This window comes from Diadema setosum, chromosome 19 (genome assembly GCF_964275005.1).
Source record: "Diadema setosum chromosome 19, eeDiaSeto1, whole genome shotgun sequence".
NCBI classification, from domain to species: Eukaryota; Metazoa; Echinodermata; class Echinoidea; order Diadematoida; family Diadematidae; genus Diadema; species Diadema setosum.
The window spans coordinates 17,242,996-17,315,084 of NC_092703.1; the positions used below are offsets into that span (position 1 = coordinate 17,242,996).

The following is a 72,089-nucleotide window of genomic DNA, read 5'->3' on the forward strand; positions in this document are numbered from 1 at the left end:
TGTTGCAACAATATCTTGTGCATCTATTTTAAATATAACCTACGGTACTTGCAGTGTTGTATATAAAAGAGCATGAGCAGACACACATGTATTTATTTTGCAGGACACCCATGCTCTCATACCATAATTGTGACTTTTCTCCTGCTCATACCCCAACATTGCATTAGTCGATACTTGACAGTGAGTCAATTATACAGATTCTTCTAGTATTACTTGCTTGCTGGAAATATTTTCCATCCCATGCAGAGTACATACAAAACCCTTCCAAAAATACATTTTCTCTCTCTCTGTCTACCTGTATTGTATCTCTCCCTTCTCTTCTGACACTACAAAATACATACGCGTAGTCCCTGAAATATATCTGTAAGATCTGTATCTAACCATGCATACATTACATAAAATTCAACCTCACAACCACAACAATTCATTATTCTGATGAAACAAAGCGTGTCTGTCACAATACACAATATATTTTTGCATCTTTATTTTGTAACTTCACTGTCAACAATGTTCGACCGATAAGGAATACATTCTTACAATGGACTGTATGTTCGAAGTTGCACAACCTTTAATAAATATAAACACAACAAGATACTTGAGAACAAGATCACAGTTCAAAAGAATTATACTTTCACAAATAACTTCATATTTTCTTCACATTTGAATTGTTGACACTACATTGTCAAAAACATTTGATGCTGAAACAGATGCATTTGTTGCTCATTTAAAGGATTTTTCTACTTTTTCCAGTCATCTTAGGAAATGGCACAACTTAAAATAGGGGTCTCATACATTAAGTGGAATGTTTGTAAAAGACACAAATGCACAAGTACATATCCTTCTATAACATTTGAATCACTACAGGCGAAGGAGGCATTTCTTAGTTAGGCTTAGCATACATAGCTGCAGAGAAGTAAATCTCAATAAATACCATCTTTCCAAAATGGGGCATAATCATTTCACGTTTGGAGCCATACAAGCAAAGAATCACATAATATCTATTTTTATTTTTTTTCCCAATTCACTACATCTTATTCAATGCATTATGTGCACTGCAATAAATAGGGGATAAATGGGTTACTAACAAGAATTAACTCGGCGTGAAAAATCTTTATATGCCCCAACCCGTTATAAATAAAACCCCTCAGAATTATGAATTTTGTGAATATCCTTCTGATATATTTGATTTGAAGTAGCCCAACCATTATATTCATTTGTTAAAAAATGACAATAACTTGTGTCCCACACGGCATTGTACTGCACTCACTCAAAAGCCTCGGCCTCAACAATCACTGCAACTCTGACCAAACTGAATATATGATGAAGAACAGAAACTGCTTGGAGTTTTTGGAATAAAAGTAGCATCATGCTTTTGCATTGTTGACTTCCTGCATTGCATATTTGTCTGAGGATGTCAGCATGTTAACAAACATTATGCATTCAATTTGCTTTCCACATGAAAGCTGTCAAAATAAGAAAGAAAATGAAAGATATCGAGTTTTCAACTCGCAAACTATCTACATCATTTGGGTCTAATTAGACCAACATTGTCAAATCACACTAATACAATGGATAGTGCAGGAACCAATAACTGATAAACTGGCATGATACAAAGTGGTAAATAAAATTTCAGATGTCTTAGAGAAAGAAAGAAAAAAATCACACATTATCACTGCTTTCGTACAGCAATGACGATGGAGTTACCTCGGCATATACTTAATATTCACTTATTTCACACAAAATATTTCATATCTCATAAAAAATATCCCACACTTCAACCTGAATTTTGTGAATCTTCAACAATGGTACAACATATGAAATATTTACACACATACCCAGCACAACTCTGATCTTCAAATCACCAGCTATCACTTTGAAAAAAAAATGATGGGGGCCTTTTTCAAGATACTGAATATGCCCCGAGTCACTATTACTGACAGAAAAAAAATCAAAACTTATTTTTCATGGTCAAAGCAACCATATAGATATCTTATTCCTGTCTGTATTTTTCTGTATCACCTAAAGTGATAACCAAATATCTTCCGTCAGAGAGAACGCTTTAAGTTATGAAAACAGAGTGATACAATACATCTGTCATTGAATATATGACAAATGACAAACAAGCCAAACTGAGATAATCACACAAATAATTAGTAGATATATTATGGTAGTGACAGACATCTTTAAAAAAAAAAAAAATATGCCATTCATTGCACAGAGTATGTTTAGTCACATTGCTATCTCTTCACTTTAAGATGTAAAAGAAAACACTGAAGTATTTTAGTAGTGTTCTCTTACCATCTTAAACAAAAAGAAACTGAATCCAATTCATCTATATACAGAAACAAAGTTTATCTTAAAACTGCTACTATGCTTTTGAGAGTGAGAAATATGAAGGCAGTAAGACATTGATGGTGTAAAAAGCATACAATTAGCTCTGCATGCCATTTTGAAACTTGATGTATTAATATACATGTGACAGTGGTTGCGTTGCTACATAATAAATACTTATTGAAACAGACAGAATATCTCTGTGGTCAATCAGATTGTAACTTGCAAGCAGGTATGGCTATCTTTAAAGAGAATGACATTGACGTATCAGTATCAAACTATGTGACATGCACTGTACGATATACAAGTGAGAAACAACAATCTAAAGTCAAGATGTATGTTGACAGTTTGAAAGTGCATGAAGCTGTTATCTAAACTAAACTATGAGACAATTCAAGAATAACCTCACAGAATCTGTGTAGTAAGTCCATTATGGAATTTTGTCACAGGTGTACACAGAGTAAACAAATAAATTTGTTATGTACCCAGTGCTTTATCATCATGCAGTAATGTGACTCTATGAATTCTAAGAGTGAAATGTGTGTTTATGAAGTTTAATGTGTGTCTACAGTAAAAACACTTCACAGTAGGCCTTAAAACTTGTAAAATGATCATTAAACCTGCAGAAAATGGTACAAAATAATCCACAGAAGCACATTGTAACATCTGATATATCCTCTCTTTACATTTCCAGACAATGAAAATGACTACATCAAAAGCAGTATCTTACAGCTCACACACAAGTAAATGCGTGGGACTACATGGAATGGAATGACAATGATGAAATCTGGAGTATTACACATTGGTGGTGGTGTTATGTATAACAGCAGCAGTCTGTCCCACAGCTCCCTCATTGAACAGTTTGTAGGTCCAGACAAGGTGAGCAGTGAAATGGTGAGCACTTTACTTGTTCATCTACAGCCGCTGATCTAGAGTGTACATACTCTGGTGTAAATGTTTAAAACAAGCAGCCAGTGTTGTGTAAAAGAAAACACCACAGTTTTAAATACCAGCACTTCCTAACAGCAACAGTCTCATATCACTGGTAGACTTGCATTCAGTACGGTCTCCACACGTCCTCTTTCCTCGTATCATCGATGGATGGTATGTGACCTACTGTGGTGCTGATGTTCATCTGCCCCAAACTCTGCTGCATGGGGGAGAGATTTGTGACAGGACTGTTGTTACGATGCTGCTGAGGTTGCTGCATGAGGCCACTACCGGTGTTGGGCATGGCCATGCTCTGTCCCATGGTGCGGGCCGTGTTAAGCTCCATGCTGGCCTGAGGATGGGTGCCATAGTTCAGAGCTACAGTCACAGACAAGTCAGCTGTAGGCTGAGGGAGGTGTGTGATGGTCTCTGTGGGCGTGTCCCTGGGCCTGTTGTCTGGTTTCAAGTCTTGCTTGTCGTCAGATCTTGAGGATGGGAGCATGGGAAGATGGGAACCCTCGTAGTATGTCTGTGATGAGCCTGATGACATGTAGAGGTGAGGGTAGAGTTGGTAGGGGGGTGAGTTTGGCAGGTAAGGTGGGGATGTGAGGGTCACTGGAGTGCTGGGGGTGGTCGAAAAAAGGTCTGGTGACGACAGCGGGAAGGGGTTCGGGGTCATTGGCAAGAATGTACGATTTGAGTCTATTCCAGGCGAGAGCACCGACATGGATGTTGAAGGAAAGGACATGGACGATGTTGTAGCAACGGGATACACAAAACGCGAGTCGGCCACCTCGCTGCCTCTCGAGTTGGAAGCCGGAAAGATGGCATCACTTTTCCCGTATGACTGGTTGAGGGCGCTGTTCTGGGCAGGCTGTCCATGGGGGGCGAGGCCTGGCTCCATCTTGATGACTGGAGTGATAATGGAGCTGTCCGTGGTAGACTGTGGCACGGTGGTTGTCACAGAGTTGCTGGACATCTGGGAAGGGTAGAAACTGCTGGGTTGGTAGTAAGACCAGGGCTTGGTGGGGGACATCTGGTGTTGGCCATGGTGAATGTTATCTGCAGAGAAAAAAAAAATGAAGAGAAAAAAATTGGTAAATCTCCATACTGTTTTTCTTTGCCACTGCATTATTTACCCACACAAACAAAGAGAATATATACGGTACTCTAAATCCTTGATTTGTTTTGATTGTATAAAAGTCTGTTGTGTATATATATATATATAGACCACAAAAAATCCAATAGATCCACAAACATGTACATTATTTTTCTCGGATATATAACTATATCGTAACAAGTGATTTCAACAAAACTACTGCTTTACATATCTACTGCACTGTATTCACAGAGAATTCATCAATCACTCAACCTGTGAAGCCATGGCTAGACCTTCAACCCTAAAACTGAAAGCCATACTCAGCAACAGCAGGTAAATTTTGCAAGGTAGACATCTGCTTCCCTGCAATCAACATGTAGCTGTCTCGTCTGCTGTTTTCATTTTCTTTTTTGTGAATTCTATTTTGTTTGTCTTTGCACACAGAGAAATTCAGTGACTAGTACATAGTTTAGCATGGCCTTTGGCAGAGACTACACTTCATTTCATCAGAAATCTCAACTGCGTGGATATCCGTGGGTAATTTCACACGAACGTCAAATGGTTTTACCCGAGTCAATCAGTGACTGGCACGTTTCTCTTTAGCTCTGGTCACTGCCAATAGTATTCCAACAGCCGCCAAGAGTTGGACAGGGCAAACAGAAAGGTCTTGGGACAACAAGGGCAAAGCAAACTGCTTTGGCAGCCATAAGTCTTCTAGCAGGCCTTCTACCAAGCCTTTGCACACATTTGACTTTTGCTACCACATAAATAATTCAATTAATTTGTTTCAAATTTTAATTACATGTACACAAGTAACAAGGAAAATGAGTCAATTGGACTTTAACCAATGCAGGGAAGACCTGTTAAAGTGATGTTGGATACAGTGAGAGTACACTGTAATGAGGTCAATCATTGGGTCCCAACTAGCCATTAAGTGTTAATTTGAAACTTTGGTTGAATCACTGTATCATAAACTCAGAAAAGTGATGTATCATTCATGAGCATACATATCCCGCAACACATCGTGATTCTTGCCGCTGTGCACAAGACATATCAGACAAGAGAAAATCAGATTTATTTCTGTCATTTGTTATTTATCTAGATTATGCCTCCACAATACCTTTGATGAAGACATTATTTTCTTAAATTATGAACACTATGCACCCTACAACACTATGTTGTATAGTGCGCTCGACATGATACACAGACTGTGTAAACGATGTGGAGAATCATTAAAATGCTTCAACAAAAGGCAGGTCCTGAATGCAACATGACTGTCAAATTTATAATATTTGACAACAAACATCATATTTTCCAACATGCCTGTTGGTCCGAATGACCTTGTTTCTGCTCATGTGCAAAGTGGAACTCCGAACTGGCTTATAGCACGCTGTACTACATACGCAACCCTACCATAATGGGACATGTTCACACAGTTTACATCTATGGGTGTGTCCAAATAATGTAACAAGAAATAATTAGCCGGACCCGAAAAACCTTGTTATATTGGGATTCCCCCATACAGCACTTCTTCTATCAACAACCAACTGAAAATAAAAGATGATTACGTCTTGTTTAGGACCCCTTGTCATTACAATGTTGACATAGGTCAGTAGTTGAGTAATTGTATAAACACAAAAGAAACACATGAAGATTTTGAGGGTTTTATCAAAACTGTCCAGCAACTGTCTTGAGTAGCTAATGAAGTTACTGCTATTTTACAGCATAAGGAGGTAGTCAAGAGACAGGTTGGGTGCATGCCAACTTTTACCTGTAGCACCAATATGATGCTGCTGAGATCTGATGGAGGAATTTTAAAAGAGGGCTATTGCCTTTAAAGGAAATCTCAGAGTGAATTTTCTTGGCATGTGGGTAGAGAGATACCTGGTATCACATCTCAGGATATTGCAATCCTGCCATTTGGTTCAGGATCTGATTGAAACTTTAATAAGGGATTTTCCCTACACTCAGGTTCCTCATCAGCATGTGGAGGGATAGATGGACACACAAATGCCATGGTATAATTCTGCAGTGAGAAATCCTACCTGGATAATACAATTATATCAATACTTTACCTTAAACCACAGATTTAAAAAAAAAAATGTGCAGATACACCATATCATATAGATTTTTGGGTCAACAATGTAAGAACAACTTCTGGGACAGAAAGAGATACACTTGTATAAAACAACAATCTCCTGTCTTTCAATGTTTCTGTGGGCCTGGCTTGGACTGGTGGCTGTGTGTAATCTGCTGGATGTGAGCCAACATGAAACAGCAATTCCCAGAAGAGAGGAATCTTCTAGCCTTATGGCCTGACAGAGATCCATTTCACATCCTTGTTCAATACTGTATCATATTGCTGCAAAAGCATTTTTGGAGTGGGGGAGAGCCAAGAGATTTTTGCCCTTGCATCCTCAACTTCTTTCCAAAAGACATGTTCAAGTAGGCCTACCTCAAATACAAACTCCCCCCATCCACCACCACCACCACCACATATAGGTAGGTTTATATGCACACACATATATCACACATAGCCAGAGAAATGTTTGATGATTCCATCATGTTGCCCCCCCCCCACCCCCCCCCCCCCAAAAAAAAAGAAAACATTTCTAGAGAAACTGTAGTCATGGGGAGTTGAGTACACAATTCCTGCATATATGCTGAATGGCACATGAAAATTCATACTCATAGGATCATGTATGCTTAAATGAATTGTTAAAGATACACTATTTCGTTGCAATATATTTCTTTCTTCTAGTGACTTCTAAACATAATATTCAGGCTTTAAAGCTAATTATTCAGCTCACTTGTGTGCTGGTAACACAATGTATTGTCATGCTGCTCCATACTAGCTACAGCCCTACGCATTTCCTTGATGCCACACAATGTAAAAGTGTAGTGAGGGGAAAAAGGTGGGTAAATACACAAATCTTTGGGAAATAAAACTGGAACAAGGAAACTCTAACAAGCATTTATACAATATATTACAAGTATTGAGCATTCACTTTCTTTCTTATATTAGAATTGGGCATATTAAGGAACCTAGTCCGTTTTGATAATTATTATCCTCGTGAGACTTCAACCATGGACCCTACTGCAGAGTCCACGGTTCAACAAATGAATCAAATTATGAGTGCAGCAGAGCATAACTCATATCTACATTGTAAAGCATATCACCATGCAGGGGACATACTTTGAGCACAAGTCACTGGGCCAGGAGAGTAAAAAGGAAAGCACAGCTGATACTGTCCTCTCCTTGTCTTCCTTCCTGCAATTCACTCTGACCCAACATACCAGCCAGGTGACTTCATCACCTTTCCAAGAAAACACCAGTATTGCCACATCAAAGGAGAGAGAGGGAGAAAGAGAGTGCAAATAATACAATGGAGCAAGCTTATAGGGGCACATAGCATGTGTATGTGTGTGTGTGTGTGTGTGTGTGTTAGACACACAGCCTGTGACAGCCAGTCACGCATGGATCGATCCATTATCACTCACATCCGGAGGGGTAGTAGGAAGGAAGTGGGACAAGGTAAAACCCCGGAGACAATAGGATGTCGCTGTCCTGTGACTGCCAACAAGACATTCTCCAGATAAATAACACCCCCATAGTGCCAACTACAATACAGGCATGTTCCCGTAACTTCTTTTTAGCCTGCTGAAGCCTTACACCCACCCACCCATACAAATATCACACACTTCTTCGAGCCCTCACTTCCCCTCAGAAGGGGCGGAAGTGGAAGGTCCAACTGCCAATCATTATGCAAATATCACATGCCCACCAGGCAATTCATGAATAATTCATTTTCTCATTGAGTGACACAACACACACTCACACGCAGTATACACATGCTTTCTCAGAATGCCTCCATCGTGGCAGTAGTGCAGTGTACTTCTCTCCCATGGGTTTCAGGATTTTTTCAAATGCACTTTGGCCAGAAAGGATAAAATGGCCTCCTTGAGCCCAGATAAGCTCCTTTATAGCGACTTCATTCCTCAGTCTGAATGGAAGAAGTGAGTGGTTCCACTTGAATAATATTGATTAATAGCCTCCCACACATCTTTCTCAAAGATGCTACAGGCATATGTCTAATATTATATATATTCACATATCAGTGTATATTTCTAAATCCCACTGTGATAAGTACTTGTGATATCAAACATTGTCTATTTTATTGGGGGAATTATTGGGGAATTAATGCAGATATCTCAATTCTATCTATTGGTATATGAAAAGGGTAAAACATCAAAAGTCGAGGAAAATCAATTCGGTCAAATCAGAGAAATTTCTAATATCTAGGCCTACAGATATCTCATCAAAAGACTCCTGTAAAACAAGAAATCTTCGCTTACATTTTTCAATTTTGTGAATTTTGCGAGAGCCATGATTCACAAAACTGAAATGCATGCAAAATTGTTTGTCTTCACTGTATGCATTCAATGCCAGTGGCAATTTGCAAAAATTTCATGTAGCAAAAGGCCGTCGGCTCCAATTGGCAAAACTTTGTGCCGTGAATATATATTCCTTTACAGTAGGTTCACACTAAATCTTTAGTCTTGAGATTAACTAAAAGTTTTTGACTTTGATGATTTGCTTATAGATTTAAACTACGATGCACATCCACAAGAACCTAATCTATAAATCTAAGACAAGAGTCCTGCTCAATGATTATACCACAGAAGAATACACACAAGCAGCACTAGCAATTAACCCGATATTGTGCGACAATACAGCATTGTACAACATGCACTGGAGGTTGACCCGGAAGTTAAGGGGGAATACCGTTCAAATAGGTCGTGCAAGCTTTCAAGTTAGTTGATTATCATGTCCACACAATACTAGCCAATAAGTGGGGATCCTCCGCAGCTCGTGGATAGAGCATAAACCTCAAGATGTCTTGTGGTTCTAACTGATCTTAAAGATTTCTAAATCCTAGAGTGCCTCCTCATAGTGCTAAACTATGACTTAATTATCATAATCTAAAACTTTCAGTTAATCTGTAAGATTAGAACTGTTGTGTGAACCTATCTTATATCAAGAACGATTGTGTATTACTGTACAAGGTCACTGTTGATTAGAGGAAACAACCTTATCAGGTTTCGGAGCTACAAAGAATAGTCTTCACCTGTAGGTAAGCAAACAAATTTAACACACCTATATCTTTTTGTTGTATGTACAGTTTTTACAACAGGGACCTGTCATTTACAAGTAATTCACACATGTGCTTGATAATCAAAATTCCATAGCCACATTTGACAAATTTGTTTTAAACATTGAAATTAATTCAATCAAGGGGGAGATAAAAAGAGCAGTTAAACCAGGCCTATTTGGAGGTAGACTAGCACCTATGTGGGTCAAACTGTTACCACTTTCTGGCTGACCCTGCAATTTGCAATTAAAACACCCATCCTGGGGAGAAAAACTTCCATTCATTGCCTTACCTATTTTCACACCAGCTGGGTGGGGGGGTTAAAGATGAAAGTCTTATCCCACCCCTCTTGTTACTGGCCATCCTGTGGACAAACGTGTCCTCATCAGGTCATGGGGAGAGGGACAAATAGTCTACCTTCAAGACAGTCAGCTTTTGCCTCACACCAACTACAAGCCACTTGTAGATAGAGAAAATCTCCTCATAGGGTTTTAGGTGAGCACTCATTGGATGGCTATGGTCACATGAACACAAGCCCTTCTGGAGCAGATGATACTTAATGAATATAGATAAATGTGCTTCCTCAAAACTAGATAGATTTTGAATGTGATTTCCATATGAAAATGATAACCTAAACTTATTATTTTTGTATTTTTCATGGCTGATAGATATCTGCTTTGAGCTAGTACACCATGTAGACTCTGAACTTCACTTGCCTAAATGTGCAAGCTAGCAATTTTTATAATTTCTTAACCTGTTGATTGGAACAAATCACCAAATTGTAAATAGTGATATCCACCATTCTGTCAATAGATGCATTCATTTTTTTTTTTTTTTTTTTTTTTTTGGGGGGGGGGGGGAATAAGAAACAAGAGACAAAGAGTTCAAGTGGACCGACTGGTATGACTGAACCTTCTTAAAGGACAAAAACTCGCACAACAAAAAGCTTTTCTCAAACCATGATCGATCATCGATTTCATTAAACTCAAAAAAGTCTAAAAATGAAAATTAATCTCCATTCTGTCAGAACACCATCTCTCACTTGGGGAAAATCAAATACCATTGTGTCATTTGTGCAACTTGACTGGCAAACATCCAGGCCAAGAATGACAGCCTGCAAAAGTGGGTGTGGGTGTTGGGCTGGGGAAGGAAGCTAATGTATCTAATAGAGAAATGGAGAGGAGAAATGTGTACTGTTAACAATGTGTCAATGACCTTCCAGAATCAATAGAACCCACCACAATCTCCCACCAACGTATGTCCCTCGGTTGTTTGCATCTCCTCAATTCTTTCCTTCTCCTCCAAGACATTGCACCCCTCCCTTCTTTTCTAATTTCATCTTACTATGGTTACTGTATGGACTGGAGCATTTTCTATGGCTACATTTTCAAAAATCAATAATTATGAAAGGACAGCTGAAGGGAAGACTAATTGTGCTCACAAGTCGATAACTACTTCTCCCCCATGTCTCCCTGCATTGTAACTCAGAGGTTTGCTCCTATAGACTGTGGATGATCAGTCCTAATTGATTGAAGCACTACAGATAGACATGCTTCATTTACATTTGCTCATTCTTTGAAGTCTCTCGTACTTCTTGCCGTGTTTAATGAGTCTCCAAACCCATGTTGGACTTGCTGTTATGAGAATTACATGACTTGGGTTCATACAGAAAAAACAAAACAAACTAAAACCCTGTTTACACCCAAGTTCAGGCTGCATGGCTCAAGTATGATGTAAATAGTATTGCGAGGCCAAGCTACAGCCAAATTTGGGACCACTTCTGGAGGCATATTGTAGTTTTGGCCACAGCTTGGCTCAGGCCAAGCCACAAAATTTTTCAATTTTTTGGTATATACCATCATAGGGGATCAGCCATGGCTCAGTCTCATAATTCAAGTTCATTACACCATTATTACCTTTTTTATCAGTTGCTTGCATACTGATCACATGCATGCATATTTGACTGTTGTTTGAAAACATGCCAGGATTGAGAAATTGAGGCTTGCCTGCTGCCCAATTTCTTGGAATAAGCTCACATTTTTTTTTTCCGAGGGGGGGGGGGGGGGGGTGGCAGCCAAGGCTTGGCCCAGGTCTTTGGTGTCAATAGGGTATACTACAGTTCTTTAAAAAATAATAATAATAATACTAACAAAACACCTGTATATAAGTCTGACAAGCTGGAGCTCCTACGTATCCGGACAACACCAACCAATTGGTGAGTTTACATGAGATAAGTAATCTGTCATCATTTTACTAGCCCAGCAATTAGTGGAGCAGTAAAACAGCATTCATTATCATCACTTCCATTCTCAAAGAAATAAAGTGGGAAAAATGCTGTTTTCTCAACATACAAAAAAATTAATTCCTTTGCATTCATGTTTACAACAAAAGTTACCTTTTTCCGCTGACAGCTGAAAATGAAACCTATTGGTTGCTTTGAACGAATTTGACTTGGAAAAATGTGAGCAACAAAAGCACATCTTTGACTTGTCAAATATCAATTATTTGACAGTCCTCCAAACTGAAAAGGCCTTTCTAATCTTGCAAAGTCAAACCTCAACACAAGTCAGAAGAGCTTTAAGAGAAAACCAATGATTGAAATATTTCACAGGTGAGATTTAAGGGGGAAACACAGGCAAAGGCATTCATTACAAAAACAAATTATACCCAGGGCCCGTTTCATAAAACTTGTCATCAGTGACAACTGCCACATTTCTATGACAAATTTGCTCTCAGCCAATCAGATGCAAGGATTTCAGTAGCTTGTCACATCTATGACAACTTGTCACTGATGACAAGTTTTATGAAACGGGCCCCTGGTCTTGTTAATCCCAACAGCGGACATTTCAGTCCTTATGTCCCAATAAATACTCTCAGGTGATTCCATCCCAATTATTGCAAAACTGAAATTGTGGTTTTCGCATTTTATCATGGATAGGCAAGATGTCAATACAATGTACGTCTTCTCTTTTCTTCTTCAGGCTTTCCATCACAATTCTGGCATGGACGTACTACTTGTATGACCACCATGTATTTATGTGAAAGATGCAAAAGATCTGATGAAGGGGTTAGCAATGCCAGAGAAATTATTTTGAGTGTGTGTCATTAATTAACACAAATCAATTGCTTGAGAAACACAGGAGTTTGAAAGGAAACCAAAGAAAATGCCTTATGCTATTCTATTTTCCTTCTCTCTGTCTTTGTATTTCCAAGTGAAGGGGGTATGGCAAAAATAACAAAGCGAACCTATGGACACCAATGAATGATTTCATGCAGTCCTCACATTGCAAATTTGATGCTCAAATTATCCTCGACACAAATAGCTTCAGCCAGTAACACACAACATGCAAATCATTTTACCATGCCTGAACAGAATGTTACACAATTTGCAGTTCAACTGAAATTCAATCCATTATTCTCTCTGCTGGATGACAGTGTCTGGAATAAGGCAAACCTTGACAATTAAACCAGAGAGACAAGAGAGAGTGGGAGGGATGTAAAAAACTCTCTGGAAAGTTAAAATTCAAGTTGGGAGTGAAATTTGATCCCGGTGAGATGACATTTTCACATTTGTGATGGTAGGTTGTCTACCTCCAATTACACTGCATTATTCATCTTATTGAATAAGCCATTAAAATGGAACGACATTTGATAGCCCTCGTTGGCCAAGAGGATGGTCGCACCACGCTCACCAGAGGACGAGCAGAAAAACGAGAAGCTGCGCAGAGAAAAATGCAACTCTGATTTCGCCACCTTCATTGGTTTGTTTGTCAATACAACATGTATCTCTTTATTCTTTTTTCCATGCAATGGATTACAAAAACAATGACAAATTCTAAATTCATCCCCCCCCCCCCCCCCGCTTTACCACAAAAGGTATCTAACAAAAAAGTTTGTTTGTACAACCAAAGGCACTAGCACGTTTGCTCATGAAATCCATTTGCAGAGTAGTTGATACTGAAGCAGTGCACAGCTTCATCTTGTTTATGCAGCATGATACATATTTTGATGCTCATCAACCAAGCCTCCATGCATGTACAATGACATCACTCCAGCAGGCGGAAAAACAATGTTTTGCTAGAGTCCACACATGCTGGAGAGACATGGTACACCAGAAACAATTACTACACAGCTGCCTAGTATTACAAGTCAACACTTGTGGAGACAGCTTCTCATTTCCCCCCACAGATAACATGATCCAGTGTGATGGGTATGTTCATTCTCCAGCAGTCTGACAGCTGTAGAAATGAAAAATGCTACTCTCTTACCCACCGAAAACAAAATCACATGAACATCATATCTTCTGCATATGAAATATGACTCATTTGATTATTTGTACTGCTGACACACATACATGGTGCATTGTACATCCAGTAAATATATATATATATATATATATATATATATATATATATATATATATATATATATATATATATATATATATCAATCTCTAGTAGGAATGTTACCTATCATGCAAGTCGTAAAGGTGTACACATGTTCTCATCCAGGCATAGGATTATGAGGATTGTTCAAGATAAAACAAGCTACATGTACATTGAATGTTTTCTGCTCTTATGTCTCACCATATAACAGATTCCATAGTCTGTGCTTTCAAACAACACTCCCTTCCCAGCATTCCTTGTTCTTCCCACATGTTCCCTGACACCACCTACCAGGGCATTGCCCTCAATTGCACACATCATTCTAGGACCAGCTGTTTGCAGTTTTTCAGTCGTAGGAAAAGCCTCTAGCTATCAAGTTCAGCGGACTAATAGCATCCACACTGTATGGATTTGTTTCTTCCCCCATTATTTTCTCTTAGATACTTCCATTCATTTCTTTTGCCTTGGACTGATTTATTCAGCTCAAATGAGGCATGACCAAATTCCTCGATTATTGAAATAGCATTCCCTGGAACACAACAGAACGAGACGAAAGCCGCCATTAATACACACTCATTAATCATTCCTCAATCTAAAAATGGCACTCAGATCTTCATTGCCTTACATTATGTAGAGAGAGAAAGAAGGAGAATGAGACTCAATAAACCTTCGCAAAGAATGAATGTGAGTTAACAGGGATCGCTACAATCAATGTGAGATATTTTTATTTGTTGTTTTCAACAAACCCTAGCCATCTCCAACATGTTTGTTTCTCTCACAACAAATGTTCAACTCTCTACTGGAGTTGAAATTTGTTCAATTTCCCAGAGTCACCGATTGGTGTTAAAGAGAACAAAATTACCTGGGAAGAAGACGGCATCTCCCAGCAATGGTTTAATAATTGTATCAATATATCCTGTTCAGTCATATCTTCTTTTTCTTTGTTAATCTCGCTTTAACACACCTCATGTGCAGCAGTACCTTCGTCTGGATTTGATTTGCTCTTTAAAGGGAGAAGACAGTAGTTTAGTAGTCATATCTAATAAAATTCCCACCACTCCCTTCACTTACCTTCATAAGGTTAACAGCCATGCCACTGAAAGTCACTACCAAGTATCTGTGCAGGTTGGGGGTAGTCTTACCAGGAAACCAGACTTTTGTGGGCACTGCATCATTAACACATTTTACCATACATACAAACTCTTTCCTCATGCACAGACTGATATGCTTTGCCATGAGCTAATAATAAGCTTTAGGAAGGCAGGACTGAGCATGCTCTATCTGTCTCTCTCTTCCACCCCCCCCCCTTCTCAGAATATGCAAATTTGCACCATGCAATATTTGGTTAATATCAAACACTACAAAGTATGTAAACCATCACTTAGAATTCCATATGGAATTAATCTTGCTTGAACTGACCAAAAGACACCACAAAGAATATACGTGGTAGTTCAGCCAATCTCAATATCTTCAGGTGATATCATAATGTGTACCTGAGATCAAAATGTAACAACAGAATTATACACTTTTCTTGAATATCCAGATAGAGTTTGCAAAGTATTCAAAGAAAAACTTATAGCCTACATTAGACAGGCCTAAGCATCATAGCTTTCAGATATATTTCAGCTTTCAATATCTCTGTAAACTGGAGTATACGTACATCACAAAGACACCAGACAAGCACACTGATAATGCATTGCTCCATTCTGATAAGGTACCCCCCCCCCCCCCAGCCACAAAGATCCAACTGTACATGCTCACAAAAGGCATGTTAAACAGCACTGCTAAATGTCAGCAAGTATGCTACCTGAGAGGACAAGTGCAATAAATGTCAGGGCCACAGCTTCAAACCAACATTTTATCCTTCATCTTCTGGACACTTTTTACCGGTGTTTCGTACATGAACTTGCATTTGCTATGTTCCAGGAACTTTGCTTGATACTTGCTGCCTACCATAAATAAAATTCACATGAAATTCCCATCAGATGGAGAGGCAGTGGACCTGTCCTACTCATATCACACTGGATTCTGGGATGCAGGGCATTGCTCACTCAAAAGATGCTGACAAAATGGTGGACTGGTCATGGTCAGGGTGATAAATGTATAACAGTCAGAATTAATACCACTTCTGAGCCCATTTGAAATTTTCTCAGAACTATCCATGTTTAAAACTTTGTTGACTTCTCACTCCAAAATCCAATGAAGAACCAGAAATGGTGCATTACTGAAAATGTGGTAAATGTGGTAATCAGAAGTTTGTTGGGGAGTAAAGAGGACTGAGACAGAGACTAGCTCCTGCAGTCATCAGCTGGGTTTGCTACATGGAAAGAGAGAATTATTGACAGCACACAGTAAGCTTGGCCCTGGAGGGGACAATCAGTGATCTACTCAAGAGTTCAGGGTTGTCTGTTTAAAGTTTTCATCGATTTTCACTGCAAAATTACTACTTTTAGCATGCATGGATAGTTTGGGTGATATCAAACACAATGGAAAGAAGAGAAGATGAATTGTTTGTGTTTTCTTCAGAATAGTGGATTATGCAAAGTCTAATGTGCTGTTGAATAAGGCACATATCTCATACACCTCAGAGGTACCACTTCAACTCTGATGTAACACTCAAGAACTTTCACAAGTTCAGACAGCAGGGTCCCTCAATGAAAGACAAATCAACAGAACTTCTGGTGCTAATTTGAAACAAATTTCTTTTCTGCACATACCCCAGGGAACTACCTTGATCTGGAAGCACTTAATGAGTCTCTGTCAAACAAATGAATGGATTAGGGGAGGAAGGTTAGGGTCTTTGCACTCCCTCAAAGCCAGAAGAGAGTGTCCCTGACCCCTTACAGGAGACCCCTACTGGACTCCACCCTTTATCTTCAATATCACTCTCCACAGAATCAACAAAGGCTACTAATATGACTCTATCTCTGTCTTTGATAGTTTTTGTGTTTCATATCAGCATATAACATTAGATGTGTGTGCACGTTTTAACATTATGATATCTGTGCCAAGTAAGCAATTCTTGGAAATAAATGTTTCATGTCACGACATCAGTGAACTGCTATCAGTTTGTTTTTGTTTTGTTTTGTTTTTACTTATCAAAAAGACAGCATTAAATGGAAAATATGATTTCAGTTAGGAAAAAACAAAACCACCCACCTAATATTATCATCACTCTAACTGTCAATGGCCCTGGTGACGTTTTACTACTATAGCACCATCACCATCTTAGCCCGTTGAGGACGAGTCCCGAGTATACTGGGACAAGCGTCTATGGGAAATGCGTGTTGCAGCAAAATCAAACTGTCCTCAACGGGTTAAACTGTCCGTCATTCCCTGTACCCAAACACTGTACCACCACCGATGTTGTCTTTACCTGTTTGTGTAAGGTAGGAACTGTTTCTAAAAAAGTCATTCTGGAGTTAAAATGGTTTGATGCCAGGTCTCTTAAGTCAGTCACTTCTCTTCTCCTTCAATATTCCCTAGTCATCACTTAACACAACAATCAAATCTACAAGAGCTAAAGCAATTACAAGTTGAATGCACCATGAAAAGTACTATCCAGATGTGCATAGACATACCGTAGTAAAAATAATGGTAAAATTGATGCCATTCACAAGATCAACTGGCAAAGGTTATCCACAGAATAGGATGCTGTGCCATATCCCAATGTGTTATAATGACGTAATGTGTCCTGCTCAAGTCTAGTCATTCCTCTTTGCATGTTCTGGTGTAGACTTTCTCTCCTACTTTACTTGCCTAGCATTTTAAATCCATTTCCATCACTTCTGCCTCAACTGGGCTTGTCATTAATGACTGCTGAAATAAGCATGCCAAGTTTATCCCTCTTCGCACTTGTCCATGCTTCATTTGCCTTTGCATGGCAAGGGCCCTATAATTGTTACCAGAATTTGGATGAAAAAAGTGTGCATTTGTGTGTGTGTGTGTGTGTGTGTGTGTGTGGGAGGAGGAGGAGGAGAATGAGGAAGAAAGATTAGGGAAGAGACACTCACAAGTCATTGCACTATGTTGTTCAGAAAGATCATTGTTTCGAAAAAGGCAGCAAATGATCAAATCGTAGATTGGACCTGGAAAGTACAGAGCAAAAGACTGAGCCTCACGTAATGAGAACTAACAGGATAAAGAAATCATTACCACTGCCATAGGCGACTGAAATCTATAAAAAGCGATGCACTTTTTACTTGTGGTTTTTGTCGTCAGCAGTGTCAGGAGAATTGCACTGCACATTTCTCATCACACCTCACCATCAGTTATACCAGATTAAGATTTAATTGTTTGTAGCCTACACACCACTTCAAAACTGATGAAGCAAACATTAATTGTATACGTGGAATATTCAAACATTCCACCCACTCATAGATCCTACTTGAATTTTCCCTATAGATAGAAGGCTTTTGGAAAGACAAGATCACACAAATGTGGTACAACTTAAACATCTTCGCGTGATCACTGTCAGCAATTACATGACAAGTTTTCTTTAATTCCCACTTCACGAAATATTACAGAGACATGTATCCAGCTCATTTATCATGAATCAGTGTCAAAAACTACAGGTCATTGCACCCCCCCCCCCTCTCTTGCATGTAAACCCGGGTACTAGTTTAAATGAGCACTGAAAATTTTGTCAACAGGAAGTGTTTGTCCAAAAAAGTATTGTCAAAGGCACATTTCACATAAATTCAGCCTACAAATAAAGACTATTAATCAGATAAAATAGCCCATTTCAGCACTTGTATGCTTTCAGTTAATTATTTCCTCTTTCCCTGGGTGTTTTTCTCCTCCCTGATTTACCCTTTCTCTCAAAAAACTGAAATGATGAATATTTTCCTGTCTGGATTGTCAAGACATCCTGTGTACTAAACAATAACTTGGCTCCTCTTCATTCTAATACAGCCTACTCCAGATGTCTAATGGGTTTAAAAGTAGCTTGGCACAAAATTCAAAGCAATGCAAATATCACAATTATTTCCCTCAGAATGATGCATTCACACTCATAAACACATATACAATCAAACACAATCAAACAGCCATAAAGGATTTTTTGGAGAATAAGGGGCTATGGCATGAAAAGCGACTGGAGTCCATTTCCGGTCGCTTTTGTGTTTGAGATGGGGGGGGGGGGGGGGGATGGTAGAGATCGGAGAAGAGGGGAAGAGATGGCCGTTGGAGGGTAGGGTGAGAAATCGTCAGGCCTCAGTATGTGATTGTGCAGTCAAGTATGCAATTCTGTAAGAGGAGGAGTAAGAGAAAGAAAGGAATAAAGGCATGGGTCCAGGAGTTTGGGGCTAATCTCCTGCCTGTCTCCTCAGCCGCGACGATGAGAGGGGCCATGCCTGACACAAAAGACGAGAATTACTCGCTTGTTGCCACTGCGAGGGTCGGGCCAAAGGGTAGGCAAGCGCCCGGCAAATTGGCCTGCAGAGACAATATGTTCTGACGCTCACTGTCTCTCGCGGAAGATGTACGGCCCTCTTGTGAGGGCGGCCGAAGGGACAGAAGATGGTGGCCAGAGGAGGAGAAGCAACTTCCATCTTCACTTGGTGATTTATGCCCAAAGAAGAATCACCATGGCATATCAGTTCGAAAAAAAAAGAAACACAAACCCCCACAAGGGACTCATGAAAATACAGACAAAATGGAGGGGGAGGATTTCCAATACATTGGGAGCAACAAAACTTTACAAGATGCCCAATCTATCAATGACATACAACTCTATGAGATAACCCCCCCCCCCCTCCCCCCACAACAACTTGCTTTCTTTTCATGACCTACTGTAACAAACAAATCAGAAAGTTATAGACCACACTGTCTTTTTATTTTCACTGGAGGATGGGTGAGATGAAAAAATGAAAGCAAGATCAGAGAGGACCGGAGATCATTATATCAAAGTACAACGTACTGGCAGAGGAAAACATCAACATTCTTTAAAAACTAAGTTTTGCACTTTACCTCACAATGATCGTCACAAGGTAAAACTTCATGATGCAGAACTAGACTTATGGTACTCTGAGCACACAGGCCTGGAAGCATGCCAGTGTGTTGGGACGCTAACAAAAAAGTCCGAAGATCTAGTTTGGCCACATGCCAATCTCTAAGACAATTCACCCCCGTTAACAGCAATGCATGGAGTTACACACTTGCAGGGTCCATAATGTTGTTGCTAAAATCTGTGTCATTTACATCCATTCATGCATGGCTTGAAGTCAGCTGAAGCAAAGGTAGCACAGAAGAATTTAACCCACGTTATACTAACAGGCTCTGACAATGGAAAAACCCATGTTCCTCTTTCTAGGAGGTGGGTGCCAAGATCATGGTTGAGTGCATGAAAAGGTCAGAGATGAGGCAAATTTCAGACATTAGGGAACATGGATTACAGCAACCTGATGCAAATGAACACTTTTGCAAAGTTTATTTTTGAAAGCCACCTCTTCTCCCTCTCAGTAAAAAAAAAATGGACAAACAAAGAGATCATATGTGTAAATTCCTAATGAGGTCACAGCTAGCTCTTTCTCATCGTGATAGAAATCAAGTGCTACAAATAGCTTTCACTTCTAGACATACAAGGACGATGTGATGACGGTGAGCTAGGCATTGAACTTTGTATTTCATTATCACACGACAATAACAGTGGTTACACACAAGAGAAAAAATGTTATACATTGGAATTAAGATTAGAAAGATGATTGTAGTTGGTTATGAGAATGATCGGACCGTACATATGGCACCTCGAAAACCATGATTTGACTGTAAATTCTTGAAAGGAGGTGCCTCCAAATCCTCTGCCATGTCAGTCAAAAATCTTGAGTTACAGAGTGCAGTGGTAACTATGCATCAACCCACAGTACAAACTATCTATAGCACATGATTGTGTGGTACGCGGTTTATCCGTGGTCATGTAGTAAACTCCGCCTCCCAAATCATGCTGTAGTGGTTGAGCCATATACAAGAGAATCTATACAGTGATTTGAATCATTTTTTCAATAGACTTCACCTCCAGAGTAGAATTTGATTTTGTGATTGTAATTTTAATCATGATTCTGGTTTGATTACACACGTCCTACTAAATCATAATTTGAGTGATTTTCTTTTTACTAATATCATTCAAATGACAAATTTCCTCTTGCATGTAATCCCTCTTGATTAGTTGTACTGTGATACCAATGGCTTATGTCACTGCTTTAAAAAAAAGAATCATCTCTTTCCAGACAGTGCATTTCTTACTGTTGTTATTTCTTAATTTAGTGTATCTCAAGGTTTTCCCACATATTTTGCGGAAGGAAAAATACAAACAAACACACGCACAAAAAAAAAAACACTGGATACACAGTGCAGTACTTCATTCCCCAGCATGTGAGGTTCACTGTATTTGATTTCAAGTTGTGTTTTTCTTGTCTCGTCTTCTCATGTGCAATTTGTGTTTGTTTGTCTCATATTTTCTTGTTCAAAAGAAAACTTTGACTGAGCGGGATCATGTAAGGTAGCCAGTCAAAATGAAAGCCACACCAATTCAGTTTAAATTAGTTGGGGGGGGGGGAGGAGGATAAGAAACTGGTGTTACTGGAAACCAGGTAGACAGCATGATACCTTTGTTTCGTGTAATTGGTTCAAAGTCCAGCCACTGGGATATACAGACTGCAAAGTTCTATCCCTACACAAGATTGGAAGAGGACAAGATAGCTACTAGCTCCCCAGCAACCGCAAGTAAGAAAGCCCAGCGTGGAAGCTGTAAAGCGGAAATGCAGCTTGCGCTAACTTTCCCAAGCTTGTGTCTAACGATTGCCATTGATTTTCGCTATTGGCAATATACATACAAAACAGACTCTAGTATGAAAAAAAAGAACCTTTATGTTTTGTTTTTATCTGGGCAATTCAAACTATTAGTCAGCCTTGTCCAATACTCTTGGAATCACATTGTAGCTTTCTTGAAATACAATACTTCACTTAAATCAGCATTTGCCTTTGCAATGCCATTGTCTTATTTTCACTGTCCTCTTTTCTCATACTCATATTGATTTTTGGTCTGCCATGTGTTTACTTTGATTAACAATCATTTTGATTTAGTGTTTTGTATAAAGCTATATATATATTTTTGTTTCATCTCATAGTAACACTCATCATTGTGCCATAGATTTTGAACATCCAAAATAAGTAGAATGTAGGCCTATCTTATTGATGAACTGTTCCCCCCCCCCCCCCCGCAAACCCATTCTATTCATGCTTTAATTTAAACCATCGAACAAAAAGTTGGCAGGTATAAAAGATATTGCAATCGTTTAGGTAGAATAGTGTTTACCATTAGTGCAATATTGTCATTGATTCCTTCACCACAAGCTTCTTTGAAGAAATAACTGTCATTCCTCTCTTGCTACCACACGTAGAGTTAGAGGCTTCCTGACTCTTTTTACGTACAAATAGCTACCTCTGTGTTCTGCCATGCAACAGACACCTCTTGCCAACATTCCCCCGTCCCTCTTAACCTTAACAAATAAGATACCGGGCCGGTTCCCTTTCTCTTGTGTCAATGACCGGCCGTTCAGAGTGACTCTCTCTTGCATAATGAGCACATGAGTGTATGGATTCATGTTGCTGGAAAGCCAGGCTCTCCTAGCATTCCCCCCCCTTTTTTTTTTTTCTCTCTCTTCCCCTTATCATCATGCAGTCGCCGCACTCTTGCAAGAACACTGCTCGAAGCTATTACGGTACTCTGTGTCTCATCGGTGGAATTGTCTTCCCTCGGCAGGCAGACAGTACCTTGTTAATGTTTCCATCTTCATCACAAAAGACTAGCTGTCAGACAACAAAAGTTATTCTAAGCTATCTCTTCTCACTGCCCTTTACACAAGTGTTTGTTCATAAACATATCTGCTTACACATGGCCCCGAGTATGACTTGATATGCTTTAAAAACAAAATCCAATGCAATGAGGGAATAAATTCAAAATAGGGGAATAAATTCACCATCAGAGTGATAAGACAAAGCTTTCCTCAAGTACAACCGTACACCCATTTACAATACTGTAAAACAAGTAATTTGTGAATTGAAGTGAAGATGTGAATTTTAACACAAGTTCTTGTTTACTTACACTATATGCATTGAATGCAAGTGGCAATTTTTGAAAATTGCATGCCGCGAAGAAGGCTGTCGGCTCCACATCGCAAAAAAAAAAAAAAAAAAAAAAAATCATGCCGCAATTACTACTTGCTTTACTACTTGCTTTACTTGATGTGTGAAAAGTATTGTAAGACTCCTTCATACTGCTGAACTAATTGTTGTACCATGTTAAGTCTTGCACATTCTACAATTGTTCACAATAAACGACAGCATTATTGCACCTTGCAACAGTAACTGCAGTCACTTGGGTGTCAGTTTGGGTGTACTCTATCGATTATGAGTACCTTATTTATTTCTATGGTTACTGCAATTGCATTAACCATGGCAGTCCTTCCTGTGTTTCAAAACATGGGCCCTTGGAGGTTTCTTTACTTGAAAAGTAATTGAATTTAGGATGCTCACATTCAAATTTGTAAACCACATGAAAACAGACTACGTCTAGTGTTGTGAAAATCAGGGAGAAGCCCTCTTCTCACACACATCAGAATTAACATTAAAAAAATATTTGCAACATGATGCAAAAACTAATAATTCCAGATGTGTGAAAAAAAAAACCAAAAAACATTAACTATCGCGATCTGCATTGCTATCCTTAAATGAGTCCACTTCTATATTTTTGAAACCCTCGCAATATGATACTGTTAAGGAGGAAATTTTTGCACATTTTGCATGACCAGAAACTAGCATCCCAAAAAAAGAAGGTGAATAATTTTGCTTGTTATATGTACAAAGGCTGTACCACTATGTAACATCTTGATTCTGTGAAATTAAAATCACATGAAATTCATCTTGGTTGGCAGAGCGCAAAAAAAATAAAATAAAAAAAAAAATAAAAAAAAATACTCATGTGAAAATATCCATCTTTACAGTCCATATGTCTTGCACAGTTTGTATGAATGGTCCACAAATAAGAAAGAAATTTGCTGCACAGGGCCTGGGGTGAGAGTGTCCTAGGTCACGCTCTAGTCATTGCTTAGGCACAGTTCTTCGCTTTCTGATATGTGTGAATAGCTACAAATAAAACTGATATTTGTACTGCAATCCTAAAATGCTCGTTTGTGAATCTGCCTTGAGATTAAACCTACCTTGCTGCATGTAGGTGTTGGTGGAGGAATTCAGGGGGTTGGGTCGCATTCCACGGATGGCACAGGATGATGAGCGGCTGCCTGGAAAGTTGTGAGTGAACTCGGTCAGCCTGTCAGCGAAGGGATGATGGGGCGGGTTTGGGATGGGCGGAGGAATAATGCGGGAGTGGTCATCCATCTTTGGTTTCGGTCCTGTACAATCAGAAACAAAGAGAGGAAAGAGATAAAAGTCAGTTTACTCAGTGTTGCACACACTTCCCTCTTTCCTTAAATCATTAAATCTGTGAAATATTATTACCACATCAAGCTCAAAATTCATCCACTGCTTTTATTTTGCATGTAGTCACCTTTTTTTCTCATTTAGGCACATAGATATAATCTTGTTCCTAAACACAAACTCTAGGCATATAAAAGAGCACACTGGTGGGGGATATTGTAACCAGTGTGTACTTCCCTCCCATGAACATACCACAGGAGCCAGTTACTGTTTACTGTAGGTCAACCTCCTCTATGTTTGAATAAGGGATACTAAGTCAAAAAACAAACTTCCATTTTCAGGGAATTCCAAAGTTCTTTTCTTCCTGCCATGAATGACTTCAAATATGGGAGAAAAAGGTGGGGGGGGGGGGGGGGGGCAAGGGGAGAGAAGGGGATGGAGGAGACAATGACTGTATAGTGCAAGCTCCATTGGAGTCATCTCTTGAAGGAAACCTTCACAGGGATAAAATCTGCTAATGTTATCACCCCATTCCCTTACTCAAACTTGAACCCTATTGACACCGCTATTCATCCAGTGTTTGATGAAAGACTGCCCATACACTCCTCCATGTCTAAAATTAACCAGCCCTGAGTATTTTGGACAGGTAAGATATTTGGAAAGAAGATTAGAAGGCCAGGACCAGGGGGTTCTACCCAGCTCCTCCCTCTCCCCGAGTGTTAATGGTTAACACAGCTTCTGATGTGAGATCATGATGGGGGCACCAGTGTACACTGCCAACCAGAAGCTCCCAACCTTCTTGATGATGTTAATCTGCCAACGAATATGTCATCACCGCATTCATAAGCAAGTGATCTCCCATATCTATGATTTGTTGACCAGCCGCTCAAAACTATTCCAGCGTTAATCAACAACTAGAACGTTGCTTCAACTTTTCTAGAGTTGGTATTTGTTGATGAATAGGTTATATTTCCCTAACACAGAAGAAGGGATGTGTAAAGAACTGTTATATCCCTTACTGTATCCCTCATAATCATACAAACAAAATGTCTGCATCAACATATGAAAGACCCTTTTTTTCTCTCACTTTCTTCCATCATGATATCAGGAAGGAAAAGCACAAAGCTTTCCTTCACATCAGCAGTTGGAATACCATAATACATCCCCCCCCCCAACATATAAACACAAACAATCCACCAGCACTGGATTCACATTAAAATAAATCTTTTACAAAGTGAAGTTGCCTCCCCGGATCACAGGCATTAAAGGGATTGTACAGTTTTGGTTGAGACCTAATTTCAGGTTTCTAACATTTTTGGGGGGAGATAATGAGAAACCTCTTATGAAATATGAAAGAGCATGTAATTCTATGAGGAATTCAATGTTTATTTGACGAAAATTGGTTTTGAAATGGCTGAGATATCCAAAAAAGAGTGATTCTAATTAAGTGTGGGACCCACACTTTATCACGATCGCTTTGTTTTACTTTGTTTTTGGATGTTTCAGTCATTCCAAACCCGATTTTCATCAAATAAACATTGAATTCCTCTTAAAATGGTATGCTCTGTACTATATCATAAGTGTTTTCTTGGTATCTTGCAAAAACTTAAAAGCCCCAATTCTCATCTCCACCAATACTGTACCATCCCTTTAACAGTGATACGTGAATCTGTTTACCATGCAAGAACCAATACAGCCTACACTACATCATTATCACATCCAGTACCACAGGCATGGTAAAGTGAAGTAAGCAAGCAAACTAAGCATCAAACTCAAAACATATAACTTAAAGCATGGAGGTGGGAAGAGTTCCTACCTCCCTAACCCTCTCTACAAGCATGTACAGCTTTCATATAAATACATGAAATTCTATCATTTTACTTTCTTTGCACCTCTTTTGCCCAAAAATGAGAGACAGAAGGAAAGATAGCACATTTGAGAATTTGAAGATCAACAGTGGCATGATGGTCTAATCCACTCTAAGCCTTCTTCCCCTTGGCCAGAAAGCCTGTGAGATACCATGGCAGATTATCATTAATCCTGCATAAGAAGTGCACAAGATTAAGTATAGCTCTGGAACTGGCAGACACCTCTTGTTGGATGAAAATGAATTATTCAGGGGAGGTGGTAGAATTACACTCCTTCTTCACTACATACCCCCCCCCCCATCCCCCCCCCCCCCCTAAAAAGCAGAACTTTCATGTAAAGTCATGGCTCAGGATTTGGAGTTAGCTAAGGTATCTATTTGCTCACCGCTAGATTGGGGTTTACAGAGGTCACTGTTCTTTTGTTGCAAATAGCCCCCAGTGGTATGATGCCAACTACATCTCTTTCCACATTAATTTTGCTTTAAAAATACAACATAGTAATTTGCAATTGTTACTTCTCCCACTGGTGTATTTCTATTAACCCATTGAGGACGGTTTGATTTTGCTACAACACGCATTTCCCATAGACACCTGCCCGAGTATACTCGGGACTCGTCCTCAACGGGTTAAATCTTGGAAACAGAATTGCTCACAGACATACATTCAAGAAACATTATCTACCAAGACCATAAATTTCTACAAAGAAAAAAAAATTAATTGGAAAAATGATTAATCATATGACTGTAAATTCTGTGTGGATTCTACTTTGCTATGGTTTCTTTCAAGTAGCTAAACATATCATACTGATTATCGACATTTTGCCTCTTGTCACTGTAACATGAAATTTTTCATAGTTAAATGGTCTTGTCCTCTTTATTTTTGTCAATTATGATATGATTTCAGTAGGCAGGCATATTCAATAATGACTATCAAACATTAGGCTGAATAATTTGTACTTGTTTTGTTTTTTAGCTGGATCATCTAACACTTACTACAAAAGGTCTAGTTATGAAAGAAACCCATTATAATTATTTGCCCATGAAATACTCACATTTATACGACTTGTTAGAATTATTGACATTGAAAGAACTAGATGCTTTATTGAAGATTATTAACACTTCTTTGCAGATCAAAGCATTAAGTTGATTTGCTCATTTTCAGTAACAACAAACAATATCTCACAAATTGGAAATAAAAACCAATTGTCATTCAAAGTAGAACTTTGTTGTCCCATGAGATTCAGAGTGTTCAAGACATGAATTTGGAACAGGTGTTTACCCCCCCCCCCCTCCCCCGCAACCACTACTCCTTTCCTCTCTCCATCTTTTTGATGCAAACATTTGAGGTTGCTAAAGAGGCAGAGCTATTTAGAGAAAGGACAGAGAAGAAAATAATGAGAGAAGGATTCCATGTCAGAGCAGGAGGTAGCGGCCAAGGCAAAGTGAGTGACCACAGAGCTGGGCATCCATGGCAGGCTGCACACCACCAGCCGACCAATATCGGCATCTTGTGGGTGTCAGGATGCTAACTGGGCCAAGAGGGCTTAATCAAAAATCAATAAGAGCCACCTTTCCTTCACCCAAAAGTTACTTCACTGTCATGAGGTGTCAGTGAGCATGGCTGACAGCAAGATTCTTGACTTTGATCTACTGGCTACAAGGGAAGAATCTCTTTCTTGCTTCTATCTCTTCACTAATAATGAAAAAGGTAAAAGAAAAAAGGGGGATCATAAGTGTACTTATCAATGAAACTCCTTGGGCTTGTTTGGGTTCTTTGTTGTGTTATACTTTTTTTGTGGAAGTAGAGAAATTAATGAATTCAGAGTAAAAATTCCTGGCAGTTTATGTTTAAAAGCCTTTGCAACATGCAGAGGGGCAGGTGTCTTTGTTTTATTAACCACAAATCATCCACAATAACTTTGGCACTCATTCATGCACTCATAAATGATGAAGAGCACTTCTCATCACTCTTGACTGAACTTTTCAGCACTTGTCAAGCCGTACGAGTTCAGGATATGGTCTCTTATGTCTGATCTGGACTAGACTGGCAGTGCTTCTCACTAGAGTACTGTCCACGGGTGACACAGAGTGTTTGAGCTGAGAAGTGACACTGTCTGTAGGGTGTGGAAGTCTGTCTTTATGTTCCTTATGAGTCAGGGGATTTTCCAAGCGCCAGAGAAACTTGTCGACCCTGGCAACCCCACAACAGTCACTGCACAGCCTGAACGTCATCAAAAAGCTGAGACAATGAATGCACTGGCTTCCAAACAGAGACAGATATAAGAGTCGGGCTAGTTTACCCGGCCACCTGGGAGAGGGATTGCTTGAAAGGAAGAGCAAATGCCCCAGCAGACAACTACTTGGCAGCCTGAGTTCACCTGCACAAAGGCTCACTGTCTTTTCTTTTGGTTTTAATTTTCAAGCAAGTTTTGGCAATCCCTGCTACAGTAAACATCATCACTTTACCTTTCAATTTGGTTCTTTCTCAATGATGTGATTCAGACACAAACAAGGGTTGCATAAGTTAGGATTAAGCAAATTGAATTATCTGAAGTCTTTGGACAGACATATCTTCTGGGTACTCACTCATATGACCTTATGTGTATGTCTGCATCTTACAGGAAGTGTGCCATGTGCCAGTACTGACCCGCCAACAATAAGCATGTTCTGGCTTGGTTTCAGCTAGGGATTAAGCTACATGGGGCATGCACTTTTGGGACAGCCAGAAAGTTGAGGGAAATAAAGAACAGAATTATTCCTCTACAAGACATAGTCAAGATATAATGGACAGAGAAGGAAAGGAGCTTCCTGAATAGAGATGTAAAGCAGGAAAGATGACAACAATAAAAACAAAGTAGAGAGAGAAAGAGAGAATGGCTGTAATGAGATAGGAAGAGATCGTATAAGGACAAAACATGTAGGCAATTTGCTTTTAAAAGACAAACTGTCAGATCTTTTCAAAACTGGTCTTCTAGAAATGTTCTATTTTAATTCTAAAAATGCCTATTCTAACAATCTTATTATATCTATTGTTCATATTTTGTATATTTAACAATACTTAACATTTATTATACTGATAAAGATTTTTACATTGGTTGTTTCTATCCCATACTCACATTTTAGCACTATCTTAAAGTACTAAAGCAGGGTTTTTGTTTCATTTGCAAATGGTAAATAATACCTTTACAATTAAGAATTTTTGTCATTGATACAAAGCCAACAAGACACTATCTGCATTGACAGTTGGTCCAGTTCTCAGTCATCTCATGGGTGACAATGCAATTCCCAGTGAGTATGACTTAGGAAGTTCAACCAATAGTGTACATATTTCACACATTGGACAAACTGCACAGTCCCAATCATAGGCCCCATTACTAACCACCACATCATGAGACACACAATGTAGTTAAAACAAAAACGTCATATGGCATGGCTTGTAACAACTATCTGGCAGCATACATGCCATGGCAGGTGTGAATATAGAGATACCTCTGGTTGATTTTGACTGAACACTTTGAAAAAACATTCACTCAGGTCAAACAAACAAACAAACAAAGGTTTATTTTCATCATATACAAAAATATTTGTAGAACTACCCTGGTAATTGGACTGGTTGTTCTGTAAAGCTTCCTGGGGTATCAGTTATATTACACTGAAATTGAAGCTGCTGTTACATATCACCCGTAGCAGTGTAGCACCACAATATAATGACCACGCCTTACAGAAATTATTAAAAAGAACTGCCTGAATGAAGAATTTGAATACCTGTATCCAACCCAATCATTTTTAGGAGACCTGCAGCAGCTACCCTTGACATCACTATATTCCACACTAAAATATCATTAGCTGCGTGAGATTTCAACGCTGAGTGGAAGCGAGGGGGTCTCTACAACACAGCCCCACCTATGTTCAACCAAATGTGGCAAAGAATGACTGGCATCTGGATTGGAAACCGTAACATCAACGTGAAAGCCGCAGCTCCATCTGCACATTGCACGAGTCTTTTGACAAACAACACAATATTCCATATGACGGTCAATGCAGCTATACATGCACATCATGATCACGCACAGAATCATAGATGTTTGCTAATTTACCAGCCATGGACATAGCAGTTTCCAGTTTGCATCAACGGTTTGGTCTAATGTGAGCAAATGCTGGTTTCTTCAGAAGAACAATTATTTCTTTTTGTAAAACTGCTTTAACATTAAAGCGTGACCAATATGACATTAAGCGCTGTAGATTCAAAATTCAGTTTTAAAAGTCATGTGCAACAGCAGGCAGAAATCCCCATTGCAGTGCCTCTTGCTATTATAAGCAACCTCTTGATTTGACTCTCATCTCAAAACACAGGACAATCAAAAATGAGAGAAAGAGAGAGAGAGAGAGAGAGATGTTTGCTTCAGAACAGCTCCAACAAAACAATCCAGCGAATAGGGGCTGGGACTGCAAAAACTGACAACACGTTCCCTGCATGATTATTCATGAGGTCGGAGGGATCAACACTGGGAGAAAAGGAATCAAACAGCGGCGTTCTGTTGACCGCCGGTGACCTCTTACTGGCGCGGCGGATCCACTTGAGATCGCCGCTTGGACGCGCATACACACCTGACTAGCGGCCCTCACGGCAGCTATTGAGACATTCAACGGGAGCGCACGCAATGAGGGACTTTCGCCAAAACGTGAACCGGCAGAAAAGGCTCTCTTAAGCTGCATGATGCACAGACAATAGTCTTACTAGCGACAACAGGTTCTTTGTATGCAGGGTTTGTTCCATTAAGTCTCCCGCTTGAGCTTTCTACGAGAAGCCCCTTCTGTGTATGGGTTTTCTAAACCCCTTTCAATGGCACTCTATGAATGCAAGCTATTGGAGTGTTTACTCAGATATATGAACAAAAAAATAAATGTGTTCAGCACGCCTGTCTTACCCCTGGCACTAAGCAGAGTTTGAGGACAGTGAAAGGGGAATCACCTTTCTCAAAGATATTATTTCCTGCTGTGTGAATAGTGGTCAAAGAGTTCATTATTTAGTAAGCTGCCCTTTGCTGGCGGAGAGTGTTCTGGGGTTGACTACACCCTTGTTTTGCAGCATGTTTACCAGTGTGTTCTTACTCTACCCTCTGCGAATGAAACATTATGCATAATTCAAGACAAGGGGTTTGTTTATGTCAATAAAAAGTTGCATTTTTAAAATGAGATGTCCTCCAGTACCTACCCGGTACATCTGAGTCATGCATGTTTACCAGAGTTTCCCTAGCAGACCCTCCTGCATTAAGGTGTGCAAATAACCTTTAAAAGCATGTTTACTTCAGCAATGAGGCATATTTTCTACAAAAGGATAAATTTCTCTTCTTTTTTTTTCCTTCACAGCAAAAAGCAGTCACTCAAGACCTACATGAATACCCGGTAACCAATAGCCATATTCATTTCATCTTTGTCCATAAGGAATCACATCATCATATTCCAGCTCTTCAGAGAAATTTCGCAGAAAAGTGCGATGTTTATGTGTATGACTGACACATATCTTAGAAATACAAGTCTGATGTCCGATGCCATAGTAAATATTAAACTGTGTCAAAATAAATGAGGGCCTGTCTCTGCACACTCTTCTCATCATAAATATACCAGTTTAAGCATGCCAGTTTCCTGGAATGCAACAACCACAAGGTTCTTGGCAACAAGGCTATGTATGACCACAGGAATACATCTGACCATGGGTACAGGTGCAGTAACCTGACTGAGACTGGCCCACAATAGAGGGACAATTACGCCAAGGGACCTCAATCCTTCTATAGTATAATCTAATCACTAAACATAGTCATGATACATATCACTGCTGCCATACAAGAGCTTGTGTACTATCATGGAAGTCACACGAATCTGGTGATACAGCAGCTAAGAACATACCAGGTACAATGTGTACAGTTGTATCTTTCATGATTTGTTTTTCTTTCTCCTGGTGATGTTGAGTACAAATATGAATTAATCAATGACGAAGTTATCATAGCTATGAGCAGCTCTTGTAATTAAAATGTTGCTGAAAGATATAAAATATTCATTGATATATTCAAGAGAAAGTCACATAGAAATCTGGACAAATGTTCCACTGACTTCTAGAAACATGCATGCATGCTTGGCTTCTCTTTTGTTTGAAAGTCAGCAGTAGTTGAGCCAAAAAATGTGCAAGCAGGAGAATAATCTCAGCTTATAACACAATGCCAACATGTACACATTTTCTCTCTCTTCTTTCTTAGCTGGTACCCAGTATTCATAGCAAAACACTTCATACCAGGGTCTTAGCATGTTAGTTAATTTCCACCATGTGTGTGAGCACTTTCAATTTCCAGAACACTGTATTTAAATGAAAGTCAGTTCTTGAAAGTCAGTTCTTTTCATGGAATGGAAGCCAACAAAGGCGGAGAAGTGTAATGAGATGTACAGTATCCTAGGAGAGAGCTCTAGATTATGTGTGGGTGTATCCAGCCCATGTATATTAGCGTACAGTATGTTACAATGCTTCCTGTACTAATAGAAATGTAATACTTTGTAGACAGCGACACGGTAGGCTTCTCACATACTGCATTACATATGACGTCCTGTGATACAGTCAACTGCAAACAAACATAAAGACTGCCCCCTGTCTCGCCAATAGTTTGGGTCCCAGACTGGGTACTGTTATTCCCTCACGAGTACAGAGTCAAGAGTCAAGAATGCATCAGTTTGGTAAAAGCTAATGGCACTATCAAGGCAGCTAGCACCTGCAAAGAATAAATTGAGGAGGGCAAAGCCTTATTTCAAGGACTATATTGACTAGTTGCTGACCAGTCACAGGGATTGAGAAGAGAACATAACCTGGACATGAGGCTACACCCCACGTCGTCCACCCACACACTGTTCCCTTCCAGCACTAACCGTAGCTGCAGCCCCTCAGATTCATGGAATGACGGATAACGTCATTATGAGGTTACAGAAGGAAAAATAAGGTTACAGAAGGAAAAATAAAGAGTAACAGCAGAGTTAGTGGGCTTTTTAAATCTCTTTCTCTCTTTGTTTTTGGTAGGGAAGTGCAGCAGTCGGAGAGGAAGTGAACTGAAGACCAATGGTGTGAGGAAGGAAGGAAAAGGTGTTATTAGCTATTTACCCCTTGATTTTACTTCTGGGTAAGAAGGATGTCCCAACCCGGATTGACGATGAGTCAGGATATTGTGTGAGGGTGAACTAGTGGCAGGTAGTGTTGAAGTTTGAAAGTAGTGATAGTGTTACTTTTGAAACATTGCTATTTTTTCTTGTGGTATGTAATTGTGTGGGGGGTTTATGTGTACCATGGCAGTAATGGAAAGAAAGGTAAACTCACAGCAGCTATAATTTAGTATCTGAGTTAGGTTTTTTTTTTTTTTTTTTTTTTTTTTTGTTTGTTGTTTTTTTTTAGTGTGTGTGTGTGTGGACACTACAAAAAAAGGAAGACTGTTTGGAGTTAGAGTCAGGCCTAAATCATGAACAGAGAGTTTTTAGTTTCCCCCCTATTAAAATGATTTCTAATTATCTGATATGGTTGTCTTTTGTAATCTTTATCAAGAGTATTTGCACTGGATCCAATGATATAATTTTCCTAACACAGTTTATTCACCCGTTGAGGACGAGTCCCGAGTATACTCAGGCAGGTGTCTGTGGGAAATGCGTGTTGTAGCAAAATCAGTCCGTTCTCAACGGGTTAAAAGTATGTTCCTTGTAGCTGTCATGACAGCAATGTCATACCGATTTAAAGTCAACAGATGCATAAACACAGAATTCTTTTGAAGCAGAACTACAAATTCAAAATGTTTGGCACCCAAATTTACATGATCTTAGCACATTTATGACCAAATAGTACAGATTTACCAAGAAATGTACATTCCAGACAAGGAGCACCCACTGTAGGCTTGTACATAAATATTGAAGAAGTTGAGGCCATGCAAGTTTTAGAACAGTGTAATATCTGTTGAGGCTGTCTTTCATGAAACTCAATATTCATCTAACATACCTACTGTATATCTTTTTGGTTAAAGAAGCAATATCCTGGAAAAGTAGAAAGAAATACCAATTTCTACAGAAATCAGCACAGACATCATTGGCTAACTTGGTTTGCTGTTTGCTACATCAGGACAAACAAATCTACAATCCACATACTGAATGTTTAAATTTGACCCTCACACAGAAGTTTATGTCAAAGTACATTGTATCCAGTAACTCAACATGGTCCTAGTGTTTGGCTTCTTCCATGCGGCGCTAGCTTCTGCAAATCCATTCTGATTTTGTAATTCTTTCCACATCAACCAAAACTGGGATTGACAATTTACATTATTGGATCGTTTACAAAGTGAGAGATATCCACTTTTTGCTGATATTCTGGCTGCGTCAGATGGGCGTTGGAATTATAGAGTGCAGCAACATTTGGCTGCAAGGACGTACTTGATAAGTCAATCATCAGCACTGTGTCTACACTGTAATTCATCTGATTTGCACTTCACACTTTTTTTTTTCCTTTTCAAGACAAATTTGACTAATATCTCAGCTTGCTGTAAAGGGACTTAAACGGCACCATAAAATGGCCTGACTGGGCTATAAAGCCAGATTGTCAATTTAGTTCAGGTCAACCTGGAATCCTTGAGCCAACACTAGTCATGTCAGTACTGAACTCCAAATTCAGGATTTGTCACTATTTTTTATTTCTTGAATGTACATTTCCTATACACATGCAATAGACCTTATGCATTGACGTCATCACTCGCTTGACAACCTCTCGCGACGCCATCTTAGAGGGCAAGCGAAGTCCTTGACATCGCAGAGGCGTGCAGCTAGTTATGTGCTTTTCCTATGCGCGCTAGTGGCGATCGCCTCACTTGCCGCCAGTCCCCAGGCTAGTGGCAGGTTTTTTTTTTACCATCAAACAAGTTTGACATGACATGACACATTATGCAGCAATATTTGGGTAATTTTCTCACATTGTACAATCGAAATACTCACAGTAACTACAGAATTCTTAGGTTATATTGCAGAAATTTGTATCCATAGCGCAACATCGCCGTTCCCTGAATGTATGTCGCCATTTTGAATTTCATTAGCCAATCACATGCGAGGTACATGTTTTAGTAAAAAACACGTAGAAATCTACCTCAGATGTGATTGGCTAACAGATTCGTAGGTTGATGAGCTGTTACGACCGCTGGTAGTTGCATCTTTTTTCATGAAAATTGTGCCAAAATGTTGGATATATCATTAACCTGGTGAGTGCAATGCATACCTCAAATGTCAATTTTGCTATACAAGCTTGAATTTCCCGATCTAGGGCTGTAGATTACATGCAATAGAAAAGACAGTAAAAGAAACACCGATGTTGTGTGTAAATGCCCATTGCCTCGCGTGTAAAAGCACGCTCTAGCAACGCATCGCGGGCCCTCTGAGGGAGGGCGCCCTTCAGTTGGTAAGACCGTGTGACGTCATATGCATAAGGTCTATTGATGTAGCACCACTGCATGCTTGTTTGTTTTTACTGTAGGAAGCTATATGCCATATGTTTTGCACGATTTTTATTTTTGTGAATTTCACAAGTTGGGTGCTATTCCCAAATTCGATTCATGACATTGTCGGGAAGTCCTAATTCGTGAAATATTAGACTGGCTTAATATATGGCATACAGAGCAATTCATTATTTTTTTTTTCTTCTGCAAAATAACAAAGGTCTAATTTCAGGGATCTGGCCTGCAAGAGTGTCCGTCACTCCAGAACAGAATTGTCACTTTCTGAGATGGAATATATGTTTGCAGCCATTAAAGTTTTACATTCAACATGGACGTGGAGTGCATTCAAGAAAAGAATACATTTCTGTAGACACAATGCAACAATAACTTTGTACAAGAACATAGTTTTAAAGCCTGAAAAATAGACTAGGTCTACCTCTCCCTTATCCAATACCCTCCCTGCCCCCCCCCTCCCCCTCCCCTCTCCCCTCCCCCCCCCCCCCAAAAAAAAAAAAAAAAAAAGGTGCTCTACACATGGTAGGAGTGCCACAGTCATAATGTCAACCTTGGCCTCGTGCAAGGTTTGTCACACAGGGTACAGGAACCAACTTGTAGTGAACTATACTGCCAGTAGTCCACACAGACAGATTTTCTTATGCCACTGTCCTGTACACATATATGTTGCAAGCAATGTCAGTTGTCGCAGGTGTGCATGTTCATGATATTGAATGTCCAATATTGACGTAATTCAACAAAAGATTGTCAAGAAGCCATGGCAAGTATGAGTTCATATTGACAACCATGGGTGAAGAAAAAAAAAAAGAATCTCCAAATCCAACTTGAAACTATGGGACCAACATTAAAATGTATGTATGTACAAACTGTAAGTTACCCAAGTAGAATTACTTTTGATTCTATGCAGTACAGAAAACAGATGAAGACTGTCTTAATTTGGGGTATTTTTTTACATTATTGCCTCTCAGGTTCTCAGCTCCATGCTAGAAGTACGTAGAACCACCCATGGAGCGAGCACACTCAGTCATAGCATGGAGATAATATCAACAATGCCCTGAAAAGCAGTCCATATACAGTACTTACAATGCTAGCAGCCCTGTTTCACATGGGTCCTCAATAGGCCTGTCTTCATCAGCCCGAAGTTTCAAAATAGCGCGCTATCTTGCGGTTACCAAACTTGCCCGATGTCAAAATAGCACGCTCTCTGTTTAGTGAAGATGCAAATAGCGCGCTATTTGATCGGGAAAATTTCCCCAAAAATCTTGGTCTAGTTCGTGAACTAGAGCGCTAATTCGTGAACTAGCGTGCTATTTTGGGTGCGTCTCCATCAGCTCGAAATTTTCTCGATCCCTCCACGATTCCGGTTAGCCAGCTGGCTGTGGGGAATTATTGGAAAGCGCGGTACAAGTTTAAATAGTGACTGTGTACGTACACACACGGTGTATTCAAGGATCACATGTGCGTGCTAGGCTGTTGTTGACATCTTTTTAGAACTCTGTACCGTGCATGCTGGCTGTTTCATCATTGTTTGTACTTCTTCGTATGGTCAATTCTACCTAAGCTGAAGATTCTTGCAGATTGTGTGTATTTTTCGAAGCGTTTAAACTCTGCAAATCGTTAATTTCATAAGATGTGTCACTGAACAGAAGAAAGAGTAGCGTTATTGATATCCCTTTGGAGAGAATGTGCTGTACTGCTGACCTCCCTGGTTGTAGTATCATACATACGTTGATATATAGGAGATTTTGCGCGGGGAAATCTACTTTCGAACTGCGAGCGAAGCAGAGTAATGATGCAAAGCGTGCATGCATCAAATTTCGGGCTAATTTCCCCAAGCGGGCTGTCTGAGCTGATGAAGATGCACATTCGCAGTATCGGGCTATTTTCCAAGACCGCAAAATATCCCGCTAGTTTGAACTTCGGACTGATGAAGGCACGCCTAATTACATGTCTGGTGAATGTCATACACCCTTGCTGTGATCCAAGGTGTGTCCAAAATGATTCAAACAAAAAGGGGCAATAAGTGTATCAATAATAATATGAGAGACTACAATATATCTAGAACAGCAAAATAAAGGAGTCACAGTTTGTATTTCATCTTAATTGTTAGCATTATCTAACAGAGGAAAGAAACCAAAAAAGTGACTAACATATTGGAAATTCTTTTAGTTGAATTATGCAGTTAAAACACAGCGAGAGATACACAAACAAAAACAACCAGTTCATGCCAAGTTCTGTAGCTCCCTTTGTCTCACTTTCTAGCCAAAAGCTCACTACTGTATACTGCTTCATGTATACAGGCGACTCCTAGCATTGCACTTTTGGGCCCTAAGCTCTATCTGATACGTAAATCCTGGTATTTAGAGACTTTTCGGTGATAATCCTGCGAGAGGATGTGATAACAGACAACAAGGTTATGCCATGCACTCGCCAAGGGTACAGACAATAGTGCAATGCTAGATGTTGTCCTGTTTCGTGTTTCCTTCAGCATTGGTGCTCGCTAATTTCCAAAAGCAGTGTGATCATTGATAGCAATTTCCTGCTACAGTGTACCTCTGATGCAAAACTTCTCAGGGAAGGACATTTACATAAGTTTGCCACTGGATGAGTATGATTTTAGTGTCAAGCTATTTTATAAATCCAAAGCATGTTTACCTGTCATCTAACAGTAAGTTATGAGGGGAAACAAATAATTCATCACTTGAAAAGTGTTTTCACTTGACTTTACTTCATAGTCATATTGTCAGTTAAACTGCTATGATAATCCTCCTTAAACTCATATTACAAATGTCCACAATAAATGGAATTGGAAAAATATTATCTAAAACCTAATTAGCCAAACATAATCAGTACCATTTACACTAATAGAGCTCTGACATACATGTATATGAAAAGCACCTTGAATGGTACAGTCAATTATGCTACTGCACAAGGTCCTTTTATTTGTGTGTGTGTGGGGATGGGGATTTTGACAGCATCAACTACAATGTATCTAACTGTTTTGTTGATTTTGTATATTTGTAATTATCAGTAATTAAAGACAGGTGATATTTTAAGCACCTGCATTACCCAGAAGTACATTGCAAACACACAAACACTGCTGCCTGCACAAGTCATTTTCAGGAATTTGACATTTATAAGATTGTGTTTTCATTCTGACGGGGTGGATAACCCCTATAAACAGAACAATAAAATCCTGACAGTAAAATGAATAAGTAGCATATAAATAAGAAAAGGCAGATGACTTCATTCAGATGTACTTTAATGCAGGGTCACATTCATGTCCTGCTGTTTAACCAGAGGGTCATTCACTCTGTGATGTCATTCTAGTCTACAACAACCCAGAGAGTACCAGCAGTTTTCTTTCTTCCTACTAATAAGCAGCAATCATTTCAAATACATGGAATCATAAGTATTTATGTGGGTTCACATAATATTTCTCTCCTTTAAAACAGAGTACTGCCCACGCATCTGAGGAAGTACTGGTAAATTATATTTCTATTATTTTGGTGAAATGAGAAGAAGTTATATTTTTTTGTATCACATTAAACTTGAGTGTAATGACAAAATGACTGTCTATTTGAACAGGTGTTGGATCTTTCACAAAAAGCTCCTGTTCATGTCAATCAACTTTGCTATAAAGGGGAATATGAAACTGGCCACTCGTTCCACATCACTAGGTAAGACTCAAAAGAAAATTGAGGCTCTCACCTGGCTACCTCTGAGTGAAGAAAGCCATTAATTTGATAATGACCAAGTAATTCACTCCTGAGCTCATCCCTCTTTGCCCCCCAGCAGTAGGATCTCACAAAGGCCAGGATTTAAAGGGCTAAGATTTAAGATATTCCTCACTACTGGACCAAACTGACTGGGGTGGGTACAGTACAAGTGGTAGTGTAAGCCTTAAGCCCTAAAACAAACACAGACAAGAATGGTTGGACGCACTGTTTGTATTGCCTGCGGCCAGTCCAGTTGAGGGCATCAGGGTCTTTATGCAAATTATACTCTCTTGCAGAAATTGTCTCATATTTCTCCCTGTCTCTACTTTACCATAACAAAACAATAAAAAGAAATACTGATAAGACCACTGAAAATAAAGAATGACAACAACAACAAAAACAACAATAATAATGATATTAACATAGTGACACTACTACTGCTACTACTACTACTACTACTACTACTACTACTATTGCATAATGATAATAACGATCCACAAATGGTACATATTTTTGAAAAAAAAACATGTGGATATTTATATGCACACTTCTGGAATAAGAGAAGCTAAGACTGTGCATTTTTGTCATGCTGTACCCACTTGCAACACCCACTAGCGAGGTCAGATGCGAGACCAGAAGGCCTACTGATAATTTGTCGCAGGACTCATCGATCCTCATCTCGCCTAGAGAAAAACCGCCAGACTGCAGCCTGATGGCGCGCGAGCAGCTGGAGGGCTGTCATACAGAACACAACTCCAGCCATCAGGAGCAAGGGAAGTCGCTCATCTCCTCTGGGATGCTGGCTGGATGCTGACACCAGTGCCAGTCTCCTTGGTTACCGCATCTCCATCTCTACTTCAACAGGTCTACGATACATTCCAGGTCAGAGCCAAATTAAGTACCACTTTCTTATTCCACCACCTAAGTATTTTCTGCTTCTGTTTTTGTTTTTAAATTTCCATTTCTGATTCTCTCTGCTAAAAGTCATATTGTCTTCTTGCTTTTCAGGTATTGAGCATCATCCCTCCAATCTGCACTAAATGGTGGACAACAGTTTGGAGAGTTGCACACTTGCCTATTCCAACATAATCCATCAGGGGACAATGCTAGTAGTAATTAGTGAAGGCTTCTGTAGAGTGTTGTCATATGTGTGCATTCATATACAGTACAGGAGAGCATCAATGTAATTCACAGTATTATGAGAGGGTTATACATTGTTTGCACTAAACATATCATGCTGGACTAAAACTATTTCTCCGCAGAAGTATATTACCTACTGAACTTAATCCTCAAATCAAGCCAAAAATAATCAAAAAAGCAAATAAATATGAGTTTTTGACCCATAATGCACTAAAGAAGGAGTCTTTCCATGTTCAAACTGAATTCAACTGACAGAGTAAAGTCTTAACAGCGCAGTGACATTTCCATTAAATTGGACCGATGATGAATATCATGATGGTTTAAAGACTCATTCACATTATTCTTATAATAAAATCATTAAAAGTGCTTTCAGTCCTTATCACGATTACATACATAATTTAATGCAGTACTGATGTCATTGCCAAACAAATCTTGTCTTAACTTTTTTTCTTAATTACATAGTTCTTTGAAAGAATTATATGAAAACATCAAATTATTCAAAGTTCTGTTAAATGATTGAGCTACACAAGCAAAACTATCAACAGCAACAAAATCTAACATTCTGTCATTACATTTCAGCAGGTGGACTCATCAGTTGCTTCAGTATTTAGTTCTGAACTGATGTAAATAGGCAGTCCTTTGAAGATATCACACTGCTATACATGAAATCAAGAACAAGTTTCACTAGGTAATCATATTGCTGTTTAAAGTGCTGAAAAATACTAAAAAGCAGTCATTCACTCACCTGTTGCGTGACATTGATGCTGATTTTATTACTTCAAATGACATTGAATACATGGCTACCCCATTAAAAGGCCATAAAAGCATGGTAGAGAGATAAAGCATTAATAAGGAAGTGTGCATGACACTCCTAAACACATCATTTTGATGCTAACATTATTTTGTGAAAATTTTCATTTTCAATACCTCCCTGTAATACTGTGCATGAATGTATGAAGTATCAACAGTTCTCATTTAGCTAGTGTATTGGTCTGCATTGAAAGGGTTATTCTTTTTTCCTTTTGTTATTTTCTCCCCAGCTAAATTCCACACCAGGACAAACACCTCCCTGGGACAACCCCCACACTATCTCCTGCAGAAAACCACAGAATCCGACCACCACCGTCTACTTATTCATTTATGGAGTGTTATTTCAGGGAGGAAAGCGCGGCGGTGCGTTAGCGTGCACCAAATCTCGCCATTTCTTGACGCTTTTGTCTGTAACGCTAGACACATTTCACCGCATCCCATAATTCCTGCAAATCCCCCTGACAGCTCCAAATCGTCTTTGGGATCATATCTGGAAATCTTTGGAGAATTCCGGCAAACCAATGAATTTTGAGTGAAGAATAAGGGAAAGTGTCGGTAATGCTGTTTCTCTGCACCTCTTGCAAGCCGGTCTGATGCATATCCTCTAACTTTCTTCCCGGTACCTTTTCACCCTGGTCAGGGGAACTTTTCGTTTCAAGAAATACAAGATATGTTGCAAATTTTCTCTTCTTTGACTTGTAAAATTGGTAAGATAACAATTACAGTTTCAATCACTACTAATACTATGCATGCTCACTTAAGACTGCACAATGCACTGAATCATTTTGATAAAATATTCACACGGCATCAAAAGAATGTTACCTTTAAAATAATTCAAGAGGTAGGACTCTAGTAGCTGAAATCGCTAACACAAAAAGGACAAAACAACCATTAACAGGCACAAACATGCTGATGGGCAAAGGAAAAAGGATTAAAATAGAGAACTAGACTCGGAATTTGTCAAGACTGACAAATTAGGTGATCCGATTTTTTTCAAATCAATGATTCGAGTTTTTACCTGAGATTAAGGACATTGGTCGTGTGATGTTTGGATTCTCATTTTGAAAAGGGAGTCAGACCTGCCATCTTGGGTACCGAATTCCGTATACACTATCAAAGATGCAGAATGAAGTATATTTGACCTTTGACCCCACTTTGCACCCCAAGATGGCATCTGAGCAAAAAGTGGTTATTTTGTGAAATGATTCTTGTAACATGGTCTTTGCGTGTGCAAAATATGGGAAAGATAAGACATATATTCACCAAGATACAGGATGAAACATTTATGACCTTTGACCCTAATTTACATACCCAAGATGGTGTCTGATCAAGTAGTTGTTATTTTATGAAATAATGTACGTAACATTAACTAAACATGTGCAAAATATGGGGTTGATAGGGGCTGTTTTTCTTGAGTTATTGCAAAGAAAATTGGAAAAAGAAAGAAATATGAAAATACATCGAAGATAAGCTTTAATTTCAACCACGTTTTTGGACGTGATCCCGACACCATATGAAAAACAAAGGGAACACGTACGATAGCGCAAAGTCTCAGCTACAACATATTAAAATCTGGGAGAAATTCACCGAAGGGTAAGTGAGCTAGTGCTCGATAAAGACAATCATGTCAATTTTCACATCTAGAAAAATTCCCTCCCATAGAGATAACACGTCATAACGAAGATAAAGAAAAAAGTACATATGACCTTTGACCCCGATCTGCACAGACAAGATGGCATCTGAGCAAAAAGTGGTTATTTTGTGAAATGATCCTTGTAACACGGTCTTTACGTGTGCAAAATATGGGGAAGATAGAACATGTATTCACCAAGATACAGGATGAAACATTTATGACCTTTGACCCTAATTTACATACCCAAGATGGCGTCTGATCAAGTAGTTGTTATTTTATGAAATAATGTACGTGACATGAACTAAACATGTGTAAAATATGGTGGTGATAGAGTATGTTTTTCTTAAGTTATTGCAAAGAAAGTTGGAAAAAGAAAGAAATATGAAAATACATCGAAGATAGGCTTTGATTTCAACCAAGTTTTTGGACGTGATCCCGATACCGTATGAAAAAATGAAGGGCACACTTAAGATAGCCCAAAGTCTCAGCTACAACATATTAAAATCTTAGAGAAATTCACCGAAGCATAGGTGAGCTAGTGCTCGAAAAAGATAGTCATGTCAATTTTCATTTCCAGAAAAACTGCACTCCCATTAAGATAACACGTAAACTGGTCAAATTTGACAAGATTACTTTCAATCCAATATTACGAGGTGATGCAGTCATCTAATCAAAATGTTGTTATTATATTAATGAAAGAGCATTTAGTAAGCTGCAACATACTGAAATCTGGGTGAAAATTGGCAAAGGATAAGTGAGATACGCTCGAGTGAACTTGTAATTTGATGACGTCATTTTGAAAATTTGCTCTTTTTACTTTATTAAGAAATTTGATATCTTTTAATCATTTTTCCAGCATCGCCGACCCATGAAATGACATGTACAACTCATCAGCTTTCAGAATATGTAAAGAAAATGGGGGGTCACCGTCCATCCTGACGAGTAAAATCGGATTTAAAATTGGCAGTTTTTTGGCATTGTTGCACTGTATATCGCCATTGACGCGCGCGCGGAATTTCAACTTTGACGGGCCCTTATGACGTCATATTGAGTCGGATTGACTTGAAACTTGGTAGACATATTCCCTGACATTTCAGGCAGGCGATAAGTGTGAAAAAACGGGAAATTTTCATTGCATATGAGCTGTGCGTGCGTATATGCGCGCGCGCGTACGCGTCCGTAAAATTTTTTCAATTTTTCAAAAAATGCTTCAAATGGTCTGAAACGTGTGCAAAAAAAATTTGAGCTCGATTTGAGCATACAAATATTTCAACGCGCGCGTACGCGCACGTTTTAAGGTATACATGAATTTTGAGAATATGAATAGAATGCGCTTGACTTGAAATATATGTGACGTAAATTTCATTGAAAAATTCCATTCCATTAATGAGATATGATTGAGAATGTGTTTTCATATAATGACGTCATAGTGACGTCACGGTCGACTGATCACTTTGATTTTAGTTCGATTGCCGTCTTTGGGAGACGATACATATATGGTATAAGTTTGAAATTGATAGGACGAGGACTTTCTGAGCTAATCGATGCACAACTTTTGGGGAGAAAGAAGAAAAAGAAGAAGAAGAAGAAAGAATCCGTACAAAAAACAGAAGGTGATCCGAGAGGATACTCGGATCACCTAATAAGATAAGTTATGACTTTCAATGGAGCTGCTAACTTCCGCCCATGCAAACCTTAATGGCAAAGGAAGGAACGTGCACATCTGAAATAGTATGTCCATGTGTCAGGAATGCCTGGAATTTAAAACTGTATACTGTTCTGTGAAGTTTGACAAAGCCAGGAAAGATAACAAAAATGTTCAGAAGAGAGGTCTTCTCTTTATCAATCATAAGCTTTTCCAGAAGATCACCCTGCCAGAAAACTTAGTCTTTGTCTAATCAATACCAGTTGGTATCTCACAAGGTTATCCTCTTTGAAGCACCTGAAAACAGACATGCATACCTACTGACTCATCTATACCATGTCAATAGTGGCTAATCCTACCAACCCAGTGGATTCATTGTAGAAACATGTCAATTGAGAGATTCAGAGAACTCCAGAATGAAAAGACTGAATAGCCAGCTGAAGTTTTAAAAGGACCTGTACACTGGTGGGTTCACTGTAACGTGGAGGGGGCAAAGGGGAGGGGGGGGGGGGGGGTTGATCCTCCAAGTCATGCATTCCGCAATGGTCAGTGCCCTTTTCAACCAGATAATCATCAAGACATTAGGACTTGCTACAGAGCAAAATGGCTCATTAGATACAGAGAACTAGAGAGTGACGAATTCTGACATACAGCTCTTCTATAAAGCTCATTTTAAGCCATTATACATAAGTCCCTGCTGATTTTGATACCATTAATAATTTGCCTGTGCTGTTATACAGCTTCAATGTGTTATCGACACATAATGATCATAAATGCCAATTATATATTAATGGAAAAAAAACTTTTTCCTTCCTGGTCTAATCAAAGAAGTCTTGTCCAGCACTCTGATGACTACACCACTACTGCTACGATACTACAAGTTCTGTTACACTTGATGATATGTGACTGAAGAAATATGAGATGGCACGAATAGAAATAAAAAGATGTAATGAGATATGAGATCAGGCTCAGAAAGATAAAAAGAGGGGAGAAATCAGGCTGAAAAAAGAAAAGAGTACATAGAAAGGAGAGAAAGAAAGAAAGAAAGAAAGAAAGAAAGAAAGAAGGCATTATCAGCTACCAAAACTGAAAGTTAACCCTTTCATATGGCCTCAAGCATAGCTGCAGGACTTGTAAAAAAATAAAAGATACCGAGTGTATATTTGTTTAGCTACAAACGTAACACAGACAATGCTGCGAAAGTGAAAGTCATTACGACTGAGCCTAGTTACCACTAAAAGTTTGACTTTTTTGCCTTCTCAAGTTTACACTGCTGCTGTTAGATGTGACACACTGTCAATACTGCAGACTCTTATCGCATTTAAAGTGACTGGTTATGACTTTTAAGTGTTTAAGAGCAATTTTAATGTGTACTTTGTCTTCCATTCAGGATGTGCATGATGACTTTCCATATTAGTATTTCTCAAAAGAGAAGTCAGCGCTTCTGTTGATTAAAGTCTATGGAAACCCTTCAGAAACACACCAGGATGTTATCTGCATTCCTGAACTGAAATGTGGAAATGTAACCATCTCTATTAATACTTAACGACAAAGAACAGTGATATTGTTAGACATGCTAAGAGAGCTATGCTACACTCAAGAATGTTAATTTCACTGCAATATTTGTGGGAAGCTACATTGATATACTTACTCCTTGGCTCCCGAGGTCCATCAACAGTCACTTTTATTGCACGGTTGTAGGTGGCGATCTGAGGCGGATTCGTGTAGATGAAGATGGAGAGGGTGAAACTTTTTCCTGCAGGATGATTAGGGAGAAAAAGTAGCAAATACATCTCTCAGTCACATTTAATGATGCTTTTGTAATTTAGAAGACATGGTGATCACTACACCTACAACCTGACAACACCTGAGCCCAGAAAAAAAAAAATGTAAAAAAAATATCATACATGCAAAATGATAAATGATTTTTCTTCCAGTTTCAAATGATTAGAGAATTTCTCCTTATCTCTAGCTTTGAGTCCCAGTGCAAAAGTATCCAGCAAAATGGGCTCACTTTCTCTCTTCCCTCGGGGGAAAACAAATCTGTCTTATTTATTAAATACACATGAGGGACATACAGAAATCAATAAACACAAAACAGTCCAGGCATATTGCATTATTAGATATGGATGTGGGCTGGAGTAGGGAGAGTTATTACCAACACTCATATCAATTCTTTATCACTTCACTCTATTAGCACTTTGAGCAAAAGATAACAGTTCAGCAAGTCTGTGCAAACAGCCGCAGTCCATGAGCTGATGCAATTTGGGTGCACCGTCTGTCAGGAGTTCTTCAGTTCTTTCCAGATTACTCATACCACAGTCTGGTCCCTCCACCACTGACAAATGATTTCAAAATGAGAATTAAATTTGAATCAACATGTGTCAGCCTAATGCAGTTATTTCTGTATATGGTGTGCGCTCTTTACATTCATAAACATTGATCTGTTTGTTGCTAATTGACAAGTTGCAATACAACTGACAAGGCACAAAAGCTGCCTAATAACTCTGATTCTGACCAAGTCCGTGTCAATCTACCTCTTAGCACTGAAACTCTCCCTTTTGGTACACAGATCTTCAATATACTTGTATATCTTTAATGATCTTGTATGTGAAATGAAGCATTATTAATGTGATTCCTACAATGTATAGCTACCACTTATGTGATGCAAAACACAACTCTTGATGATGAGTTTCTTTTTTTTTTAGACTTTTTTTTTCACCTAAAATATTCTGCGGTATCCAAAAATACTTCTATTGCACTGTTGATAGCATGTTTTCACATGCTGAAATGCAAGAAATGCTGTGGCGAGAATATTATTCAGGACACTGCAAATGAAAAAGAATAGTAGAACAGTTATCACAGAGTGGATGTTCGAGTGTTTGCACTGCTTTGGTCAGAAACACTTGATGCAAAGTGCAGACTCATGAAATGTATGCCTGAGTGTTGGATACAGAGAAAGCATCAGTTAGTCAAATGCAGCTCCTGGGTTATGGGAGAAATAAAGTGCTGTTGTCATGGATACCGAGAATATGCAAGAAAGCACACAGGGTTTGCAGCTTTGTCGACACAGTGTGGCATAACTTAGAACAATTTGAATCGCTCTCATAAATCACATGCATGAAGGGTTGTTAAATAGATTCGCATCATCGGGCATTTACTCCACATGATCACCCCAAATACTGCAGTTAATCAAACAAAGTTTAGTTTATGAATTCATCCAAGATCGCTCTGGATACTTCATTTCATAAATCAAAGTTTAAATATTTAAATTCTATTCAAAAAGCAAACAAACGAGTTTAAAGCACCTTCACCAATAATCGTGACTATTTGATGTACTGGTATTTGTCAAATTGTAGAAGAGCAAAGAATGTTACTGCTTATGATATGAAAAAAAAAAAGATTGATCGGATATAATAGCAGCACAAATCAAGGATTGTTAAGGAGTTGGTGTGGTTGTCATGACTACAATTTGAAGAGGTGTTGGTGGTCTTGGTGGTGGTGGTAGTGGCTTTGGGGTTGTTGTGGGAGAGAAAAGTAGCCCATGACTGCATTATGGTTGGTTACTAGAGTTGAAAACTGTAAACAAACCACAGGAGGACTAGAGATATTTAAGGCCTTGAAACCTTCTCCATATTTGGCATGGCTCACATCAATGGAGGTGTCAATATTTAATGAAACTCAGCCCACTCTGCCCATTATATTGCAGCCTGCATATTCAACATGCAAAATACTGATATCACTTTGTTAAATCAATTCAACATATCTTGTTAAATCCATTTAAACTAAGATAATCAATGAAAGTTTACTGGGTTGTTTCTACATTTAGCTTAACTCCTGGCAGAAAAGGGACACCTTTATACTGGTCATCGAAAGTAAAAAACAATATTGGTGATGTGATATGCCATGTACAGTTGTACCTTGTATACTCCCTCTTCATACTTATCTGTGATATTGTCTATAAACTAGAAGTGAATCTTTTTGACCTGAAAAGTTATATTTCATGATGGAAAGAATAGAAAAGATCTATCTGTGTTCCATACTTTCAAACAATATTTATCGTTGAGTAATTACATAATTGATTCACCATATCTGTCACATGACTGCTTTGGTTCCGCCAGGGAGCACCTCCCTGGTTCTGCAGATGGCCGCTGTTTGTTTTGTTGTTGTTGTTGTTTTTGTTTTTTTTTCAATTCCGAAGGGACTGTGTTTTATGGTTATATTAACAGTAAAAACATATTGGAGGTTGATCCATGTACACAAGGGGTAAGATACTAGAAGTTCAGATACATACTTCAATGTTCTCCATCTCTATCGAACACAGCCTAACCTGAGCAGTCACCTGGTGGTGAGGGACAAAAGGATACCCAAAGAGACATCAAAATAAAAGGCACAATAGGATCAGAAACGAGGCCCTTTTTACAAGGGCAGACAATGAAAGGTCGTGCCCTTAATAGGTAATCAATATCCTTTGAAAGGGCCTGACGTAATCCAATGCTAAGCTTTGTGGGTGGCTGCTTCTTGGTAAGAACACCTTTTGTCCCCTCTGTCCTTGGCCAACTTCTTCAGGAGAATAGCTGCTTGTTTCTTTACCCATCAAGCTTGATCACTCAAGTTCTGCACTCTTCAGCCTTATCATAAGAATGTGCTGTGAAATGTATTGTACCGCTTCTCATGTTATACCACCCTGGATAGTACAACTACTTCAAATAAGTATTACCTCACTTCTATATCGCTAGGAAATATGCTGTTATAATAATAAGATCAATATGAACAGCACAGAAAGAATGGGGTAGGTAACTTGGTAAAACCAAACAAAACAGCACAGAATGAATGAGGTAGGTGACTTGGTAAAAAAAAACACACACACAAAACAAACATTTTGTGACAAAGACTACTGCACTGTCCTTTTCCAATGACTGACCACCAACAGCTAGAATAAAGAATCAATATGAGAATTGTATGCTTTGTATCTTTGCCTGAAAATCCTTCCCACTTCCAAATTAGTCCAGTCCATATAATCATTAAGACTTATGTTGAAATAATATCATCTTTAAGCGCACGCTACTCTTGCAAACTTGATGATCTCTTTTTATTTGATTACAATATTATAAAAGAAAAAGCGTTAAGGAGTCAGCACTTTTCCCCTCTCAACTCGTGATGCTTTTGTTTTCCAGGAATAAGAGATTAGTGCATCCGTAATCAATCGTAGGCCTATGCCAACTGGGTAATCAAGTTGCCAACATTGGACTGGCGTAAAGGGGGGGGGGGGGGGGGGTGAAGCATTCGCAGGCATGTGATAGCAGAGACATACTCTCTTTTTCTTTTTGTCCCTAACTCTCTCAATATCCAGCACAGCAAAGCCTGTCTTTTACCTACCAGGTTTATGATGGTCACTTTGACAGTCTTATAAATCTCTGTTAATAGTTTATCAACCATTAAACCAATGTGCCTGTGTCCTTTCCCTGCGCTTTCCTCACTTAAAATTTGTGTTGTCTCAAGTTCCCAGCAATGCTTTCAAATGGAAACCACACTGTTCATGCATGCACATAAATCTGTAACATTAATGCATCCTTCTGTGGCACACATTTCCTCACAATAGCTTCTCAAACCTGGCTCTATTGGCCAATTCATGTCACATGAACAGTTGCATGCTGGGCTCAGCAGTCTGGTACATACAAGCTGTACATGTTGAGTGTGTGAAACGAGAACTTCCTGAGGGAAAGCCAAGGTCATAATCCATCAGCAGTTCTAGAGCAGGTCTTCAAAAAGATACTGTTAACAGTTACTTTAACACCTTTCCTCCCAATCAACTCATTCATCTTAAATTAGCTTTTCCCCCTTCCAAATTACAAGTGTTGGAATGAATAAATCCCATAACTGACAAAATACTCAATGCAAATACCAACTTAGTCTCAAGCAAATTGCTAGCATACATTAAATACAAACATGTCTAAGTTTTGAAAAAAAAAATCAACATTTACTACCAAGACTCTGAATTTTGATCTGAAAATGATCTGCAGTGATATCACATTTTCCCTCTTGTATGTACACCAAAGAGAAGAAATATGCGCTTCCTACCTAACTTTCCTGAGAGAATTTACAATGTATATTAATGCCATCAAAAACATACAGAATGTACATCTAGAATCAATGTGTTCATACTGGCAAAGGGTGATGATATTGGTGACACTATGTTGCTACTGTTGTCCATTTACAGACCTACAGATATTGTAAAAGTTACCAGTAGTGCATTTTCAACCGTATTTCTACTGTTCTCTGGTACAGCTGTAGTACTTCAGTCTCTCTTGAAACCCTATACACACAGCTTATGCATTCTTTGTCGCTTACTTGCATAACAATGGCGACATGCTTTCGTAAAATGCATACAGGGCATTGTACTCTGCTGGCATCAGTGCATTTCGGGACTGTGCCCTTGTGAGCCTATTCAATTTTACGTCCGGTTAGCAAATTCAACGATCCTTTCATATGCCTTATTCAAACAACTGTATTCTTTTTTTATTGATGCCAAAATGCGCCAGTGTCGCAATGTCTCCACGGATGATATATCATTAAATGGAATCTCACACCCACAATGGAAGTGGAAGGAATCAAGGTTCAGAATCAGCTCACTGAAATGAGAGTTCATGAAATGACTTTTGATGTTGTGACTCTTTTGCGTACCACTGTGATGAAATATTAATGGAGAAGGTAGAAGTGAATTTCCACTTTCATGAAGGATATGAACATTGACAAAGAATAAGGATGTGTTAAACAGACATTTCTACTTGCTGAAGTGCATATCTACTGCACAGTTCTCCAAGTTGAAATTATACATGGGATGTCTTGAAACTGATGTACGTACATATGTATCCAAAAAGTCCTGCATATCAAGGGTTTGCAAATCGTTGATGACTTGATCATGTGAGCATTCAGACAACTTAAAACAAGTGTCTTACTTATACATACAACTTACCTACCTTCTCTATAAAATACTTTAAAAGGTAAGATTCATCCCCTCAAAAAACTAGTAATCCATTTCAAAAGGTATACTAGACATTCTTGTTCATACATTGTATCATCCAACACTCACGCCATCAAGGTTACTTGTACTCATCTAACACTAAGCCACATCTATTGTTACTTGAAGCATTGTCGACAAGAGCCAGTATCTGTCACAGCCCTTGCTCCTATGCTCTGTTGAAGGCTCAGCCCTCCAGGAGATTCAGACCTGTCAGGTTCAATAATCATTGTATCATCGCAAGACTTGCGCACAAATTGTGGGACCTAATCCCCTTCGTCTGGGCGTTAATGCCCGTGTTTCTTTGAGTTGCATTAAAATGGGCTAATTTTAGTGGAACTGCTCATTTTCTCTTTCAAGGTTGCCGAGTTCACTCTGGGGTTAATGAGTGTGAACAGATAGATTGTCAAGGAAATTACAAAAATGTTCCTGGTGAATAATTTAGTCTACAATATTTTGCAAACAAACAACAACAACTAAAAAGAGATCATATTGTTAAAGCCTGTAACTTTTGCGACACTAGTAGATGTTCAAATCTATATGTGCAGGTTTGCAATACTCACATATTTGAATAATCTTAATAAAAGACAAGGCCAGGCTAGGCATTATGATTCCCTGCATATTTTTGCAATTTTTAGTTCCCTCTTACAAATTGTTTTTCTTAAATGCACATTTACAAGTAGGGTAAAGCAAGCAAAATAATGTCAAAGGATTACGCTATCTAAGGAGCACATACAGTGTACACTATGCACATATCTTCAGCGATCTCATAGTCAAACCTCCAGTGATGAATGAAAGGTGATATAAAAAAAAAAAAATTATGCTGTATGCATCCTGATTATCATTAAAAAAAAAAAGGAAGAGAATGCAACCTAAAATCATGTTTACATTGTCATCCCGTCTCCAGTTTCCCTTTCGTGTATAATAACAAAAACCCACTGATAATGCCATTAAAATATGCTTACGATAATGCTCCAATGTATATTTACATGTACATAGATATATCTAACCAAATTTTTGAAGAAATTCTGTATCATCTGTTTTTCCCAATTTCAGCTCGGGCATATATACATTTTGTATTGAATTTCTCATCAAATTTCAAAATATTTCAATTCACAGGAATACTCTTCGATAAAAAGTGTCTAGTGTATAATCTGTTTCCAATGTTTATAATGTCATCATACCATTGTAACTTCTGACGCTGTAACTCGGGCATCATATCGTATTCTTCTTCTTTTTTCATGGAGCAATCCCCTCTTTCATATTCAAGAAAGCCAACTGTTCTTAACTTGCCTTGCAGCTCTACATTCATTGTATAAACTCTTAAAGATAGTAGATAGAAACTAACATTACTCTTTGCATGTACATGCTTTGCAAATTAATTTTACAAATATTGATAAATACATAGTACCTGTAACACTGTATTCAGAAGTGAAGTAATAATTTCCTCCAAGGGAATTTTCTCTTACAAGTATGAACAAAGAGGAAAGAGAGAAGTCAAAAAAAAAAGTACACATTGTACGTATGTATGTATATAGGAAACATCCATGTGTGGCAGTTGGATTCATGACTTTAATATTATCTCAATTTCTCATTTCTCTGAGAAAGCTATGCAATCTTGACTTTATACAGTTGTTGCAAAAGAAGCTGAAAACAATATTCAAACATTGTCTTCAAATAGAACAAAGAAGAATAAAGATATTTAATATGCTCGAGATATACAAAAGTGTACCAAAATTTGTATAATCAATACAGAGAAATAGAAAAATACTAACAGGTTACTGTCCTACTGGCTACACAGATCCTGAAAATTTAGGCCTATAGAAAATAGGGGATAACAAAAGCATTTCTTTTTTTATCTTTTTATTTTGAGATAGAGTACTGATAGACCAATGTACAGGGAAGATATAGGCCTACATTCAGAAGGAAGAAAGCCAGACACACTGAGACAGACAAAACTGAAACATATAAATAGAATCAGTGTTGAAATAGGCAACTGAAGTTGTTTTCTTTCACCATTAGGTATATTTTACAATAGAATTTAAGCTATGTATCCCTGCTCATACTTAAACTGACAAATCACATAATTTTCGAAATTATATAACATCAACAAACTGATCAATACGCTAGTGTCTAGTTGATTTGATATACATGAAGACAGACGGTTGACTATGCATAGGATTGCACCACGCGTGGGAACAAGCAGCCTACAGTCGACGCACGCGGCCCCGGAACTCTAGGCGTGTAGAGGTCCGCGGAAACAACGAAGAGCCCACGAACGCGACGAAACCACCCTCCTCCACTTTTGCTTCCATTAAAAATCACAATTTTGATTCATGGAAAATCTATTACCTTCTCAGACTAAGCATGATGTCATCTTCTATCAACCTATAGTGTTTGAGTCACTAATCGAGCATGACATTTGGAGTAAACTTTTCGCAAAGTTTTAATGCGTGGGCGAAAAATTTGGTTCCCGTACAGACTTCAGCGCAGCTGTGCGCGGAGATCTCGGCCTCCTATCGCCTTTCATGTGGCGGAACAGGCGCCAGCCCACGTTAGATATTGCAACTATTTCTTTTATCGCCCGTTATTATTGTTGTTAAGTCAGTGTTAAAATACCAAGCCTTACTTTGTAATCACTGTTGTTACTACAAGAAACAAAATAATTGAAAACAAATATCACAAATAATAAAGTGAATATGAGAGGAGAACAATAACAGAAACAAAAGAAGTGGAAACATGCCGGGTAGGCAAACCACGGCCACGACGGGTGACGTGAGTGAGCCGAGTACGGGAATAGAAGAATGCAATCGCGATGGTTTCGGTGCGGCCACAAGTTTTCACGCCGCCGCACATGCTGTGGTAGAACAGGTTCAACAAACCTAGGCTGATCGTATATCGTGTGATGATCAAATATATACACAATATTTTGTCACTTACCACGACCCGACCTGCCAACAAAACGGAGGTCATTGAATCGAGCCACTTGGTTCTTCATGACCGCTGTGTTGTTTTTCAATTCGGCGCAATAATTCTCGTCATTTCCCGCTGCGATGGTAACCAATGTCCCGTCTTTCGTTTCACCCAAAGACACAACTTTGAAAGCCACGGGTAGGCTCTTATTGCACCGCCAGTGCGACGGCAGGACAGAGCACGCGAAATTTGGGCTCTCAGTCTTGATCAGTTCGCCGTCATACTCCGATAAAGCGTCCACAAGAGACCGCTCTGCTCCTTTGAACATGGACTTGCTCCTTTGGCCCCCTTCGGCCATCTTGTAATGGTTGGTATGGATGTTGTTCCTCCGTACTTTGTCCTTGGATAACGAGTTGGCCAAGGGAGCGGCAGACGAGAGGAGATGATCAACTTCAGTAATATGCATTGAGGCGGAGTGGGGTTTCTACCACGCGAGTGGTGGTTGGTTCCAAGATAAAAGGGCGGGAAAACAATTTGAGAAGAGAGCGACTTCTCGTCGGAAGCCCCGACTGGGCCAGGCGATGCTCAATGGGTACAGAAACCACACCTCAAAACCGCAAAGCGGTGGCAAAGTTCCACACGTTTTGGTAGAGGAGAACGTTGTTGAAAAGACCCGAGCAAAGCACTTCGAATGTACTCGCGAGCACTGGAGAGATCAAAAATAAAACAGTTAATTGCAACGAGAACGCGGCTTCACTAGTTGTGGCAAGTGAGGCACCGATTTGTGGTTACTAGTTCACGCGCTTCCCCAAAAATTTACACGAAGAATGAGGGGTAGGAGGCGATAGTCGAAGATTTATAAAAGCCAGCAAAATACGAGGACATCAGAAAACTGGCCTGCATAATACTGCCGCTGGGGCTAGGAGAGAGACAGTAGTACGATGGATAGCTATCGGTACGTCGCGAGCATGAAAACACGATTTGCTACGAGGCGCTGCGATCAAAGTGAATACATGCATGTCGTGAACATGTGGAGGAGAGACAGAGGGATCGTTGTTTTGAATAAATGAGTCACACGCGTGAATGTGAATGAACTCTCACACACAGCATGCACGCAATAGCACGCAGTGGGCGGAGCTTAAAGTAGGCCGCGCCCTCCGCTCTTCCGCGAAACGGCCAATGTATGACGTCGTCAGCGAATAATTTTTATGAATGACCAGTCGGCTACAACTCAGTATAAATAGTGCTGCCGTGGAGTGCACAAAGGCTACAACAAGCACATATTATTTGCGGTTCGCCATTATTTGTGACACATTTAAAGTAATTGTTGCAGTTGAATACCTAGTCCTCGCCAAGACAATCAAACAACTGGATACACAATGAACAAGGGTCGATCAAACATTGGTATACCGATATAAAGCTGTAGATCTATACAGGACATTTTTCAAAGAACATAGGCCTACTACAAAGTAACACAAAACATATCGCACAGCTATGTTGCCCATCAATATGCCTAAAATGCAATGAAATGCTGCTGCAAATATCATCAAGCACATTATGCCATACAGCTTAGGATGTCGAATCTCGTTTGGTCTCACTGCTCTACTGTCTTAATGAACAAAATTACTGTGGAATTGTAACAGGTAATCATTTTCTCTCTTTTTTTTTTAATGAGGTTACTGCAAATTACAAGCCCTGCATTTTGCAGGACCCTCCCATTTCCAACAACTTATATTCGGTATTTATCGTACAAATGTATTTCAGTTCAGAGTATATTCCTTGATTACGTTGTTGTACTGATTTTGTGTCATTATATGTATTCAACGCTTTATTACATTTAATTACATTTTCGCTGGAAATGAAATAAACCAAATGAAAAGAAATTATACAAGTTTCCTGTGGATTTTCTTCCTTCTCTCATCTTATGACCTCTGTTTCAGTCTTTATCGGCTTTTACAAGACAAGCAATCTGCACTGATGTTCCTGTTGTTGTTTTTGTTTACATCATGATAATCTAATTTGAGAATGCCTTGATGAACACATCCATATCTCCACTGAATGACTTTAAACAAGACGAGTCTTCTTTATCCTCACCATTCCATATATATTATTCATAAGGCAATCTGAATTGAAGTGTGACAATAGTCGAATACTAATTCATCGCCGGATAATAAAGATGAGGAATTCGAAAATTCAGCTCTACATCAACCCTCTATTGCTTGCTCCCTCTGTCTATTGCTTGCTTCCTTTAGATTTCCATCATCGAACTCTTCGATACTTCTCTCACTATGATTACTCCGTCATACACTTTATGTCTGTTCAGCCTTTTTCATTCTTGTAATGTCTAACGAATGCAGAATTTAATAGCATGTCCTCTTTTCCCATTTTCTTGTTATTTTTTTTTCTCCCAGATTAGTTTCATGGTAACCTGGTTGTCAAGGTGAATGAAACTCTCTGAGATTTCCTTCAGGGAGGAAACTTGAAGGCTGATAAGATCCTTGCTCCCAGAGAGCAGAAATGAACAAAAAATAACATTTTGTAATTTTTAGTTCACCCTCTCAAATTCCATCCCAAACGAGATATTTTGAGTCGTCTAATCGGGTAGCGGATGAGAGGTGGTCATGTGACACTCTATTCATGGATGTTGAGTAATGCCAAGCGTGCTTCCCGACCGACTGTGTGTAACCGCGGCATATAGGCTTGCTGACTTTTCGGCAGGTGAAAGGGAATACTGCCATCCAACTCCTGTCGTAAACCTCTACCGATAACTAATAAATATGATTTCACCAAAGCTTGAAAGTTTTATCTATTTATCTTTAATCATTCATGTAATTATCAATTTACTTATATTTGTTATTAAACATGGCTATACCAATTACCGGAATGAAGGGCCTTCCATGAAGCCCTGTTCAGCAAATGCAAACACAATGAATGAAAAGAAACCTATAATAACAAAAACACCTATAATAACAAAGATTATGATTTTAATATCACTGATTATAAAGAATGAGGACTAAAATAATAGCAACTGTGATAATAATGACGATGATATCATAAGAATAGTAATTAAATGTTAATACTACATTACTAATGGTATTTATGATACTACTACTACTACTATACTATACTACTACTACTACTACTACTACTAATGTAATAAAAATGATAATAATAATGATAATAATAATAATAATAATAATAATAATAATAATAATAATAATAATAATAATAATAATAATAATAATAATAATAATGATAATGATAATAATAATAATTTGCATTAATGATAACAACGGTTTAATAACAATTAATAGTGTCATCTTATCATTTTACATTTGTATTTCATCTCTACTATCTAAGTACTGTTTGGACAATGTGTTATTATTATAACAGCTAATAATGCTTTTGCTATATAATATGCATATCGATAAATACACATGCACATGTATACATTTTGGATACAAGTATTATTTGCATAATCATTGTTTATCGAGTGGTCCACGTGTTACGAGCTCTGCTTTTTAGTGGGTCGCTCTTTTCAATCGCTTTATTTGCTTCTTAAAGGAATCGTATAGTTTTGGTTGAGACCTAATTTCAGGTTTCTAACATTTCTTGGTGAGATAATGAGAAACCTGTTATGTAACATGAAAGAGCATGTAATTCTGTGAGGAATTCAAAGTTTATTGATTAAATTGATTTTGAAATGGCTGAGATATCCAAAAAAGAGCGATTCTAATAAGTGTGGGACCCACACTTTATTACGATCGCTTTGTTTTACTTTGTTTTTGGATGTTTCAGTCATTCCAAACCTGATTTTCATCAAATAAACTTTGAATTCCTCTTAAAATGGTATGCTCTGTACTATATCATAAGTGTTTTCTTGGTATCTCGCAACTTTGCAACTTGTACTTCTTTACTTCTTTTCGTGTATACTTTTTTTTTCTGTATATCTCCTTTTATTTCTATGGAAATCAAGTACATGTACCTTGAAATTTGATTTTTAAGTGGTAATTAAAATGATAACGATGATATCAGTGATAACAGTGTTAAAATAATAATCCTAATCAAAACTGAAATGACGAAGATAAGTAATATGAATAAAGTTATATTCTGTGTTGAGTCTGTACATTCTCATTAGTATAAACACTGTAGTTTTTTTCTCAAATTGACCAGATGAAAAGCCATAATATTCTGTAATAACTTTATTGATTCCCAATTAATACTTTATTAATGCCATACACCTTTAATGAGTGAGAGGCTAATGTCGAGGTAAGCCACTGCAGTGCAGTATGGGCCCTCGGACAGCTGGCGAGACGACGAAGGCGAGTGCGAGACCGCGGTATTGTCTATGGAGTCGACGTTTACGAGGAGTTATCCACTAGCAGATCGATGGGTTCCCCGGAGTGCACGATCGTTATGAAGAATACGCATAATATAGTAATGATGACAATAATGAAAATAATAATGATAATAATAATAATAATAATAATAATAATAATAATAATAATAATAATAATAATGATAACAATAATAACAATAATAATACTACTACTACTAATAATAATAATGATAATAATAATAATAATAGTAACAATAATAATAATAATAATAATAATAATAATAATAATAATAATATGTATAAAACTATCTTTACTCTTGTTTGGGGTGGGGGGTTGTTCAGCAAATCAAGTTATTTATTTAGTACACAGCCCTGTCTGGCATAAGAAAACTTGAAAAACTGAGAGAACATTACATAAGGTACTAAAGAGCGACCTATAAATCCGTCTGTCTCTAAAGAACTGTAAGTATAACGCCACATATAATTGGTTCAAGATTGTCCTGCAAGGTTTCATACCTGCACAATGCCTATTGATTTTTCATCATTTGCATGTAGGCTACGTACATTAGGTCTTCAGAATCGCAGAATATAAACTCCATGCAACTTGAGGTTGATTTTTCTTTTATGTCCCCCCCCCCCCCCATTTACCAACCCTTCTCTACAGCACAATATACTCAACCTCGCTCAAACCATCAAACGGAAGTACTAGAAACGTCATTGCCATATTTAATTGTTAAAAACATTTGATTGCAAACTTCACCATCATCAGCTAAGGTTGAAATTTAATTCAATATGTTGTAGTTTTTTTATATTATGATTACATTAAAATCTGACTTTATATTCGGAATACATGCAGTTCGACGATATGACCTGGGGAGGTCGACTTTGCTAGAACACGGATAATAAAGACCAAACCGCCATCAGGCGACCAGCTGCATCAAACGGAAGGCAAGACCTGCGATGTGCCCGCTCCCATCCGTATGATATTTGTTGTGACCACGGTGTCATACTATACGCTTGATTTTTTTAGCGGAATTAGCGAAACTGACAAAGTTACAGATGATACACGTTGTGTCTCATTATACTGTGATGATTCATGGACTGGAGATGTGCACGAATTTCCGAATTCCGTCTGGAATTTCAAGGTCTTTAAATACTCACCATCACAGACCCACGCACTTCACCTGAATGATGTTGGCTACGCAAAAAGTGACAAATAAGGGTCACAACAGGGAGGTGGTCACAACTAACATGTCTTGATAGTCTCAGGTGTAACGGCATTATTGGCATCTCATGTGTTGCGGAGGAAATGATTACTATTCCTTTCAGTAGTTTGACCCTTTTGATCGGCAATATCACATTCTAAACGCGTTTTCGTTGGTAAAAGAAGATGCTCAACGAAGATGGGTGCGTCAGATGACAACATGGGAACTGGTGATAATGCATATCTCCATTTACAAAATGTTCACGTGTAAGCTTAATAAAAAAAAACAACAACACACAACTAGTAGACTTTTTGAAGTGTTTTATTGTTCAATGTCAACAAATAGAACACATTATTGTTGATTACCGTCATTCTTTACGGTAACCATTTCAAAACAGTTATTCCGAAGTTAATCACTTCAGTTCATATTAACTATAATTACATCGGTCATGTAATCAGAACAACATACATTTAGATAACTTTCTAAAATTCAGTCAACATAATGGGTCATGATCCTCTTCAAAATGGGAACTTTAAAGGGATCGTATAGTTTTGGTTGAGACCTAATTTCAGGTTTCTAACATTTTTTAGTGAGTTGAATGAGAAACCTTTTATGAAATATGAAAGAACATGTAATTCTATGAGGAATTCAACGCGTATTTGATGAAAATTGGTTTTGAAATGGCTGAGATATCCAAAAAAAGAGCGATTCTAACAAAGTGTGGGACCCACACTTTATTACGATCACTTTGTTTTACTTTGTTTTTGGCTGTTTCAGTCATTCGAAACCCGATCTTCATCAAATAAACTTTGAATTCCTCTTAAAATGGTATGCTCTGTACTATATCATAAGTGTTTTCTTGGTATCTCGCAAAAAAGTTAAAAGTCTAATTCTCATCTCCACCAATACTGTACATCCCTTTAAAATTTGTGCTGCTTTTATCCAAGGCTGAAGGTTGAGTGAAGGTGTGGATAATTTTCAATCAAATTATTTGAGTGTACGTTCATTCTTTTTTTTTTTTTTTACAAACAGATTGATAGATAGATAAACATGGTCTTTACTTAAATCACATGCATTGCAACCCAGGGTTGAATTGTACATGAGGTTACATAAGGTTACTAAGTGATTGTATCTGATAAATAAGAAAAATAAATATGGACAGCAAGGCTACTGGACTGTAAAAAAAAGTACAATAATCATTAATGAAACTGCATCAGCTTTGCGTGAAACGGTAGAAAATAAGTTTATCAACGTAATAAATATGAATATTACCAGTTGCTCACAATGTTCAACTATAGTTACTCGAGAAATTTACCATAACATGAAAAAACGTATAGATATCTGTACTACATTCTGATAAAATCATTTCACATCATTTTCACTTTATTTCATTTATTAAGTTTCCACACAAATCATACAGTGTTGTATTAACAACATCCATCCATGACAATGTAAAGTAACACATCATGATAATAATGATAATAATATGAAATATTCAACACACAAGTTTAGTACTTACAAAAAAAAAAACATTTACATGACACAAAATTAATTGAAATAATTCTCACGTATATAACGTTCATGACGGATAAATAGAATTGTGCGTGGTGGGAACCTACATAGAAGTAGATGCATGTGAGAGTAGATTCCCCGAAAGAAAGTCAATCACAGGCTGTCGGCACTATCCTTGATTCTGGAGTTGTGTCTATTTTTATCCAGAAGATATCAAATTGAAATGATCGTAAAAGTGTTATATAGTGAACATTCAAATCCTAACAGAATGACAATGACATGATATTTAGCAAATAGTCATGAAAAGAGACATATGAAGCCATACATTTAACAAAGTGTACATCCAATTGACAGCTTTCTATACTCCTGGCAGTATATACGTAATTCCTTAGTCAGCATGGTTAGGCAATACACTTAGTTTGATCGATGGACTTGTGCACGCTGACACATCGTTAACGAAACCCTGAGCGACAGTGGAGAGAAATATATTCGACATAAAATATATATGTATTGATGTCAGTTGAAACGGGTTGCGCTTATTTCTTGTATTGGTAATCAAATAATTAGCTTTCTGTATAATGTAAAGTACGTACTCTTCTCTTGTGATGACCACAGTGTACGAAAATCAGTTTAGGAAGCTGTTTGTTTGGTGGTTTTTGTTTTTTTTTTTTTTGGTCTTTTTTTGTCAGTCTATTCAGAATACTGGACTATGAATGCTGAGGATATTCACAGTTTAGTGCTGTTTTTTATCTTGTTTTGTTGTTATCGATATTGTTGTTTAATAATAGCTCCACCGTCATTAGGATGCATACAAAAGTCAGACGTCAGTCCTTGACAATGCGAGATCACGAGTTATCAGCCTTTCCCTCTACCCACCCTGTCTGGCTCTCCCTTTCCCTCCCTTTCTCTTTCTTTCCGTTGATTAACAATTTATTTGTCAATCTTTACTCCTTTCCTGTCTGCCCATATATCAATATATACTTAATTTGTCTAAACCACCTGCATGTCTATCTATTCCTCAAAGATTGAAGTATGATAGATTAACATTGGTGGTCATACAATGTCATTGTCTCTCATTAATGGTGTCTCTGTGTCTTTTGTCTATCTTCCCATCATCAATCAAAAATCCTTAAAATTATCACACACATATTACACTTCTTATATCATATACCTCTGCTTTCTTCACCTTGATTTTATCTTTTTCCTCTGATTTGTGTCGAGCTTTTATGATTCATGAGGATTCTATCATTTTTTCAGATTTCTTTCTAAGATACCGTGTTATTGCTACGTGACCTTTGTTATGGGGTATAGGGTATAATAGGCAGTGTAAATGAAATCTCATCAAAACACAACTATATTTGGAACCGTTTTATATCCCGCATTTACAGGGTTAGGCTGTGTCGTCAGGAATTCGCAGAAAGGACCCACTCCTTAGTCCCACCCATGCAGTGGGAAGAGCTTCCACAAATTTTGCGCCAGAGGCGTTGAGTTGGGTTTATATATCATTGAATCACAGGAAGACTCGAGTGGGATCTGAATGTGACAAATCGCCACGGAGACGTCTGTGGAGAGGGAAAGAAGCACGCGATGGCACACATCCCATTCCGAGTGGTCAACCGTGTTCACCACATCATATTTATAGGCATAAAAAATAGACAAAAAAAAAAAAACCACACACACAAAAACACACACAAAAAAAACAACAACAACAACAACAATTTTTACTTTTGCGCATACTATTACCATTGTCTGGTGAAATAAAGCTTTGCAAAGGTTGATGTAAGGCCGCTTTCAAGTTAGAAATCATTAGAGGTGTTTGCCAAGCGATTACATTATGTTCCTGTTATGTCATTTTGCAAGTTCAATATTTAGTCACAAATCTCACGAAAATATCAAAATAGGCAATGGTTTGTCAGGTCTCTGAAGATATGTCTCTTTCCTTCTTTCCTTCGTCACATCTTTCCTCATTCCTGCTCTCCTTCCCCCTTCCTTCATTTCTGTAATATTTTGTATCTTTTTCTGTCTTGTTATTCATTCATTGAATTTTATTCAATTCATAGATTCCATTTCCAACAAAAATGTTATTGCAATAAGACATTCGAAAACACATAATTACTCACCGTGGTTGGAAAGAATGTAAATCCATGTATCCAGTGACCGGGTAATGATAGTTTGTAAAGCGCCGCTTGAGATATACTTAACAAGTGTGAAATGCGCTTTATAAAAACTAGCTAATATTGTTACACCAAATGAGTACGACATTGTCATTAATAAAAATACCGTGAACTGAAGTGTGACTTTTACGACAAATACCGAGGCAAAATTCTTGAAAATGGAAGGGAATGCTTAAAAACAGGGTCTGTTATACTTGGCCATATCCTCATAACCAATAACTGATTGTCAAATCATGTAACAAAAAAAAAAACCCAACAACAACATAAATTCACAGAATTATTGCTCGAGCTAAAGATAGTAAAGCAAATACTGTTAGAGCAAAGATGATACCTGAAGGATATCTTACAAAAACATTCAATCTAAATGGGACAGTGTTAAAGGTTGTACTGTAAAAGCGCATGTGTGTGATTACACATGACTTACAGATTGAGATTAAAAAAAAAAAGAAAAATACAGGAGAATATCTTGAGAAGAGAACAATGAAATATTTCAAATTGGGGGTGGTGCGGGAGAAATCGTCACGACACCTCATACATCTTATCCGGCTACAGGTGGGAACTGCATTGAATCCTGTTTAGGACTATACGCGTAACAAAGTATGTTGGTTTGAACCTCACCAGTTCGGTATAGTCCAACTCCATGAATTATAGTGCTGGAGTACCTTTTTTAAATCACGACAAAGACATGATTTGTGACGTCATTGGACGTGGCCATCAGCTGACTCTGTCTCCTCATCTCTATTGCACCAAGTATGTGCCTGTGTCTGTCTGGTGTTTTTGTTGGTTTTTTTTTGTGTGTGTGTGTGTGCGTGTGTTTGTATGTGCGTGATTGTATGTGTGTGTATGTGTGTGTGTGCGTGTGTGTGTGGAGCTTGTATTTGCGTTTGCAATGGAAATGACAGAGTTAAAAAAAAAGCGTAACAATTAATCAGGAAAACTGATGGGCGTGAAAGCATTAGTCGTATCGGAAATTGATTAATGGAAGGAAATCCGCGAAATATTTTTCAAGGTGACTGACACGTCAAGAAGCATTACATTGTTTTTTTTTTCCACCAATTTGCGAATGTACGTGTTTTGACAGAGTTGTTGTATTCGGGCTGCCGGACCTTAAAAACATTATTTACCATTTGCAGATGAAACAAAAATCCAGCTTTAGTGCTTCAAAATAGTTCTAAAGTGTGAGTTCGGGATAGAAACAACCAATGTAAAAATGTTCATCAGTATAATCAGTGTTAAGTATTGTCAAACATACAGAATGTAAACAATACTACTGATAAAAATTTTCAAGATAAACCGTCTACAGTTATCGTTTATGGAGAAAAACTGCGACATTTCCTTATATTTCAGGCTTCATTGCGAAGTTTTAATGTGATATCTTCTAGGATGTTTTGTTATACAACTGACCCACACATATGCATCAAACCTGATAACTCGAACACTTTTTAAACCAGTGCTCCCAATGGTAAACAGAAAGGATCCCCCACAACACGTTCAAGTTAAGATCTTTAAAAAGAGTCAAGATAAACTGCGTGAAGTATACACACCTCCGACTTTATATGATTAAGGCGATGTGCCCATACGTACTTAACTGAGTAGGTTTGATTTTACATCGTGGTCAGTCATGGTTGAGTATATATAATAATGCATTGTCGTCGGATACTGTCATCGTATAGATTCCTGTCGAAGGGCAAAGCCCGAAAGGTCAATAAAGGGGTTTGCAACACGAACAGCTACGTCTCCAGTGTAAAATTTGTTGTCACTACACACACACACACACACACACACACACACACACACACACACACACACACACACACACATATATATATATATATATATATATATATATAAGTAAAACAATTAGTAGAAGAAGAACGCCGTCAAAAAATAAATCATAGATCTTGAAGATCTGAACAACGGAGCATAGCTCTCAAATACTGAAAGGCAAGGTCACACTCTTCATCAGTGCCCATGGTGTGACAAAAGATCTTAATCAAACCCGTTTCTGAAACAGACATGAAAACACGTCTGATCATGGGCATATATATATATATATATATATATATATATATATATATATACACACACACACACACATATATATATATATATATATATATATATATATATATATATATATATATATATATATATGTATGTATATGATTAAATAATTATGTCCATAGCGATTTCCCAAGGGAGGCGAAAAAACAAGCAAACAAACAAACTGGCCGTTATAGGCAGGGTCTCTATCATGGCTTTTCTTTCCGGGAGGTTTTTTGTTTTTGTTTTTTTTCGATTCTGTATTCAGTATTCATTTTCCCGATCATCCTTTTCCGGGGTGTGCCTGCTGACAGTTTTATGCTGTATAGTATCGTATATTGTCAAAGTTATATGCAGTCATATTGCAATATCTCTAACGTCAAAACAATTTAACGACGTGAAAGGTTGGTGATGGAGTGAATGTATACTGTATCAAACCTGCTAACAGCCAGTGTGAGCAAACGTCACAAGATATGTGATCTAATAAGAGTTTGTATGAGAGGTCCAAGACGGCGGTGCAGGTTTCAAAAAAAAAGGGAAAATGCGTTCCAAATTTGTACTATACATACACATCAAGGTGAAGATTGTGATAATAAGACTAACAGGAATCAGAAAATGTCGGCTTGCCTCTGCATTTACGATGTGTTGTTTATAGTCACTTCATGTTTAAGATTTCTCTGCCCATTATACATGGTTAAGTTTTTCTTCTTCTTTTTTTTTTGGGGGGGGGGGGGGACGCGTTTCTCTGTCCATACATGGTTGCATTTTTTGTACCTTATCAATAACGGTTTTGAGGGGAATACCTCTAGAAAACTCTGCTTTAAAAGAATAACATTTTGATCATTATGCGATAAGTGGTAGCATGTATTTATTGTCTTCTCAATTTATTGCGTTTATATCATATTTCGATGCAGGTGAAATATGCTATATTTTGTACACTGACACTCTTTGTTGAAAATGAAAATAATTTGAAAAACAGAACACGACTCTCTATGACCTATAATCTCCATTGACTAAGCGTCATGGGAATGTGTTGAACGGTTATGGGTCATAATGTAGACTTGATTTTAAAGTATTTTTGTACGATAACGAGATCACAAAACGAATTCGTGTGTTCCCTATGACATTCCCTCTAGATTTGCTTCTTTATGTTTCCTCCATCAGACACCATTATGATATACGTTCTTTGATCTAAACCTTTGTTTGTCTGTTGTTGTTTATTATTATTTCTAGCGAAATTCTGTTATACTGATATTGATTCATTTTCTATACTCTACATTCTCGGAGATATTTTCAAGAACCTTTATCAGTGTGTTTAGTTCTTCTCGATCATATCTTACATCTACTCTACATCTGTCTACCCACTAATCTTTTCCTTCTTCCTTCGTTCTCTTTCCCTTTCCCCCTCTTCTTCTCGAAAATCTCTCTCTGCCAACGTAACAAGTGCACTATTTCAACAATTGTAGCGTTCTGTTTTCGTGATCTCGACGTTGATGTGTTCGCAGCTGCCTCTATCCATATTCAACAACCGCTACCAAGCAGAAGAGAAGAAAACATTATCCCTTTCGCCGCTCTTTTAAACGCTTTCTTAACGCTTCACATCTTTCCTCTTTTGCAATTCATGTGTGAAATTCTATTCGCTCGTTTTTCCTGGATGCGATTTTGAACGATTTGCTGTCGGCTCGCACGACTCGCGCGTCGCCTAGATCCAGCTAGCTGCGATAAACATCGCCGCCAGAGGGCTTGTCAATCACGGTGACGTCATCTCCCACGAGTGCCCGCCCCCATATTATGGTTGGCGATGATAACTTCCTGACTTCTGAATTCTTGTAAGTTAAACATGGACAACGTAAAGCATGACATTGTCGAGTGCGAATTCTTTAAACGTGATTGAAAACAGATATTCCAGAGCATAGATTTCACTCTGTCTTTTCGTATTTACAAAAATCGGAGGAGAAATCGAGGAGAGTTTATAATAATAACCAGACAAGCATACAGATTGTCCACTTCAGGAAGATTTACACTCTGCTTCCGAAATTCAGCCATCCGAATTTACAACTCGGTCACACTACTTTACCTCTGGTACTACTGCTATTGTACTGCTACTGCTGTTACTACTTCTTCCATAACAACATCAACAACTACTACTTATACTACTACTACTACTACTACTACTACTACTAATAATAATAATAATAATAATAATCATAATAATCATAAGAGCAACGATAATTAGAACGATAATGATAACTATCATGTAACTATATTGTATGTTGATTACAAATTGCAGGTGATACAATAAGCTTAACAAGGGTATAGTGTAAGAAGGGGCTGTTGACTCTCAGGTTGTGATAAATTCATAGATAATATTATATCTCCCTACCTTGTTCTTTTCCTGGTGATCATATCGTTTTCAGTGGCATGTTCATTTTACACAAAGCATCGCAATTATTGCTATTATGAGATTTGAAGGGAATCTTTGAGGGGGAGATGCAAAGGGGGAATTTAAAGGACGTGATGTCACGTCATTGGCCACAAGGTTGCCATTTGATTAGCTTCCACGCAATTATCTTCACTAAATATAGGCTTACTTTGAAATGAATGAAAAAAAAATCATACCCATATCATCATAATTGTTATTATTACTATTTCATTATTGTTATTATTATAATTGTTCTTCTTCTTATTATTACTATTATTATCATTATTATTATTATCATTATTATTATTATTATTATTATTATTATTATTATTATTATTGTTATTATTATTAGTATTAGTATTAGTATTAGTATTATTATTATTATTATTGTTATTATCATTATTATTATTGTTCTTAATTCTTCTTCTTCTTCTTCTTCTTCTTCTTATTATTATTGTTATTATTATTATTATCATTATTATCATCATCAACATCATCATCATCATCAACATCATCATCATCATAATCATCATCATCATCATCATTATCATAGCAGTGTAGTAAGACTTTGACTGGAGGAGATTATCCGTTACCAAAGTATTGACGTGTAATGTCTTGCAAGTACAAACATCTGGCACGAATTTGTTGATAGGCTATCCTGCTTCATCTGCTGTGCTTACGTGACTGTTAGTGTTACCTTCATTTATTTATTTTTTTTTATTTATGTGATTGAAATGAAGCTCTCATTGTGATGTTTGTTTGATTTCATTTAACTCAAGACTACTTGAACACTGATTTCAAGTCAATATGCCAATCCATTAAAAAAAAGTAAAAGGGGAGAAAAGATCGATGAAATCGAAATATTGTTGGTGTTGTCGTCTTGGGTTTTTTTCACTGCGCAACTCCTCGACAGTTTCAGCTGAAAAGCCACGAGGGCAGCTGATGATATACCAAGTTTCATTTTCATATCGAATAAGCTGAAAGCTGACCCATGCAAACATTAAGAAATATATTTACTTTTGCTATGCATATTCATCAATTTGACAAAGCAAACACGTTCGACTTTCTATGCTGCTGCCTGAGATCGTCTGGAGGTATCCCAACGTTCATAGCATAATATCAAGTCCTGAGAGTATTACATGTAGTATGTCGGAAGGGTTTGACAGTAATGGGTACAGATGAATACGCATGTCACCATGATTGATATCCTGTCACATTTGCACGTAACACAGTGATAAATAAAACACTAGCTAGCGCACTAAGACTATGTAAAGGAAAGAGAAAAATAGGATAGTAAAAGAGGATTACACGGAGTGCCATGAAATGTTTCTTGTGTTGTTTCTCTTTTTTAAAAAACCCATTAGTCACGGGCTCTCGGGGTAAACCAGCGATATCGTGGGGAGGAAATGACAAGGGACATTGGCAATAGTGTGATTGCCTCATATAACGGTTTGAAATTCTTCCTCGAATCTTCATCCTAAGTAGATATGAAATCTCTCAGAGATTTATTGGAAATATTCTTCCTCTTTTCTACCTTCAGTGGTTTCCTATAATGTACAAGGAACCTTATTACTCCAAACTTGGTGAAGTGTGTTTTTTCCTCCATTCCAAACTTGATCGCTGTCTGAATGAGCACGCAATATCAATTTCATGTACATATTGGTGGTTACTTTATTGTGCTACCCCAATATGGCTTGTCACCTGCTCGTCGAATGAGTATTGCTACGGCTTTGCAGCAAATTTGTGTCATTTTGGATATGGAAAATGAAATGAAATGCAAATGCAAATGATTGAGGGGCATTAAAACAAGACACGAGTCACGCTCCCCACCTCCCCTAAAAAAAGGCATCACTTACATTTTATTTTGCAAATTTTCTTATTTAGCACGATACACTATCAATATCTCCAATATTCTTCCTCTCCATGACGGGGTGAAATTGGTCAACTTTAAAATGAAACAAAAAATCCCCTCTTCCAGACATATGTCGTAATAAAAAGGTAGAAACATCCAATTATTCTATTGGTACGACAATTGCGGATGTCTGTATTTTTTCATAATAATCAAAACAATTCAATTCGTTTCATTATTTTATTCATTTGTCGTTTGTTTTGCAGAAGTATTCCTGCTCAAAATCTTGATCTTGAACTTAAAGTCATAATTATGTGAAGTTCTCACACTCCAGAAATGTTCTATCACATGCTGAGTTGTTTCGATGAATACTCCAGCAACACGTTTGAGTGTTGGAAGCGAAGGGGAGGGGGAGGGATGAGAATTTCTCTCCAATCCCCACCTCCCCCCACCCCCCCCCACACACACACACACATGTCCTTACAGTATAGACGTATTACTAAATTGAATGGTGAAACGCTTGCACAACTGAGGTTACTTCCTCCCAATTTTGGAAAGGAAACTGTTATTGATTTGAGATGTTCTTATTTTGTTTTATAATACTTTTTAAGAAGATTTCCTGCCTCCGATTTGAATTGATGTGTTAGATATCGTGTAAGTCGTCATTTCGAGTTCAAGTGTTGACGTATTCCTGCTATACACCTGCGTGAAACTTTTCAAGCCGAGATCTCTACCTCCTTAGCAGTCGACATACGCTCCACCGCCGACACGTCACCGCGATCCTCGCCAGCCAATACGGCGTGACACGATGACGAGTTGCCGGTTAGTCCGACGGAGAATCAGCAAAACAAAGAGGAGCCTTTGCCCGCGTGATATCTATGACGTCATTGGACAAATTAACTGATGACGAAATTGCACGATTTAGTCACTTAAGTATTACCCAAGGTGTTTCGCTAATCCATTCTCTCAATCATGTCCATTGCTTCTCAGATAGTATATAAGAGTGTGCACGTGCTTTTTTTTTTCGTTTTAGGGCAAACACATATGTCACGCATCTTCGTCTTTCTTTATTTTTTTTTTGTTTTGTTTTAGCTGAAAGTAACAGAAGCAAAGCGGGTTGATAAGAGGAACGTGTTATTTTTGTTCAATTCAGGAAATTTGTAATTCGAACTATGGCCTCTTTTTTTTCCACGAGCTCGTGACACACGTTGACATCGCTGATTAACATGCATTTTCCTACCTAAGGGGGTAGTTTGTGCAAATCACGATCCACTATAATTTGACTCAATATAATTTATTCTTCGTCATTTTATTCGGCATGGAAATGACAGGGCTCTTGTAGCTGTTCATCCCTCAGAACAAAAATGACTTTAGCCGGGTTTGCGGATTAACGCATTGATTTGAGACCGTGCAAGAGATTTTCTGAAACATCTTTCGAAAAGAATGCTCTTTTGTTTCGAAGTCGTACACGTCTCAAGACAAATTGCTAAATCAGGCTTACCCAGTCACACATGACATGTAATAGCCCAAATTCCCAAGCATAGCTTCTAATTCTTCCACATTGTTATCTATCAGATGAAACATTATTCTTGACAAGACATGTTACTGAAACCTGCTTGATTTCCATACGAATGATGAAACTGTCATTGACATTGTGCGTCAAGTGGAGAGAGAGAGGGAGAGAGAGAGAGGGGGGGGGGGGAAGGGAGGAGAGAGGGGGGGGGGAGGGAGAGAGAGAGAAAGAGAATCTACAGGGCCCTAAGCTTTGGGACTTCAGTATTCGCAGGTCTTATGTGGGAAATCCCCTTCCGACAGCACACAAGCATAACCTAAACACACCCAACATAGGACAACGGTTAGTTTCAGTACGTGTGACATGTTATTTTCTCTTTGTGTTAGTCACTGTTTGTCGAACGTGCATCTACAATGTATTTTGAATGTAACTTTCTTAGA

General features: G+C 38.3%; 1 protein-coding gene across 1 annotated transcript; it reads right to left on the reverse strand.

Moving 5' to 3' along the window:
* Positions 1–455: 455 nt before the first annotated feature.
* On the reverse strand, positions 456–55,632 carry LOC140242312 (uncharacterized). Its single transcript, XM_072322052.1, has 4 exons — positions 54,620–55,632; positions 46,310–46,414; positions 24,116–24,307; positions 456–4,323 (listed from the first exon to the last, which is right to left on the reverse strand). Exons 1-4 carry the CDS (start codon positions 55,056–55,058, stop codon positions 3,389–3,391), a joined length of 1,671 nt encoding a protein of 556 aa, XP_072178153.1. The 5' UTR covers positions 55,059–55,632; the 3' UTR covers positions 456–3,388.
* Between the last annotated feature and the right edge of the window lie 16,457 nt (positions 55,633–72,089).

Coding starts and splice junctions, on each gene's coding strand:
- LOC140242312 (XM_072322052.1), bottom strand. CDS start 55,058: ATGCATATTACTGAAGTTGATCATCTCCTCTCGTCTGCCGCTCCCTTG. Junction 46,415..54,619: donor TGTTGGCAGGTCGGGTCGTG/GTAAGTGACAAA, acceptor ATCATCCTGCAG/GAAAAAGTTTCACCCTCTCC. Junction 4,324..24,115: donor CAACACCTACATGCAGCAAG/GTAGGTTTAATC, acceptor TTTTCTCTGCAG/ATAACATTCACCATGGCCAA.